This window comes from Mytilus edulis, chromosome 4 (genome assembly GCF_963676685.1).
Source record: "Mytilus edulis chromosome 4, xbMytEdul2.2, whole genome shotgun sequence".
In the NCBI taxonomy this organism is placed as follows: Eukaryota; Metazoa; Mollusca; class Bivalvia; order Mytilida; family Mytilidae; genus Mytilus; species Mytilus edulis.
Window position 1 is genome coordinate 30,747,634 of NC_092347.1, and position 72,089 is coordinate 30,819,722.

At 32.7% G+C, this 72,089-nt stretch overlaps 3 protein-coding genes across 3 annotated transcripts; 2 read left to right on the forward strand and 1 right to left on the reverse strand.

Annotated features, from left to right (window-relative positions):
* The first annotated feature begins 3,380 nt into the window (after window positions 1-3,380).
* Window positions 3,381-4,970, forward strand: LOC139519435 (uncharacterized). Its single transcript, XM_071311531.1, has 3 exons — window positions 3,381-3,765; window positions 4,279-4,347; window positions 4,627-4,970. Exons 1-3 carry the CDS (start codon window positions 3,471-3,473, stop codon window positions 4,851-4,853), a joined length of 591 nt encoding a protein of 196 aa, XP_071167632.1. The 5' UTR covers window positions 3,381-3,470; the 3' UTR covers window positions 4,854-4,970.
* A 9,785-nt stretch (window positions 4,971-14,755) lies between these two features.
* LOC139519417 (myeloid-derived growth factor-like) lies at window positions 14,756-24,894 on the reverse strand. Its single transcript, XM_071311498.1, has 5 exons — window positions 24,675-24,894; window positions 20,170-20,220; window positions 18,698-18,841; window positions 17,591-17,651; window positions 14,756-16,310 (listed from the first exon to the last, which is right to left on the reverse strand). The coding sequence occupies exons 1-5, from the start codon at window positions 24,816-24,818 to the stop codon at window positions 16,231-16,233; spliced, it is 480 nt and encodes a 159-aa protein (XP_071167599.1). The 5' UTR covers window positions 24,819-24,894; the 3' UTR covers window positions 14,756-16,230.
* Window positions 24,895-24,918: 24 nt separating this feature from the next.
* LOC139519416 (peroxisomal multifunctional enzyme type 2-like) lies at window positions 24,919-53,265 on the forward strand. The gene is made up of 23 exons (XM_071311497.1): window positions 24,919-25,066; window positions 29,578-29,631; window positions 29,842-29,949; window positions 30,327-30,386; window positions 31,203-31,271; window positions 31,843-31,927; window positions 32,091-32,155; window positions 32,699-32,821; window positions 34,145-34,261; window positions 35,704-35,769; window positions 36,593-36,655; window positions 39,250-39,341; window positions 39,711-39,789; window positions 40,931-41,088; window positions 41,796-41,919; window positions 42,880-43,052; window positions 45,603-45,672; window positions 46,481-46,587; window positions 48,326-48,412; window positions 48,988-49,068; window positions 50,239-50,380; window positions 50,904-51,034; window positions 52,032-53,265. The coding sequence occupies exons 1-23, from the start codon at window positions 25,009-25,011 to the stop codon at window positions 52,122-52,124; spliced, it is 2,205 nt and encodes a 734-aa protein (XP_071167598.1). The 5' UTR covers window positions 24,919-25,008; the 3' UTR covers window positions 52,125-53,265.
* Window positions 53,266-72,089: the final 18,824 nt, after the last annotated feature.

Genomic DNA, 72,089 nt, shown 5'->3' on the forward strand with positions numbered 1-72,089 from the left:
ACAAAGTAGTGTACAAAACAATTATTTGGATACTGGAATGAATATATTGTTTAAAATAATACACAAAAAAACAACAACTAACAAACTAATATATGGTTCGCTACTGACCACCTACGGATCCATAGAGGGTTAGTAAAATCCATAGGGGGTGAGGCCGAATTCCCTATGGATTTTATTCACCCTCTATGGATCCGTAGGGAGTCAGTAGTTAATGGTATAACGAATTTATCGCACGCTGTACTTTTTCTGCTGCGTTTTGTTGAAAAATAAACAATGAAACAACATCAATAGATAACGTCACCATTAACCCCCTATGAAATTTACTTACCCCCCTACGGTCTCATAGGGGGTCACCACGTGACGTCTTTAAACCAATCAAATCGTGATAATTTACCAGCGGTGCGATAATTATTTAATAAAAGCATGTTTTAAAAGTTTCAAACATAATTTAGAAAGTTACTGTAAAAAAAGTTGACTTTTCCAACCAGTGTTCATTATGTTTATTATTGAATTATTTTTTTTTGTCGATTCGTCCATATTAAAATGTTTTTCTTCTCTGTAGAACATAAGATAGGAAGATTTCATATCGAATGTACAAAATTTGGGGTCCGACGTCCGTGAACTTTTCACTCTTTGAACTTCTATTTGGGAACCACGTAAAAGGATCAATATATGAATCTGTTATTTTTCTCCATTGTTGAAGCATAATTTATGATAAAAAGATCATAACATGTCGTTTTTCATATCACGTGTTTTATCAGCCCTCAGTCAATATCAGCCCTCGAGCCATGCGGCTCTTTGGCTGGTATTGAACCTAGGGCCGATAATACATGCGATATGAAAAAATGCCTAGTGTAATAATCTGATAATATATTTAACGATATCACATTTTCATATTATTAATTTATGTTCTAAACAAAAATATTTGTATCAGTTTCATGAACCATGAAAATGAGGTCACGGTCAGATGAACCATACACGACAGACATGTACAGCTAACAATTCTTCCATACAACAAATATAGTTGACCTATTGATTATAGTTTAAGAAAAATAGACCAAAACCGAAAGGAACCTTAAAAATGAGGTCAAATAAAACATGCGGGACTGACATATAAACATTAATTATATTTCCATACATCAAATATAGTTAACCTATTGCATATATTATTCGAAAAGAAGACCAAACCACAAAAAAATAGCTTTGACCACTGAACCATGAAAATGATGTCAAGGTCAAATGACACCTGTCAGTTGGACATGTACACCTTACAGTCCTTCTATACACCGAATATACTAGACCGATTGCTTAAAGTATCTGAGATATGGACTTGATCTTAAAACTTAACCCTGTTCACGGATCCGTGAAAAGAGGTTGAAGTCAAGTGAAAACTGTCTGACGGGCATGAGGACCTTGCATACCAAATATAGTTATCCTATTACGTATAATAAAAGAGAATTTAACATTATGAAACATATTAACTTTGTTTTCATGTAGTCAACGAACCATGAAAATGAGGTCAAGGACATTTGACAAGAAACTGACGAAAACTATGTAACGTGAGGCATCTATATACAAAGTATGAATCATCCAGGTCTTCCACCTTCTAAAATATAAAGTTTTTAAGAAGACAGCTAACACCGCCACCTTAGTCGTCGCCGTAGCCGTCGCCGGATCATTATCCCTATGTCTAGCTTTCTGCAACAAAAGTAGCAGGCGTGACAAAAATCATTGATAATATCTATGCACACGTACTGAAAAATTGTGTAAACGCATGCGGAAGAATTTATAAAAACGTTTTGAGGCTGAGCAAGGGTCGATAAATTTGCATTGAAAATTGATTTCGCTGGAAAATATGAATGTCTACTCAAATCCCTGTCATTTATTCATCATCCACGCACGAATTTGTTTCATTTTTTTTTTATCTCTATCTATACATTAACCTCAGTTTCAGGTAAAGAGATGTGATGTTTTTTCTGAGACAAGTGTTTTTTACCATCCACAAGAACTTGCGGTCATCCGATGTTCAGTACTTCAGTACTTTGATTGTTTATCGCAATGATCAGAAGTTTTAAAGAATACGGAAGTAAGTGTTCGTGAATCGTTTTATATAGATCTGAGTGAATCTAAGAATTTTAAGGACCAAGTCTAACGCGTATTCATCAATTAACTGATTTAATATAACATAATTTTGTTTTAATTTGGCCATTTGATTACTGTAGTATGTTTCACTGATTTATCACACCAAAAAGATGCCTTTTAAATTTCATCTTAATTTCCAGGGTTAACTGGCATTGTTTTCATAAATTAATGAATTGACTGCGCTCTTCTTTATTTCGCTAAAATGACCAAAAAAGTTTAAACGCCCCATCTATTCACTGACAGTTACTTTTCTTTCGCTTAAAATCTTATCCCTTATTTATGGGAACACTGCTCAGTGTGCTTCAGAAAACTTCACACATTATCTACTATAAATTAACTACTGATGTAGGAAATCTGTGACAACTTGAATATATTAGCATTATAGTCCAGAGGATATTAATGATGATATATATATATATATTCTTAATTACACGAATTACAAACTATTCCCAATAATTCAATAGGCAGAAGTTTGATGAAAATGAAAATCTGTAATCAAGCTACACGTAATCCTCACGAAGGAGTCCTGATATAGGAAGATGTGGTATGAGTACCAATGAGACAATTCTCCATCCAAATAACAATTTATAAAAGTAAACCATTATATTTCTAGGTAAGGCCTTCAATACGGAGCCTTGGCTAACACCGAACAAAAAGCTATAAAGGGCCCTGTATAGCAGCAGTTACCCTCATACATTAGTAATTTAGTTTTCAAATAAATGGCAAATGACTGGTGATCATTGTAAACATCTTTGGACTGCTAAATTTGAATAAAAAAATGTATGAATGAAACTTGAAAGGGGTATGATATATTGCTGGTTTCTCAGATAAGAAAATTGTCATATTGTTTTTAGATACACAAGATACAAACTATCTTTACAGTCGATTTCATTGAGTGTGTAGCTAAAGTTAATATCTTTGGTTAGCGAGCTTGTTAGCTGAACCGTGAAGTCATTGTTTGGTTAGGTAAATTATCCTACTTTAAGAATCGACTAGTCCGACGAATAACCAATCTATCTGTCTGTTGGACTAGGCTACTTCGAAAGGAGGGTAGTATACCTGACATAATAATGACTTCACGGTTCAGCTAACAAGCAAGCTAACCAAAGATATTACCTTTGGCTACACACTAAAAAAATCAGCTGTAATAATTAATCTAATAGCATGCAGGTTGAAAATAAATATCTGTTACCAAGCTGTATGCACTGTCTACTGCATTGCAAAAAATTATCACATGACGTTAAATCACAAACAATGACCTAAAACGTCACAATTGCGACTTGGAAACCTCAGTTCGACACCAGCTTAAAACAAATCCAAAAGGAAAAATGGGAGCATCATTTGCCAAACTTAACTGTTGTGGAGGAATACGCAAAAACAAGATTGGAGTGGTTTCAAATTCTCTCGAGATAATCAATAGAATTGAAACGCGCCCATCACCAGAAATATTGCAGGAGTTACAGAGAGTTGGGATACTTTCAGAACGTTCCGGTGGTGTGAGATTTATTGTTGAGACATTAACAGAAAATGAGATGATAAAACCCAGGAGACTTCCGTCTATCTCTATGTCTAATGACTCAACAAGAAGACTCACTGACAAATCCAGGGCTAATACGTCAAAAGGTAGACATATTTTAGAATTAAAAAAAATGTTAGAATTTGGGACGGTGAGAACATTGCAAGTTAGTGAATTTGGGATTAACTGGAAGTTGAATTTGGGATTTAACTGCAAAATTGAATTTGGGAATTAACTTGAATGTTGAACTTGAGAATGAACTGGAAGGTTGAATTTGGGATCAACTTGACAGTTGAATTTGGGAATTAACTGGAAAGTTGAATTTGGGATTTACTGGAAAAGTGATTTTGAATGTTATGGCACATTATGCATCACTTCTTCTTTTTCCATATACAGTTCATACCACTATCTGGTGCATTATCGAACTGATGCATATATGATCATGACGGCACTGATAAGAACTATTATAGTTCGTAGATTAGAATACAAAATCTTCTGTATTTTCTATGTTTTAATGTATCTGATTTCTTATTCAGGGCTTCAAAGGGGACAAGGAATATATATATTTTGAACTTATGTAAAAAACGAATTTTGAACAACATCATTTTTTTCTCTTGTAGATATATATGATAATGAAGATAAGGGACTTATGGTCGAGATTCGACGCATGGATGCCTTGGCTGATAAAGGTAATTCTAAAAGATTCGCATAATCAACTTTAATGTACACATCATAGTTAATACAGTGACTTGAAAGGTTGATATCATGTTTATAAAAAAATTAATGTAATATTACTATGTTTTACTGCGGCGGAGTTATGGAAGCCAAACATATTCAAAATCAGATCGGATTATGTCATATATATATATTTCCCCGGCTATTCTATAAAAAAAAACCAGAAACATACTAAATATATGCATAAGCAATCATAGGAAGTTAAATAAGTATTCTTCTTTTGTCGTATTTAGGAAAAATGGCAAAAGAATCAGAAAGAAGAAGGCAGAAAGCAAAAGCAAGAAGAGACAAGCGACTAAAAGAAAAAATCATAAAAACCGAGAAAAAATTAAGGAGAGGAAATAGAGCAGAGGAAGGTAATAAAGGAGCTATCCCTAAGCCGAAAAGAGAAAAGGGAAGAAGACCTGCCAGAGAACCAAGACCAATCACCGTTTCCGGTTTACCAGATGTATCCATATAAACTTTACGATATCAAATAATTTAAAGTTTAACGAATAAATATTTTTTAATGTGAAAACTTATTTATAAATATTGTATTTATTTTATTTCAACTAATAAACTTATATTTTTACTTGCATATTTTAACATTTAATTTTATTTTTTGAAATGGCTTCTGTTTGTTTTATGGTTCAAGTTGTGTCAACTTGTGTGTAGCGATATTTAGTTGTCGGTGTTTATTTTCTTATAGCCCCAATTTTAAGAGCAATCCCTTTTCACATGTAAACACTGATTACATCAAAATTGTTTTTGAGCACTGCCAATGGGCACACCTTCCTATATCTACTAAAAAAATCGTTCAGTTCGCAACAAATTAACATAGGCACGATAGTCAGGATACATAACAAAAACTGTATATTCTTTGTGAGAACAGACGAATGAACAAACAAAAACAATACATGTCATCAAGTTTTATTTTGAAGCATATGAGAGGTCGAAGGAGAGACTATCTTTATACCTAAACACTACTAGTCACTAAGAGCACCCAATGCATTTTAATACTTAACATGTTTTAATAACATTGAGCCTTCCTGGTAATGAATATTTGCCCTTCAGTCTCATGGTTGGTAAAATACCATGTTATTGTTATCGTCTGTAATGGTTCATAACATTTTCTCGTTTGAATTGTTTTTTACAGTTATCATTTCTGGTCCTTTTATAGCTGACTATGCTGTCGAGTGTTTTCTTTCCCGGGTTTGATATATCATGAACAACACGACGAGTGCCACATGTGGAACAGGATCTGCTTACACCTGAGATCACCCCAGTTTTTGGTGGAGTTCGTGTTGTTTAGTCTTTAGTCTATTTTGTGTCTTGTGTACAATGCTTTTCTGTTTTTCTGTTTGTCTTTTTCTTTTTTAGCCATGGCGTTGTCAGTTTATTATCGATCTATGAGTTTGAATGTCCCTCTTGTATCTTTCGCCCCTCTTTCTTAATTGCCCAAATCAGTCGGGTTTATTATTTTTCTTGTTGCAAAAAAATGTCCCATAATTGAAATATACTCGTTTTTCCTAAGTAATGGAAACGAATATATTCTTTTCGTCGAGATGAACGATCACTTTTGAGCTGGAAAAGAATGAGCGAAATCAAGTTATTAGATTAAGATTTCTGTTATACTAAAACAAAATCTTTAACTCAAAGTTGCAGTTCTTTACCTAATGCAAATTATTATATTTGTTCTAAAATATATCCCATCGAAATACATAAAAAAAAAACCACCTTGACTATGTATATACTTGAATATTACATATTGTTTGATTTTTCTTGTTTCTCAACACAAAATATATAATATCACACTAGATATTATCACAATCCATCACATTTGTATGATATGGCAAATTCATTCAGCAACACTGCAATAGTCAGTATTTAATGACTAGATAACCTTTCTACACTAGGTTTTATACTATATCAAGCACTTTAGAAGTCTATTACTTTAACTTGCTGATACTTGAGAGTGAATTGCTGCTTAAAAAATATGCTCTGTACACAGTCATTCAATAAAAAAAAATCGGTAAGGGTTCTATTGAACTCTTCTCTTCGTCTTGTTTGCAATTGCTGCTGTCAGTATAAAAGTGTTATGTTGCATGGTTGACAAAATTTAAAAATAAGTCTATTTTTAACCAAATAAAGGCAACAGGAGCTGTTTAGGGAAACCAAAACAAATCTTCAAATGCTATTTCTTGATTTTGTAAACAGTTTATCAATTAAAAGTAAAATCACAAAAACACTGAAACTCCAAGAAAAATTCAAAACGGAAAGTGACAAAACCAAAAGCTCAAACTCATTAAAGAATGGATAACAATGTTATATTCATGACTTGGTACATGCTTTTTTTATGTAGAAAATGGTGGGTTTAACCTGGTTTTATATCTAGCTAAACCTCTCACTTATATGACAGTCTTAAAGAATTCCATTATATTGACAACGATGTGTGATCAAAACAAAAAGACACAATAGGTAAAAATGTCAGGTGGTACAGCGGAAATTTAACAGCTTCTTTTTAAAGATACTATTTCTCGATAAGCTTCTGTTCAAAACCAACAAAAAATCAACCCTTTTCTTCATATGCTGTTTTTAAGAAGATAATTATGCCCCACCTACGATAGTAGAGGGGCATTATGCTTTCTGGTCTGTGCGTCCGTTCGTCCGTCCGTCTGTCTGTCTGTCCGTTCGTCCGTCTGTCCCGCTCCAGGTTAAAGTTTTTGGTCAAGGTAGTTTTTGATGAAGTTGAAGTCCAATCGACTTCAAACTTAGTACACATGTTCCCTATGATATGATCTTTCTAATTTTAATGCCAAATTAGAGTTTTTACCCCAATTTCACGGTCCACTGAACATGGAAAATGATAGTGCGAGTGGGGCATTCGTGTACTGAGGACACATTCTTGGTTTTTTTTAAATTCTTAGTTCATTTATTCCTAAAATATGGAAAAACGAAAAAGGCTATTTCAAATGTAATACATGTAACTGCAAATAAGTCAACATTGCCAAATTTGACTTTTAATCATTGTAGGATTTATAGCCCTAGACTGACGATTTTGTTTGTTTTTTGTGGATACTAGAGGAAGTAGAGAGAAACTGCAAGGGAAACAAGAGACTTCATAAGAGACTGAATCGCTCACCAGGTAAACATATGCTCTTTTGAAATTATGTTTTGTTCCTTTATTGCAATAAGTTTAAAGGCAATAAATCCTATTACCAGTGGGCACATAGGCCATATAGTTACTTGCTTGCAGATCTTATTTTGCTATTCTCCTAACTTTTAAAGTTTTTCTTTACCCCAAATTTTTTTGTGTAAAAAATGCAAAAAAATAAGATAATAATCATATTTCTGAAGAAATAAATTCTATTAGTTAAGCTGCCTTTGCTTGTCTTCCGTGTGTTTTTTTTTTCATTACGGTACATATAGTTATTGCCTTATTTGTCTGTATATTATACCTCTAATCTGGGACTGTTTCTCACCATCTATTATAGTTTGTAACGTTTTACAACTACAAGTACACACCCGTGATATCGCGGGTCCGCGACTGAATTAAAGTATATAACTATGCCTAAGCCCTTATTTTAGTAATTGGTATTGTCATCTGATAAGTCATGTCGATTATAAGATACACAGTTTTCTCTGCTTTCAAATCTTTCTGTTTGAACCCGTCGACCTGGAACTTATCAGTTATTGGAAATATTAATTATTTGGAAAACAAAAGGTCCTGGCTATCCAGGAATGGAGTATTTTTTTAATCAACAGCATTGTCCTATATTAGTTATCTTAGAAAGTCTTACTGATTGCTGAATAAAACTACAATAGGGAACAATTTGACAATGATTGAATTTAGTAGTGTCAGTCCTTTGATTATGACCCGTGTATATAGCAAAATCCTAAATACACCGTTTGGTGGTGCGCCTGTCAAATGCGGAACGTACAGATAAGGTAATAGCTGAATATACTATTTGTATCGGTATCGGATTCGACCCGGAACTTGTTAATTATTGGCAATATTAATTCATGCTGAAAACAAAAGGGTCTGGAGTGGTGTAATTTTTAATCTACACCATTGTCCTATATTAGTTATATATAGAGTTGAATTCTTTGATTTGTCGTTTTTACCCGATGACGGCTGACAAATTGGACCTCGTAATTTTAGTATTATAGATGTTTCAATATTAGCAACAGTGGCCATGTTTTAGATGGATCAAATCCATGGATACAATGCTTGGAGTAAGACTAAATATGATAAGGAATATTTAAGGAAATGTTGATAACATTTGGCCCAGTAGTTACAAAAGATTTAAGTTTAAAAAGTTTTCAACAACATATGCAAAATGATGGCAAAAGCTCATAGTCCTATGGCCTTATAATGCACTTAAATGATGATTTTTACCCATTTAAATGTTTATTAAGTATCTTGAAAACTATAATATATAGACGGAAACTTTGAACAGCAAAAATGGTCTTCAAATAACCAGATATCAATGTTATTGTTAAACATTTTTTTCACTGCAAGTTGTCTCCCTGTACATCACAAGTTTAACCTTTTTAAGCACACCTGGCTCAAGGGGCAAAGTAATCTTTTCTCATCACTTGGCATCTGTCATCATCCCTTAACTTTTACAAAAATTATGTCTGAAACTGCATGGCCAAATCAAACTGAACTATAGGCAACAACCATCATTGGGGTTTCTAATTAAAAAGTGTGTCGAATGACCTGACCTGCCAACCAACATGGCTGACATGGCTAAAAACAGAACATGAGTAAAATGCAAGTTTTGCCCATTACATTAGAAACACTATTCAGAATGTTGAGCTCCTCCTAATACCACCAAAACGTTCAAACAAAAGGGTAATTAGCCTAAAATGAAGAATTTTACTATTTTTTTCATTTATGGATTACATCATGATAGTTTATTTGATAGAGATAAACATAAATAGCAAAACTGGTCAGCATGACTAGACCTAAAATAGGTTAAGGTGGTCCATATTATAATGGCACCTTCTTATTTCCTAATACCTTAAAAACTACAAAACTTATGTACTGTAGAAACCCAAAACTGTCAAAAAGATATACAAATATAAGTAAGAGTGGCTGAAATTATCAGACTACTCCTTATTGGAGTTATTTACTTTCAATGAGAATATTACCAAACTGTTTTGACAACTATTTTTTTACATTTCTTCCTATTATCTTGAAAACTTTAAAACATGGATAGACAGACAGTTTATATTGCAAAAATGATCAGCAAGACAAGATCTACACATTCTGCACTTGACCTAAATTTTGTTGAAATCCATATAGATAGATGTGATTGTTCTTTTAAAATGATAATCAATTTACCCATCTTTATGTTTAAGGCTAAACTACAAAAGATGGAGAGAAACTGTAAAAAGAAAACTTATCATAAATACAAGATTAAAAAAAAATAATTTGGTCATGAATTCTATTCTTTTTCAGAATGTTAGGGATTTCTATTGTTGAAAGTGTACATATACCAAGTTGAGGGACACAAGCTTTTTGGAGCCTTTAGTTTCATTTTTGCTTATTTAACTATTTTGGAAACTAAAATAGATGGAGCAGAAAGTTTGTATAAAGGTGCTATTCAACCCAAACACAAATATCTTATTTTATCAGTTTCAAGTGAATATGACAGATGAACAAGTATAAGCTCCTTGGGGCCACTAGTTTTCCTTAAAATGTAGATTTTGAGAAAATTTGGATCTCCGAACAAAAAAGCTCTGAAAATCGCCTTAAATATTCAATTTTTCAATAAAAAAAAATTAGAGAACAATTCTCAATGAGCACTTATAACAAAATATTTTCTTATCAAATATTCGGCTTTGAACATTCATGCTGAAGGTAGATCCAGAGAAAAGCACTGAAATTGATAGTGTTGTTTTCTTTTTTACAGCACATGGTAAATACCTCTGCTACTGGTGGACTATCAATCAATGAGGTTATCATCAACTTAGTAGTAGGTACTTAGCTACTTACCTGATTTGAGACAAACCTTTCTAAACTTGTCAGTTAATAAAGAAGTAGGTCCCGTAAGGGCCCATTTTGGCCTCAAATTGATTTGATTAATTTATGGGAAGAATTTCAACTGATTTAGTCATTAAAAACGCTTCGATTCAAGCTTAAATATGATAAATCTATCAAATATGCCAAAAAAACGTCGTCATTTTTCAGATGATTTTTGTCAAAAATGAAAGTGGCCGCATCCGTGTTCATCCACAACCTTTATATATGTTATGTATCATCATAAAATACAACTTACATTTCAATATTATGAATGAACACGAATGGGGCCACTTTCATTTAAGACTGAAACCGTCTAAAATTTAACTAAAATGCTAAAATTATGAAGATTTCGGTAATTTAGCATGACTAAATGATGCTACTACCCGATATATGTGCATTGTATTGTCACAAACAGCCCATATTTATGTAGCAGAAGCATTCTTCTTTCCAATAAATAGCTAAAAGATTACATTTTCACAATTTTGTAAAACTGCTATATTTTGGGGCCAAAAAGGGGTCTTACTGAACCTACTCCTTTAGAAATTATTAAGAAACTAAGATTTATTTCCCTCAGTCAAAGTTGACCTTAATTGAATTTGGGTATTATTTCCAAGTCCTTTTTGGTCATATATAGCTCTTCAACTGTTCAGTTCTTAAACATGGCCACTTTTTCCCTAAAGACTTTTTGGTAGCTGAAATTACAGTGTAGTTACTTAAACAGCAAAGAAGTAGGTTCAATGGCCTTAAAATGGCCCCCTTTTTTAGCCTCAATTTTTAAATAGGCTATTTGCCAATTCCCGTAATTTACCCTATAACTAGAGATCCCTTTTTTTAGTTGTCTTCCTTAAGAGGGACATTAATTTTTATTTACAATGGAGAGCTAGCAGAAAGAGAAAATTTACCTGTGCGCTATGTGAGTAATCTTTAAGGTTTTCAAAGCTTTTAATTACATTAATTTGTTGTTTAGCTAAATACTTTTGACATCAGAAATTATTTTTCATAAAAAATTAGTTAAACCGCTGATACATCACTTTCAATTCATCATGCTTTGCATTAGCAAAAGCCAATTTTGTCCAGTATGGAACCAGTCTACAATTGACAAAGGGAAGTAATTTGTTTAAAAAGTGTGTAATAACAGAATCAAATCAGTAAATGGCAAATGGACTATTGGGATTTATTGACCAATATCACAATGAATAATAGCTAATACAGTAACTAAATAGGAAATAAGTCTTTTTGTTGCAAATTTACAATCCTGCGTTTTTGTCATGATGTCACCAATAGTACTATGCAGTTTGGTTTTTCATGAAAAACAATAATAATGGGTAAATTTTCATTGATTATTTAGACAGGAAACATAGAGCGCATATGTTGATAAAAAAGATCTTGACAATAATGTCAATGGAGCTATCATGTTTGAGTACAACAACCTAACAATCTATCGCATTAATCTTTAAACTTAACATATGAAAACAAAGTTTCTAAATAATATTTATTTACTAAAACATTTATCCCATACATGAAAATAAAGACAGATATAAGAATTCATACACAATAATCTACCACAACCACAAATGTTATATAATGATGTCAAGCAGCATGATACATACATACAACAGGAGATCTTAACATCGTTCAAGACCGAGAGTTAAAATCATTCCTCAGTAAAGGACCTAAATATCGTCCCCCGTCAATTATTAATTGGAATGAGTGTCGTAATATCATCCACGACTCACTCCATACTTACTGTATGAAATGGATAAAACGGGAAAAAGCTGACAAAAAATCTTTGGACTCTTTTTTTAATTCAGTAATGAAGATAGTTGATGTACGTATTCAACATTTTAAAGAACATTTTACTATAAACAATAACCACAATAAACCTATTTCTCGTATCAAACATAAACTAAAAGAACTAGCCAAGGAATTTGTTTTTGTCCCGGCAGATAAAGCTGCTAATAATATTATTATTGTTTGACGTAAATTTTACATTGAGGTTCTGAAAAAGGAAATCACCAATTCGCCAACATTCCAACTGACTCCATTTTCAGAAAACGAAATCTGTAACAAACATAAACTTTTAGCCACCGCTTTACAAGCAGAGCCAAATACAATGAAAGTCCCAACTATGTATTGGCTTCCGAAGCTACACAAAACCCCTTACAAATATAGATTTATTTCGTCTTCAAGCCATTGTTCAACTACTAAATTGTCTATTCTTCTTACCAGCACACTTGGTACAATTAAAAACCTGATAATAAATTGTTCAAATAAGGCCTTCGAAAATAGTGGAATAAATTACTTTTGGAGTGTCAAGAACTCGTTGGAAGTACTTGATAAATTGCATGCTTATATTGGTGATTTTGAATCTGTTCAAAGTTTTGATTTTTCTACCCTGTATACCACATTGCCTCACATTCTCATTAAGAAAAAATTCACACACCTAATTAAATGGGCATTCAAAAAATCAGAATGTGAATATATATGTTCAAACTCTTTTAGGTCATTTTTTAGTAGCAATAAACAAAAAAACTATGTTAATTGGACATGCTTTGATACTATATATGCCCTTGAATTTTTACTAGATAACATTTTTGTTCGCTTTGGAGATTCCGTATATCGTCAGATTATCGGAATTCCAATGGGGACTAACTGTGCACCACTTATTGCGGACCTGTTTTTGTATTGTTATGAGTTACAATTTATGACAAAAATAAGCAAAGACCCATCGAAACAACATCTGATAAACAAATTTAATAATACTTTTAGATATTTGGATGATATTTTGGCTCTCAATAATGACGACTTCAGTATGTATATTAATGAAATTTATCCTGTTGAACTTACTTTAAATAAAGCTAATACTAACAATGACCACTGCCCTTTTCTCGATCTTGATATCTATATCACTAATGGAAAGCTGAATACTAAAATTTATGATAAAAGGGATGATTTTTCATTTCCTATCGTTAATTATCCGTTTTTAGATGGTGACGTTCCCTTGTCACCATCTTACGGTGTTTATATATCTCAACTTGTACGATTCGCTCGTGTATGTAACAATGTTTTCGATTTTAACGAGAGAAATTTATGTATTACTGAAAAATTATTACACCAAGGTTTTCGATATCACAAACTAGTCAAAACATTTACTAAATTTTATCATCGGTATAAAGACATCATTCGTAAATATAGCTCAACATGCAGACTTCTAATACGTTCAGGTATTTCACATCCAATTTTTTATGGTAATATTCTTTATAAAGCACAAAGGTGTCAGTATTCACCTCAGAAACTTACAAAACCTTTGAATAGACTTATTAAGAAGGGATATAATTACGATACTGTTGTCAAGTCATTAAAGATTGCATATTTTGGCGTTAATATTGAATCACTGATAAGGTCTTTGCATCGGAACTAAACACATTTATTCTAAAAACAGTTGTTGGCATGACACGGGTTATGTTCTTCTCATATATGTTATGATGGTATGATACTAAACCCCTAACGGGAAGGATTGTGCCTGATGTTCATATGATGAAATCATAATCTTTCAGTCAGTTTAATTGAAGTCTGGAGCTGGCATGTCAGTTAACTGCTAGTAGTCTGTTGTTATTTATGTATTATTGTCATTTTGTTTATTTTCTTTGGTTACATCTTCTGACATCAGACTCGGATTTCTCTTGAACTGAATTTTAATGTGCGTATTGTTATGCGTTTACTTTACTACATTGGTTAGAGGTATAGGGGGAGGGTTGAGATCTCACAAACATGTTTAACCCCGCCGCATTTTTGCGCCTGTCCCAAGTCAGGAGCCTCTGGCCTTTGTTAGTCTTGTATTATTTTAATTTTAGTTTCTTGTGTACAATTTGGAAATTAGTATGGCGTTCATTATCACTGGACTAGTATATATTTGTTTAGGGGCCAGCTGAAGGACGCCTCCGGGTGCGGGAATTTCTCGCTACATTGAAGACCTGTTGGTGACCCTCTGCTGTTGTTTTTTATTTGGTCGGGTTGTTGTCTCTTTGGCACATTCCCCATTTCCATTCTCAATTTTATACACACAGAACTGATATTTTATATCAAAAATATTTATTCCTAATGAAATCTCTTCTTTCATGCATTATCTTATCTTTATTCGAAATCAAGATATTTTTTTTTAATACAAAGACTGCTTCTAATGTCATTCAATATAATAGTGTGAAATAGAGGCCTAATCATTCATTTATTATTTATCTTAATTATTGTATTCATTGTGGAAAGTTGCACAATGTCTAACTGTTACATATGCACATTCTGTTGTGGACTAAAACATCATTTAGATTACTCATAAATACAAAATACCTTTTATAAAAAACCTTAATGTATATAAGATGAAAATATAAAACAAATTCATAAGCATATGTTATTCTTTCTATTGTTGTTGTTGAAAAAGCATGATATAAGACTGTTTTGCCAACATACAGAAATTGTAGCCTATCTAAAAATAATTTCCAGTTACCTGAAAATGAAATTGAAATCCTTGAAGAGAATGTACAAGGGAAATGGTGAATTTGTCAAAGAGACAACAACCCTACCAAAGAGCATATAACAGCTTTAACGGTTTCATTTGAAAAACATGTTAATGAGACAAAATGCAGCAAAATGATAAAGGAATGTATGTGTCTAACATATTTGTATTATGCTTCCTGATCACCTTGTTGTATAAGCATTTGACTTTTATTATCAACTTAAAGTAAAAATAATGAAAAGGTCAAACAAAAAACATCAACAAACCTTACATTACTGAATAATTTAATAGAAAACAAAGTTTTCAGGTATTGAAGTTTTTAAAAATACTGATCTTCATTCAAACAAATACATAAAGGTCTGTATTCAGCTACTCCAGTCATATACATTTATATTTTTATCTAAAATACCATTGTAAGCTGTCAATAACAAATAATAATATTCAAAATACAACACATTCATCCTATCAAAAATAAGGAGAATGTCACTTTTATACAAAAAAATCAATTCACTCTCATCTAAATTTATTTGACATTACTGCAACAATCATAACACTAATGATATATGAATGACAAATTTATAATAAAGATGCTAGTTTTATTAGAAGTTGCAAGATAAATGCTTTGGCTAGAGAGACCAGAGCACCAACATAATATTACTATGCCAAAAATTAATTCAAGAAATATTTTCTCTCCAAAAAACTCTATGGGAAAAGATTTTTATATTAATTTATGAAAAAAATATAACTTTTCTCTTTAACCATCACTTATATGTTGTGTAAGCATACACTTATATGTTGTGTAAGCATACACTTATATGTTGTGTAAGCATACACTTATATGTTGTGTAAGCTTACACTTATATGTTGTGTAAGCATACACTTATATGTTGTGTAAGCATACACTTATATGTTGTGTAAGCATACACTTATATGTTGTGTAAGCATACACTTATATGTTGTGTAAGCATCAGGAAATGGAATAAATGCTCATTGGCACATCTTCTTATATCTCTTAATACTACTTTGAGATATTCCATATTAACTTAGACTTAAAATAAATGCTGTGTTTGACCAGTATTGAAAAAAAGGCAGGATATCATTAGTTTTTTGACAGTATTTTCATTGTTTTTAGTTATCAACTTGCAAATCTCACGTTCTCAGGAAGTGATTTCTTTAACTTTTTACAAAAAAAAATTCTTTACAAATTTCATACATTTTCCCATAATTTTCAATTACCAATGTCTCATTAAACGAGACAAAACATATATTCTCTCTAGATGCATAGATAGAAGTCCTATACTGCTGAGGTCTTTGATCTTACAACTCTTCTTTTTGCTTTTTTAGGACGATTTCTACTTTGTCAAGCATGTGCTCGAATTTGCCATCAACACTGCTAACTGAAAACGATAAAAGCTTTTAAATACAATTGAAGTAATGCTTATCATTTACATCTATCAGAGATAGGGCATTAAGCCAACAACAAAATAATTTAAGAGTAATAAGCTTTATCATATCTATTGACAAAATCTCACCAAATATAAATTTGGTTCTGGGGGTGCACATACTTTTACAATCTAAAATATACTTAAAATTTGTCTACTAATAAGGAAAATCAATAAATTTTACGAAATATGCAATTTTGTCATGGTTTGTTGCCATGATTACTAGTTCAATGTAAAATTTGTTTTTATTTTTAAATACCTTGTATCTTAGTCTAGTTTGGACAAATTTAAGAATATCATATGTATGATAACTTTTAGATTTCATTTGCAGTAATTTTTGGGACAAATAAGGGCATTATTGCCCCTACTCCTTTTTAGTATTACATACAATAATGGTAGATAGAAACATTTTATAATTCTTTCAACTTTTCATTAAAACATTATAAACAAGAACAATCTTCCAGTCTTGGAATAAATATGATGGTTTATTTATTAGTTTTCATTGCTTTTGAACTAGACTTCAGTTACTGTGAGTACCCTTAGATCAGTAATTTATGTTTATTGTAATTTTTTTTGTTAGTTTGTTATGTTATTGTGCTCAAAATTGACAAGTCACTTTGAAACAGACTTTTGTAGTTGATTTTTATGTTGTGCTGTTACACCGATGTCTAAGATGTTTAACCCTGCCAGATTTAGAGAATCCCAGAGAATAAAATTCAGGGTTGTTGTTCCTGTCTGTCATATTTGTTTTTTTGTTTTCATTGTTTAAGTATAACCTAGGCTGTTTTTTAAAATTGTTTCACATTTTATCATGCTGGAGCCTTTTATAGCTTACTATACTGTACAAGTGTTGCTCATTGTTGAAGACCATTGTGTGACCCATAAATAGAAATTATTGGGATGGTTTTTATTATTTCGAAGAATGCGACAGGGTTATAATCGCAATGATTTAAACTCGCATTTTGAAATTATATATATGAATAACACTGAATTTTTTTCCCAATCGCAAAAATTAAAATCGCATTTTAGTTTAAAATAACAAAATCGCAATAATAAATGCCTGCAATAATTTCTAAATTTACAGAAGTTAGCAATATAAAGTACCCTCTTAAATATAATTTCATGATCTACTAAACAACCTAAATGTCATGAAAATAAATTTGATGCAAAATTAAAAGCTAGATTTAACTTGGAAGTTCACAATTAAGATTCAATAAATTTGCATGAGGCATTACCTGTGTTCCCAGGTATATCCACTTTGTATTCTCCTACTTCTAAGGGTTTTCCTTGAGATCCCTGAAATAGCAAGAACATTTTTAAATGCTATTATGAAATTTTTATACATCAATATAAATATGAAATGTAACAGTGTTTCTTTCATCCTATCCTTAGTTAGGTAAATAAAACATGAGGTCTAGAAACACTTGTTTCCCTTTTCTACAATTCTAGTTAACTCTAGATCTAAGCAATGAAATGACTGTTTTATAGTGTTGTTGGGTTGCTATCTCATTACTTTATACCCAAACTAAGTACTACTTTATCTATGTTTATTCTGTAAAATCAGAGAAATTTTAAATGATAAATATTCTAAGGGAGATAACTGTAACACACATTAGGATAAGCATGTAGGTGTAATACCACTATTGGTTTTCTCCTAGTATAATTTATTAGTCTTTGTTAAATTTGCACTTTTCCAAAAATTGTGCAGAATTTATCTTTGTTTCAAATAGAAATACTTGGCATGAGTAAATTTTTATCCTGTCCAGTACTATAGACAATTTTTTTCACATAACATTTCATTGTATATATAGACAATAATAGTGCATTGACTTGACATATCAATGATATAAGGATGAGGCTTAGAAACGGGGAAATGCGAGGCTGTGCCGAGCTATTTCCCTGTTTCGGGCCGAATGGGGTGAGTTCATTTATCTAAATATCTATAATGTTCATTTTATGGTAAGGAGTCATAAAGCAGTTTGGAAATTTATGTCAATTATTTACAGCTAATTAAGTTTACTTTACTCTGGGTACCTTGTTTAAATGTAAACTTACTTTATGTGAGAAGGCAGATAATATAAGAACGTTCTTTTATCACATTTCATGCAAAACATTTTTGTCCCTTGTGAGTTTAAATTTTTTTTTTTGTTAATACCTAAAATAAGTACTAATTAAACTATTATTATTAGTTAATCAGTAAATATAATCCAATTAAAATCTAAATGATGGAAGGAGGATTAAACCACCTGCAAACAAAAAGACAAAATGTTGGTTCAAAGAAGTGTTGGTAATAAAATAAGAATATCTTTTACAAATAATACACAAAGATATTTTAATCATACCAGTACTGTTCCTTCAACTGCTTTTCCTCCCTTGCCAGTCATAACGAAATTTTCAAAATATAAATATGACATTCCACTTTCCCTTTCTACAGAGCAAGCAAACTGTGTCTTTGTTTCATCTACAGATAACTTCATCAGCCATTGCTACAACAGATAAATAGAACATTGTATTCTGATTTACTATACATACACTGTAATATAAAGTTGGGTTAGTTTGTATTAAAGCAAGAGTTCAAAATCAAAAGGAACCTTACTTTTATCAATGTCATCAACAACAAAAGTTTCTGATACATCAATCTTAGTTTACTTGAGTTTGTAAAAAACATGTAAAAAAAGACTTTCAATCTGCATGACCTATGGCACCTTAAAACAAAAAGGCAAAGTGTTGATCCACTTCATTGTAACTTTGGTGGATAGTTCTCTCATTAGCAATCAATTGCTGGGCTGGTGCACATTTTTGTTTGGGGGCCAGCTGAGGCCCACCTCTTGGTGCTGGATTTTCTCGAAGACCCATTGGTTGCAAGTTGGGCAGTTGCAAACAGGTATATAGAAAGAACAAAATGATGGGTTTTCTCGTTTGAATATTTTACATTTGTGATTTCCAGACGTATTATAGCTGACTACGTGGTATGCGCTTTGCTAATTGTTGAAAGCTGTACGGTGACCTATAGTTGTTAATTTCTGTTTCATTTTGTCTCTTGTGAAGAGTTGTCTACATTGGCAATCATACCACATCTTCATTTCTATATATATTATTGGCATTAAAATTGTCTAGGAAACATTTAAGAACAGCAATAAATCTGTTGTAAGACAAAGACACTGTTTTTCACATTTTGAAATTATCTGCAAATATAACAGTCTCCTACTGGTCATAATATCTGAACATGATAATGCAGCTCTGTCTTCTTTTTCAGCAATGTTCAAAGTTCCTTGATAATTTGCAAACACCAAGCACAAGAAATGGGTGCAGAACTTTTCTTTTTAAGTTCAAGAGGGTCATATTTCTTAATTCATGAGGAACTCAAAATTGATCTGTAATTCCCATACATGTAGGAAAACTTAAACAAAACTCATTCATTATTGTTCCTCTACTTTCTGATCTGTAATTTATAATAAAAAGAACAAGACTATATTTTAAAATCAAGTCACTATCTCAATTGATGACATAAATAAACTCATAAAAATAAAAAATTTTCTGTCTTTGTACTGTATTTCTTTTTCCAAGTGTCAAGTGGTCATCGAGGCAAAAACCACAAAATCAAAAGCTTTTGTCACAAAGAAAATTGAATTCAATTTTTTTAAGGACTGATTTACTAGAACAACTGTTACCATCAGAAAACCCTAAAGATATCAATGACAGACTATAATCATGATATTAGATTATTGATGTACCATTAACAAAAATTGAAAATGTTATTATTGTTTGACCACCATAAAATTCTATAATTATCTCTGTAACCATGGTAACTTACTTCATCTGTTCCTCCCTCAGCTTGGTAGGTAAAGGAACAGGTAAATCCTTCCTAGAAAAAAAATAATCATAAGTACTAAAAATTCTATCTTTTTGATCACAGTAGTTTTATTTCAACAAATTATATACTGGTATACATCTTACAATGTATCTTCCAATTTTTAAACATTTGGCAGACACATTTATGTTTTTGCAGTTGAATCTTAATATAAAGACAGTTAGACTCTGAATCTACAGCAATCTAAACGAAGATTCAACAGGGAGGTACATGCAGTGATATTGATCTTTAGTTTACAAGTCTGAACAGTAACTTAGAATATTAGTCTTAAAATTATGATATGACTGATACATGTATATATTTAAACACAAAGCACCAATAATTTGCTAAACATTTCATTGCTCACTTCAATGAAATTCTTTTATAGGTGTCACATCACCAATTACTCCCTCCAATTCAGAACGTATGTGAAAGTAGGCCTACTCAGACAAAAAATAGTGCATTTGATGTCATTGTTTACTTAAACTAACCAACAAATTGGCAGAAATGAACCTTTTGGTGAAAGAGAAATATATTGTTGGCCAGGAGGATTTTGAAAATAAATAACTCAGCCTTGATAATCACAAAAATAAATGGTTTGTTCTGTGGTAGTTTTGAAAATAAATTACCTGACTTGCAATGTATTGAAAATAAATAACTCAGCAGGTCTAATCAAAAGTATGAGATGGCACCAGATTTTTCATAAATTCCTCTTTTTTCCCCAAAAAAATCGGGAAACACTTCCCAATTTTTTTAATAATAAAATAATAAATATTATTTAGATATACTTGAAATGTCTGAAAATTGGTTTCATTTAACTTGAAGTATATTGTCTCAGGAAACCTTACCTCACTTTTATTTTAACAGGGCCGTAACTACATTGAGACAATTGCCTCATAAAGGAAATTTTGAAACCAAACTCTTGTCTCCATATATATCAAATTGTGTTCACGGTGAGTGCCTTGCAAGAAGCAAGTTCTGTTTTCTCTCAGACGTAGCCCTGATTTTATGGGATCAATGTTTCTTATTTATTTGTCTTTTGTTCATTGATTGCCCTCCTGTATTCTGTTAGTGTTGTATTCCTTTTGTAATCTAGTATAAATTTTGTTATGAACTTGTTCATGAGTTTAAAAAAACAAACACAGCCACAGACTTAACTATGTGAATTCCATTTTTGCTTTATCATGCACATTGATGTTGTCCCTAGAACAAGTAGAAACTTAAGTCTTACGTACACTGAATTTATACATTTTGCTTTAAGACCAAAATATTGTCAAAAAATTATGAAAACAAAACTTGCATTTTCAGATTATGAAAGGGTCTTCAGAACACCCAGAAAGCAGATTTTGAATCATTTGTTCTATAGCTTCTTGGGCACTCAGTGGCTCCAAAACCCTTCAAAAAATGTGTTAGCCAATATTTTTAAAAGAGGCTAGTTACAAACTTTAATACTATGTACATGTAGGTATGCAATACATGTACATGCAGTTGGGAATATAAAAGATTTATTTCTGCAGAGGATTAAAATTAATTCTGATTCAATGACTTGACTAAACATGTATTATTTATAATAAACAAATCATTTAAAAATTGTAAGTTTTGGAATATCATAAATATACTGTAAATTCAGAAATTAATGCGAGGTTTTTATTATTGCGAAAAATGCGACTGAGTTGTAACCGCAATAATTTAAACTCGCATTTTGATATATTTTATATGAATTTAACAGAATTTTTCTTAAAATTGTAAAAATTAAAATCGCATTTCTGTCTAAAATGACAAAATCGCAATAATAAATGCACGCAATAATTTCTGAATTTACAGTAGTCATGATAGTTGTGAAAATGAATAATCAGTCCATATGCTTTAATGAAAATGAAAAATCTTGCTTCAATAGTGCAAAAAATGAATAATCTGTCCTCTTAGTTAATAAAAATAAATAACAGATCAAAAACAAATCCTCCTGGCCCCCCAGAATATCAAATGGTTTTCCCCTAAGTACAAGGACCGTCTATACTAACTACACAAAATGTGTGTATCAAACAAATTGGATGTGACATTCTGCAGTTGTGAATTTTTTAATTTATGGGTTGGGTGACAGCACTGGCAAGCGGTGAAACCTGATCCTGAGTTTAAACAAACTTTTTTTAAAAGTTTATGAGAAATTACTGTGAGAAATTGTGTACCATAAGCAAAAAAAAAATCAAAAAAAATCCCTTAAATGCATTCGGATGTCAATGATAAGAGGAAACTATACACCTTATCACTAATCCCGGCTGACCCGGCCGCTGGAACTTTTCACGTCAACAACAATCAGTTTTCCATTGTGGCATCAGATATTTTGTTTTATGACGTCAAAATTTTATGGGAACCTGTGTGATATCCAGTAAATTAATGGCGGACAGATAGCGATAAGGTGTATTATTACAAGCCAGACAAGTTGGGTCAATTTTGACCTTAGGATCAGGTCACTGTAGGCATTTTTGATAATTTTAAACCAGTATAAGGAACAGTGCTATTATACTGGCTTCTGAACCTTTATTGTTGCTGAAATTTTATCCTGCATCTTGTTGCTTAGTGTCTCCAGTATAAATTGGTGGAGAAAGAAACAGATAAAGATTGCAATGAGTTAGCTTAGTATGCTGATGAAAACAATGATAAGGTCAAAAACTAGAATGTGAGATCCACATTTAGTCAGTGTGAAAGGTTAAATTATGTGTCAAGTTTATATCACTAACCTACCAACAACAAGAATACGAGCAAAAATCAATATAACACCTCTAACGATCGACCAAAAGGGGCTGGAGAAACTACTAAAAAACACAAACCCTAATAAAGCCTCTGGACCAGACAACATCCCAAACCGCATACTCAAGGAATGTGCTGAACAACTAGCACCCATCCTACAAATCATCATGCAATGCTCGCTAGACACAGGTGAACTACCAAAAGACTGGAGAGACGCAAACATATCCAGTATCTTCAAAAAAGGAGACAAACACCTGGCAGAAAACTACAGACCTGTATCCTTAACATCTGTCATCAGCAAAATTCTAGAACACATCGTATGCAGGCATATTCTTAAACATCTGGAAAAAAACAAAATCCTAACCAACTTAAACCACGGCTTCAGGTCAGGATACTCATGTGAAACCCAACTCATAACTACCATCAACGACTTCTTACAAGAACACGACAAGGGACATCAAATCGACGTAGGCATATTAGATTTCTCAAAAGCTTTCGACACCGTACCACACAACAAATTATTACATAAATTAGATCAGTATGGAATTAAAGGAAATACACACAAATGGCTTAAGAACTTCCTAACTGCAAGATCAATGAGAACCATCGTGGAAGGCGAATCATCTGGCGAAACAACAGTCGACTCTGGGGTCCCCCAGGGCACAGTCTTAGGACCAATCCTATTCCTGTGCCACATCAATGACCTACCAGACAGTGTAACATCATCAGTAAGACTATTTGCTGACGACTGCCTACTATACAGAACAATTAAAAATAGCCAAGACCAACAAAAGCTACAAACAGATTTGGAACAACTAGAAATCTGGGCCGACAAATGGGGAATGCGATTCAACGCCAAAAAGTGCTATGTTCTATCCATAAACAAAAAAGCAGACAAATTCTACACACTTAATAAACACATCCTACAAGAAGTACAAGTGAACCCCTACTTAGGACTCCAAATCTCAAACGATCTGAAATGGAGCTTCCACATAAATAACATCAGCAAGAAAGCCAACGCCACCTTGGGCTTTCTTCGGAGGAACTTGAGGAACGTACCAGAAGCATGTAGGAAAGTAGCATATATATCCCTTGTAAGATCAACCATGGAATATGGCGCAACAATCTGGAACCCATATATGAAAGGGGATATTGACAAACTAGAACGTATCCAAAACAGAGGCTTACGATTCATAAAGAAAAACTACAGGAGTCGGGAAACAGGGTCCATAACTAATATGAGACGCCAGCTTGAAATGGAGACGCTAGAGGAAAGAAGACACAGCCTCCGTCTTATCCTGATTTACAAGGTGGTTGAGGGTCTGGTGCCGGCTCTACCAGCCGACAATTTTGTCATACCAGCAAGACCGAAACGAACAATTAAAGCCAAAACGTACTTAAACTGTGAAACTGACAATATCATCGAACGTCAAGTTATTAATAACACCAGAGGACTGAAAGTACCAAATAGCAACAAACCACAGTACAAACATTCATTTTTTGTGGAAACAACTATTCACTGGAACCAACTACCAGATAAAGTTGTGCATGCAGGTTCTGTAGAGGCATTTAAGACCGCTCTACAAGAACACCGCCCATAACAACGGCGCTCTTCTCCACCGTGTATAAAAGCCTTAATAGGATTCTACACGTACCACTACAGACACTACAGATACAGATATTTGCATAGACTTTGGGAATTGACTGGATTAGTGTAATACCAAATCTTTTTCTTCTGTTATCCTTTTTCCTAAGGGCCTGACATCAATTGTTTCTGCTCTCACTTCATCTGGGTCGATGTTACTAGAGGCACTGTAGCCAAATAAGTAAACAATACAAAAGAGGTATTGGAGATTCAGTTGCATTACGTTTCAGCTTTACTTTTCAACACACACAATTTCGCCAGATGGACGTGGACCAATGAACGTTGAAATTGTAAGGTCAAAATCCAGAACGTCATTTCGGAAGATCCTTTGGACTTTTAAATTCTAATAAATGATAAACTCCGAAAGATCAAAGTCCAAATAGACAGAAGATACCACACAATCTTGAAAAATGGCAGCCCCTATGAGATATGATGGGAAAGTGGCTTTAATTACCGGTGCAGGAAATGGTAATATGATTTTTATGGTTGTTAAATTTATATTTTGTACAATAATGAAATGCAAATATTGTTTCTTCAGAGATTTGACAAGATCTCAGCTGATATTAACCCTTGAAGTTTTAAGTTTGGTCCACCAATCATCCAAATGAATATAATTGTTGTACACGTAACTAAACCCAATAAGGTCAAAGGCAATTTAATTCTGTTCAATTCCCTGTTTGGAGTAATTTATTTTGAAATCTGCACTGTGTAACACACACAGAATCACTGGGTCTGTTTCTAATGTTTTTCACTGGGATGTGCAACTGGTCTGCCATGCATTCCATCTTAAATTTCGCACTGAAGGAACAGGTTGGAGCCATTGTCATCTTTGTAATATGAGGCAGGCAATACCTGGGAAGAAGTTTGTATTAAAAAAAATTTTAATTCACGCATGTCATGCATGTTGATAAAAGAAACGGAAATACCGTAACGTTTCCGATATTGGTTCTGTTGTTAGGGATTTAGTTGTGACGATATTTAAGTTATGACGTCATATTCAATGTTAACAAAAAAAACACTGTTATCAGGTAACGTTTTTTTTATATCAAACAATTATTAAAAATGATTGGGTGTTGAATTCCTTCCTACATGTCCTATATTTGTTGATATGTTGATAAATATACATTTTATTCAAAGTCTCATGCAAACAAGACCGGCCAGAAAACATTTGTGCGCAGATGCAGACCGGAAAAGAAAGTAGATCTGAACAAAAAGTTAACGATTTTGAGTTCATTAGTAGAATGAAAAATTTGGGAATTTTTTTTTTTTTCATTGATTTTTCTACCATTGTCTACCGTAATTGGGGACTTCGTCCCCATATTAATTGGATGAATGTACAAATCTAACGATTCTCTACAAAATTGACCGATCGTATAAATTTGACAGTTCCTATTGGGTTTGACAACTTGAACTCAAATGATATATACTGTGGGGCCGCAAATTAAAATAAGTATTTGTTACTGTTAGTTAACTCCATACAACCAAGACATTCATATCTTTAGTGGTATTCATTTTATGTACATCTTAAAACATGATATCATGGGTCACATGTTCAAGCATGGACTTACAAACAGAATAACTTAATTATTATATGTACAATGTATTTAGTTTCCTTGTATAGCCTGAGGTCTTAGCACAAGATTCAAAATATGATATTATATTTGTTGGAAGATGTAAAAAATTCATTACTTATTTGACAGAAAATTCTGGGCATAATTAAGAAGCGAACATTTTTTTATTGTTATTCTTTAATGTATCAAATATTTACTGATTTTTTTAGCTCACCTGACCTAAAAGGTCAAGTGAGCTTTTCTCATCACTTGGCGTCCGTCGTCCGTCGTCCGTCGTCTGTCGTCCGTCGTCCGTAAACTTTTACAAAAATCTTCTCCTCTGAAACTACTGGGCCAAATTCTACCAAACTTGGCCACAATCATCCTTGGGGTATCTAGTTTAAAAAATGTGTGGCGTGACCCGTCAAACCAACCAAGATGGCCGCCATGGCTAAAAATAGAACATAGGGGTAAAATGCAGTTTTTGGCTTATAACTCAAAAACCAAAGCATTTAGAGCAAATCTGACATGGGGGTAAAATTGTTTATCAGGTCAAGATCTATCTGCCCTGAAATTTTCAGATGAATCTGACACCGGTTGTTGGGTTGCTGCCCCTGAATTGGTAATTTTAGGGTAATTTTGCTGTTTTTTGGTTATTATCTTGAATATTATTATAGATAGAGATAAACTGTAAACAGCAATAATGTTCAGCAAAGTAAGATCTACAAATAAGTCAACATATTTAAAATGGTCAGATGACCCCTTTAGGAGTTATTGGCCTTTATAGTCAATTTTTAACCATTTTTCGTAAATCTTAGTAATCTTTTACAAAAATCTTCTCCTCTGAAACTACCATGCCAAACTAAACCAAACTTGGCCACAATCATCATTGGGATATCTAGTTTAAAAAATGTGTGGCGTGACCCGGCCAACCAACCAAGATGGCCGCCATGGCTAAAAATAGAACATAGGGGTAAATTGCAGTTTTTGGCTTATAACTCAAAAACCAAAGCATTTAGAGCAAAGGACAAGGTATGATAAGAGGCGTTTTTGGCCCCCTTCCCAAATAAGTTTATATATACATCATTGATAGCCTTAGTATAGAAACTATTCAAAACTATGATTTTTTTATGTTCCGGTGAAAGGAAGGTTGCCTAGCAACGGTTTAGATAAATAGCCAAATTATCACATATGCATTGCTTTCTCATTACACACTATCATAATTCAAAATAGTATTGTTTGTTTTACACTAACTTGAGTTTGCAAATGAAAAGTCACTTCAATTTCAGTTTAAAAAATGCTTAGCAACAACCTAGCAACACAAATTTTGCCTAGCAACGGTTCAAAAATTTGTAATTTCGGCCATATGAGGCATAAATATAGCAATATGTAAAGATTTAGCTACTGTAAATGATTTTTCTTTCATATGTATGATGTCTGAGTCATCATTATTTTTTTCAAGAAAATGAAATTGACCATAGTGTTAGACTATTTTGATCATTATGGGTCTAATTTCACGTACAACATATTTCTTTAAGAGAGTGACATGTCTTGATGACTGGATACGACATAAAACAATCCGTACGTAATATTCTGATCAATTATGGATCCCGGAATAATTTCTTACCCGTGCCGTTCACTTTGACGTATTATAATGACTTGTCAAAATATGTAAACAATCGGATTATTTTTCAAATTTTAAGACATGAGCGCCAACGTAGACCACCATGATATTTTATTAGGTGAAAGATACATAAGAGTACAGTTGATGGTTTAAAATTTCAAGATGGTCTACGTTGGCGCTGATGTCAAATTTTGTCTCCGAACATGACGAAATTGTAGATTTTTTACACTTTTTGTCGTTTAGGGCTTTTCAAGGTCTCAGTTTGAACATATTTGAGTACATAACATTTAAAAATAAGGTTCTACATGGACGATCAGATACTGCAGTTCATTACACAGGCGTGATGGGTTTCAACTTCAAAATTTAAAATTTCTGAAAAAAGGGGGGCCAGAAACAGCCCTTATCATACCTTGTCCTTTAACGTTGGGTAAGATTGTTTATCAGGTCAAGATCTATCTGCCCTGAAATTTTCAGATGAATCGGACAACCCATTGTCGGGTTGCTGCCCCTGAATTGATAATTTTAGGAAAATTTTGCTGTTTTTGGTTATTATCTTGAATATTATTATAGATAGAGATAAACTGTAAACAGCAATAATGGTCAGCAAGGTAAGACCTACAAATAAGTCAACATGACCAAAATTGTCGGTTGACCCCTTAAGGAGTTATTGCCCTTTATAGTAAATTTTTAACAACTTTTCCTCATTTTTTGCAACTTTTCTAAAAATCTTCTTCTCCAAAACTACTTTGCCAAATTTAACCAAACTTGGACACAATTATCATTGTGGTTTATAGTTTAAAAAATGTGTCCGATGACCCAGCCTACTAAACAAAATGGCCAACATGGCTAAAATTAGAACATAGTGGTAAAATGCAGTTTTTGCTTTATATCTTTGAAACTAAGACATTTAGGGCAAATCTTTCAACATTTAAATGTCCATCAGAATAAGATATATCCCCTCACAAATTTTGAGTTGAATCGGACAACCGGTTGTTGGGTTGCTGCCCTACAATTTGTGATTTTAAGGATATTTTGCAGTTTTTGGTTATTATCTTGAATACTATTATAGATAGAGATAAACTGTAAACAGCAATAATGTTCAGCAAAGTAAGATCTACAAATAAGTCAGCATGATCAAAATTGTTAGAGGACCCCTTAAGGAGTTATTGCCCTTTATAGTCAATATTGAACAACTTTTTCGTCATTTTTGTAACTTGTATAAAAATCTTTTCTAAAACGACTTGTCCAAATTTAACCAAACTTCGCTACAATCATAATACATTGTACTAGGGTATCTATTTAAAAAAAAAGTGTCTAATGACCCCGCCTACCAACGAAGATGGCCGACATCAGTAAACACATTAACAGGTGAGCGACACAGGCTCTTGAGAGCCTCTAGTTTTGAAAGAACTCTTGACCATTCATGTTAATATTCATTCAGCAGAAACAAACAACTATTGGATCCATAACCACGGTTATGTAATCAAATTTGCTTCAATTATTGAAAACTGATGATGGCCGCACAGACAAATGCCCCATGAGTGTGTAATGGCATTCTTGACAAACTGAGCAAGTATCTTTTACTTCCTTAAGAACTCAATAGTGACAACAATGTGCTAATTTCTTGTTGAGCTCCTGTCAGTGTAATACATATTAAACACATCACATGATGCACTAGTCTTGTTTATTAAATCGTGTAGACCGAAAGCTGACCGCAATAGTTAGACCGTACATGTTGTTAGTTTAGCAAAAAGTATGTATATGTAATTTTGATTGATATTGACAAACTGTTAATTCACTTTTAGGTATTGGTCGAGATTATGCATTGGCATTTGCTGCCAGAGGTGCCTCAGTTGTTGGTAAGTATTACTAAGAGTACTGAAAAATGGCAGCTTTATTTTCAGACATTCATTCACCTATAAGTTACAAATGCAATTTTAAATTTGAAGCTGTAGAAGCTCACTCTATAGAAAAGTTTGTATGATGAAAAATTATATACAATTTTGATAATATTTATTATGTATTAAGAAACAATTATGAACTGATATTATTTATGTTATTGTTTTCAGTTAATGACCTTGGAGGTGACATGAAAGGTGGAGGTCGTGGCACAATGGCAGCAGATAAAGTTGTTGAAGAAATTCGAGCCAAGGGTGGTAAAGCAGTACCTAACTATGGTAGGTAAACCGATGTTAACTTGGGTTAAGAAGTACCCAGCGATGGTAGATAAATAAACTCATTATAGATACCAGGACTAAATTTTATATATATGTTAGATGCGCGTTTCGTCTACAAAAGACTGATCAGGTAAAGGGTGGTAAAATTGATGCCCAGTAGGGATATTGGACTATCTTTAAACTCGATACATTTTGTCTACTGTTGTATACCATAACCATCAAATCTAAATGTGTGCATGCTAGTATATTATGTCTATTATCTACAAAGATTTTACATATGTCATTCGTGTCTAAGGTTGTATTTAAAATTCAGTTTTTTATTTACAATAAATGTATGCATAATTTCTGTTTGTATGAAATTAATTTCTGATTTTTAGATTCTGTTGAAGAAGGAGAGAAATTGGTACAGACAGCATTGGAAAATTTTGGAAGGATAGGTGAGTATACAAATTCATTAAACAACTACAGATTTCTAAGACCAACATGTTTAAAAGGCTTGAATGTAAAATGTAAAAGTGTTTGACAAAGAAAAAAATCATAACATTGTACACTTAATGTCAGTTCTAGGACAGTTTAAAACAATTGACTGAATTGCTGTCATTGTTTCATTAGCTTCTAAAATTAGTGTATTTTGGGGGATATGATGAGAATGATATAATGAATGGTCATTTAGTATATAAGCCATCTGATTAGGAAAACAATATAAGTTAACCATCTTTTTTGCTGGACATTCCCGACAAATTTCCCTTTTAACAATGGCACATTTTTTCTGTCACGAAAGTTACTGATTTTATGTTTTATTTTATATAAAATTGAGAATTGAAATTGGGAATTTGTCAAAGAGACTACCATCCGACCAAAGAACAGCGGAAGGCCACCTATGGGTCTTCAACACAGTAAGGAAATCCAATATCCAGAGGCAGGCTTCTTCTGGCATAAAAAATTCTTCTTCACAAAAATGTTTCAGTGAAATAATGGATGTCATACTATACTTCCAAACATATTAATGAACTATAATTAAAAAATTCATATAAGTCTAACAAACATGACAAAGGCCAGAGGCTCCTAACTTGGGACAGGCCAAAAAATGTGATGGGGTTAAATATGTTTCAAGAGATATCAACCCTCCCTTATACCTCTAGCCAATGTAGAAAAAAACAAACACACTACAATACTGTCAATACACATAGTAAAACTAAGTTTGAATATCTTGTTTGCAAATTTCAAATAAATATCTATATATTTTTTTTCAGATATTGTGGTAAACAATGCTGGAATATTAAGAGATAGGTCCTTTGCCAGGATAAGTGACCAAGACTGGGGTAAGACTTTTATCACTAAAATAAAGAAACAGTTCATCAGAAAATAATTTAACAAAGTAATCATGTACCAGTAAATCGATCAATTTATTTGGCATTTTATTTGTGGAAATTGACACTTTGTTATTAAGAATATTATGAGTAAAAGATATTCCACTTGTTTTGATTAAAAGTCAAAATCGCAACTATAAATACACACAATAATTTCTGAATTTACAGTATACAGTCTCTGTTTCTGCAACTTGCACATTGTTGTCAATATAATGGAATTTGATGCAATTGTCATGCAAATGAGAGGTTTAGCTAGCTATAAAACCAGGTTAAATCCACCATTATCTACTTAAGAGAATGCCTGTATCAACAAGAATATGACAGATGTTGTCCATTTATTCGTTTCATGTGTTTGATCTTTTGAATTTGCCATCTGGTGAGAGACTTTCCATTTTAATTTTTTTCTTATTTCAGTATTTTTTGTGATTTTACTTTTTGATATCTACTTGCAAGAACTATAGAGCAAGTGAAACTGGGAAGTAAAAGCACATTTGATAAATGTACTTGTAATTGTATACTTCAGACTTGATTCACAGAGTTCATTTGAGAGGATCATTCCAGGTCACAAGAGCAGCATGGCCACACATGAAAAAGAACAAATATGGCAGGTCAGTAATCGGTTTTATAAACACACATTTATTATAGCAATGAAATAAGGATAAAGTTTTCTTAAAGTAAAATGATCTGAAAATATGAGCATTACAATTTGGAGTGATGTTATTATTTCTATAACTTTAAAATAAAATTTATGAGATTGTTATTTCATTTCAGAATTATAATGGTGACATCAGCAGCTGGTATCTATGGTAACTTTGGACAGGCTAATTATAGTGCAGGTATGACACATGATATTCACAATAAAAACAGATTTAATGATTACAGGTTTTCGGTACAATTTAAGCAAGACAAAAACATAGTTTTCCAAATCTGTTATCTTTTTGTTTTTTTATAGGAAAATAATATTTCATATATGTGACAATAAAGTAATCTTATCGCTATTTTATGAAATTTTCCTTTGATCTTACTGACTGATTATTTTTTTTCTTAGAAATGTACAGTTATTTGAAAAATTATCGCTAGAAACTAAGGGTGCACATTCCCATTGTCAATGAAATAAACAATGTCGTCATAGGTAAAATAGCGATAAAAACATTATCATTGCTTTTCTCACTTTGCAATATTGGCTCAAGGGAGAAATTCAATCTCCTTTTAGATGATCAATAATAATCTAATATTCTATGTCCTTAGGTCTGTGGTGAAGAGTTGTCTCATTGGCAATTATACCACATTTTCTCATTTTTAAATGTTTATGTTGAGGAATTTGAATATGTCGTACAATGAACATAAATTATTACAAAATTCCTAATTTACCATTCCAGCAAAATTGGGTGTCCATGGTATGGCAAATACATTGGCTATTGAAGGGAAGAAGGATAATATTAAAGTTAACACAGTGGCACCAATGGCAGGTTCAAGGATGACAGAGACTGTCATGCCACCTGGTGAGTACAGAATATAAAACTTATATAGCAGATTATAAACTGGCCATTCACTTATTTCTACCTACTATAAGTAGTAACACCGTGTTCTACTATCACACTTTATTATACTGTGGGATCATTATTATTCATTGGATACTAATTTTTTGTGGATTTTGTGGTTACAGGTTAACCAAGAAATTATGTGTTCAAGGAATAGCAAATTTTCTAAAGTCTTGTGTGCAGTCTTTGGCAAAACCATGAACTTAAATATCCACGAACACATAAATTTTCTTCATCCACGAAAATTTGTACCCACAAGAATAATTGTATCCACAGTATGATAGAACTTGTCAAGTCAAATTATCAGAGACAGGAATAAAACATATTTATGTATTATAGCTTAAAAGTCAAAATGAGGGTGCATGTGTTTTTTCTTTCCTTTATTTTTAATTTAAAGGTGTGTTTTTAGGGAAATTAAATATTAAGTGTAAAATAGTAATTTTCAAATTCACAATTAAAAGAATCAATCCTTAATTTTTTTTGTTAAGGAGGCTCGCGGGTATAAGATTTTCAGAAAAAAATTAAAAATTAAATTTTCATTACAAATTTTATTTATTACCTTAAGTAGTTGTTACTTTATCATGTGCTACAAAAATCATTCCAAAAAATCAATTCGTGTTGGCACCAGCGGACTTTTAAAATGTAGATATCACTTAAAAAGCTCCAAATTATCTCCCTTTGGTGCAAAAATGCCATTTTTTGGCATTAAAATTGAGATATCTTTTTTAATTCATCGGTGACCTATATTTTTTATTGTTGTTTTCGAATAAGCTGTACATAAACTAAATAATTATAAAATTTTAGTGATTTCTGTAATTTAGTTCTTTTTTTATTTCGATATTACCGCTATTTCTCCTATTAGTTCAACAGAAAAAAAGGACATTAACAAAAATGTATGCTTCTTTCGAATGCAGATTGTGAGCGTAAATGAACGGTGACCCCATTTTTTTATTTCATTTTTCTATTAAGTATAAGATAAAGTTCATTTATAGAAAAATAAAGAGAAATCCTATATTAAATAAAAAAAATCATTTAGACCCGCGAGCCGCCTTAATGCCTGTATTATTATTGCAATTTTTTAAAAATGGACAAAATCAGGTTACAGGTAAATTATTGTGATTTCAGCAAAATCTGCATACAGATATACACATTAAATATGCAAGTTTTTATTATTTCGATACTCACTAAGTCACATTATTTGCATTTATTAAAACCTCACAATAATTTCTGAATTTACAGTACTTTTATTGTTTAAGATTGTGTATTGTTCTTTCTTTTGTATAGATGTAGTGCAAACATTGAAACCTGAATATGTAGCCCCATTAGTTCTGTACCTAACTCATGACTCCTGTGAAGAATCTGGGTCATTGTTTGAAGTGGGAGGTGGCTGGATAGGAAAATGTAAGTAGGAAACAATCATTTAGTTGGTTAATGAGTATTTTTATGCACTAGCTATATATGATTGTAAAAGTGCAATATATTTTTATGCCCCACCTACGAAAGTAGAAGGGCTTTATATTTTCTGGTTTGTGGGTCCTTTTGTTCTTCTGTCGTCTGTCCGTCTGTGCTGCTTCAGGTTATACTTTTTGGTCAAGGTAGTTTTTGATGAAGTTGATGTCCAATCAACTTCTAACTTAGTACACATGTTCCCCATGATATGATCTTTCTAACTTTAATGCCAAAATTTAGTTTTTAGCCAAATTCTTGTTCCACTGAACATAAAATATGATAGTGCGGATGTTAACGAAAAACCAAGCGGTCAGGCTTTGATGTTAAACTATAAATGTGTAATCCTTAGTGTTTTGCTATAAGAATGTGTTTTATAACATGGATAAGTATATATGAATTGAAGTTATAACTGGCGACCCTTCTTTGGTAGCGTACGTGGTACTTCGGTGTCGTGGTACTTTGCGGTATTCCGGTAGATCTAATGTTGGTTCTGTATAGGTTTTGTGGTACTTAGTGGTATTCTGGTAGATCTTAGTTTGGTTCTGTTTAGGTTTTTGTAAGAATAACAGACTCGTTAAATAAAAATTAACTTGTATTAACTTTAAGATGCGTTAAATATCTACAATTCATACAAATAGTATATAACTTAACAGTATTTTAGTCTTACAAATAAATACCTTACTTTATTAAAATATCGTAAAGAAAATGGACAGCGGAAATATAAATACCTCGAACGTTTACGAACTGTAATAGTTTGGTAATCGGCAAATGGTAAATCAAATTCAATGTCAAAAGATAACGTTTCTCTCGAGAAGTTATTCTCTAAATGCAACTTGTTAAGGAATTAACAAGCTCACATTATACGGAAGTAGTCTGGTTACTACTTAGTCTGGTAAATGGTTTCGGTACATGTATATATTTAAATGGCTTGGAATTAGCGTGTGTTACTTGCCCAGGGTAAAGTCGTAATAAAGTCTTATCTGTTTTCTCCACCGTATTTATACTTAGGTAAACCAATTTACCGAAATGCTTTACCATTTACCATTTCGGCTTACCATTTACCATTTCGGCTTACCATTTACCGAAATTACCAAAGCCGACGTCATAACAAAAATAGGTTATGACCTCATTGTGTTGTACGTCATATGAAGTAAACAATTCACAGGTGTTCTGATTGTGAAAACATGGACAAGAATAATAAAAAGTTAACAAACATAGTTATGCAAGAAATATATAATAAAAACAGTCAATTAACGGTAAGGTTTTAACAACACCATCACACGATTTAAGGGAAAACAAGTTCCATTCCAAGGGACCCCCATTTCGTTTCAATATGTTCTTATGTATGTTGAATTAAATGAAAATTAAAATGTTAAATTGTTACTTTATTTCAGTACGATGGGAAAGGACTATTGGCGCCACCTGTAGGACAAAGGACAAACCAATGACACCTGAAGATGGTATGAATGATATATATCTGGGAGCTTTTCTGGTGTTTAGACTGTTTTGTTTCAGATTATATTGAAATGTTGAATAAATTTCTTTTATAAGATTGAATCCTTAGCTGAAATCTTGAGTAGAAATGCTTAGTGTGGAAATATAAAATTTTTAATAATTGTTCAATTATACAGATGTTAATACATTTTTTGTACTATGAATCATGTTCATACAATAACTTGTAACTTTTGTGTTATAAGGGAGATAATGCAATAAAACTATATCCATACTGGTTTCTCTGCACATTTTAATAGGAATAATATGCAAAGATAATTACTAGTTATACAGTCTGCACCAAAATCTTTTCTGACTACTAGTGTGAAGACCAATATTTTAAGTCTGAACAACATTTTAACGTCTGAAATTCTGAATAAATTTTACTAGTAGTCAGCGACATCGGACTAGCGGTTAACAGTGCAGACTGCTGAGTAGGAAAATTTAGTTCAGGATGAATTATTACTTCAGAAATAAAATTTCCAATGATGTTTGAATTTATATTCTTAATTCCATTTTTAAAGTAACCATGCTATTTGTGTAGACTGTAAGAACATATGATATATATACAGTCAATGACTGCAGAATATCTTGCTCTGATTGTGAACAGCATGTTTCAAAGATTTTTCTTTATGGTGTTGCGGTTCCAAATTGTAAAAAGCATTCTAGCATAAAATGAATAATTATACTTGGCCTTGTTTAGTTGGACACAAAGTACATTTATATGGATTCAAACTGATGGACGACATTGTGTTAAAGGATTGATTTATAAAAAATATTCTTTTTTTTTAGTAAGAGAAAACTGGGATAAAATTACAGACTTTACAGATGCAACACATCCGACTACATCAACGGGTAAGATTGATTGGCTTGAAATCAAGAAAATACACTGACCTCAGTTCAATATGTCTTTTTTTATTATATACAATACACATATAAGAAGACAAAAAATAATTTGAAATTGACATGAAAGATGTTACCATTCTTAACCCTTTCACCGATTGCTGCCCAGACAGAAGCTACTCTGAGACGATGGCTTCCCTGGCTACTATTACTCAAGTGGGAGATCTTCATAATAAATGTCAATAAAAACTTGTTTGTAGTTATTTGTGTATTTATTTCATTCACTAACATCATGTTCACAGTTTTGTTCATGTTTTGATAATTTATTCTTCATAAAATATTCAAATTTTCAAATTTTCAGCATTATCTAGGTGAAATTCTCAAAATTCTGCTCTAAGACCCAAAATTGTAATTTTTTAACCCAAAACGGCATAATTTTGAAAAATTTTATGAGGCTGTACAAATTCCTTGCACTGAACGATGTCCATTCCAAGTGTTTTGTACATAAAACGACATTTTATGTAAAAAAAGTATACTAGTTTGGCTTCAATTCTTCCATATTCTTTCAAAAAAAATGTTCCCTCATTTCAAATTCTCGTAAATTCCGTAAATTTCGTCTGATTTTGACACGGTTTTCAACAAACGGAAGCGCCAAGTTTACACTTTCATCCGGGTATTCATCAAAGAAAGATAACTCATGTTTGCACTGTTTTGAGCGGGAAATATAAAAGAGGTATTCCGATCCCGGTAAAACGGGACTCATCGTCAGCTGTCTGAAGCGTGAATCCCGGTAAACCGGGACTCATCGGCGAAAGGGTAAAGATAAAATTTAAGTATTAACAGGTATTTCTAGATTTCAGCTAAGGTGTTCGGTGTGAAAAGCATTTCAACTGTTTAAAATTATTTATTATAAAAACATTGTTTTTTTGTTTGTTAAAATATGAAAAATTTCTTTTGTGAAGTTTAAACTGTTGGGCCTTAAATTCAAATTAGACCTATCTTAATTAAGACATTTTAACCATATTTGATGTGAGTAAAGGAAATGTGGGGCTTTTGGGTATAAGTCTACGAGATTAAAATTTAAAAGCAATCACAGCAAACCCAAAAGGCATCTAAATTCTAAGGGTTAACATACAGTCACATCAGCCAGTGGTGGATCCAGTCATTTTTATAAGGATATAAGGGGGTACCAATTTCCAATCATATGTCCACATTCAACTGCATTGATTTTCAAAAAATTGGGGTTCCAACCTCCGAAACCGCATGGATCCACTACTGCTAACCATAGACAGGTGTCTATGCAATATATTGAATATGTTTAGCACTAAATCATCTAAAATTTAAAATAAAAATGTAAATAGATTTAACAGAGGCTTCAAAGTTCTGTCATCAATTCTAATACCTAAATAAAAAAATCAACAAAACTTAGATATTATGATTATTGTCAACAACTTCCTGACTTTGAACAGCTTCAAGTAAAATATGGCAGGATAAAACTAAGAGCGCTCTTATAAATTCTCTCCCTTTTTAATCTCGAGAAGTAAAATAACAAAACGTATATATATAAAGAAGATATTGTGAAAATGTCGGAAAAAAAAGGCACTCAAGGGTTAAATTGAGAATAAAAACTGCAAAAATACACTTTTGTATTAAAGAATGCTAGCAGATGAGATAACGTGTGGGTACCCTATTTTGACAGTTTTTTAACCTATGTTTATTCATGCTTCAGACAAAAGTTTTCATTATATGTTTATTTTGTAGATGTATCATTATTTACTATATGGTTTCACCAATTTAATTTTGAATCCATGTGGAATCATAGAAAAATTGGTCTGAACTGACCTCCAAACCACCAATGATTCTGTAATGAGGAGTACTTAAATTGCACCCATACTTCTTTTTGTATCGTCAAAAGTCTAATAACAGAGATTTTGCTTATTTTCTTCAAATATTTTGAATAATTTGATATTAGTCCATGCTTACTCTTCATTTTTTAAGAAATGGACATACTTGTAACATATTGTATTTGCTAATTTGCTAATTTTAAAAAGATGACGTTTTAATGACATCACATGGCGACATTTCCGTACATTTTGCTTTTTCAGTAAACACTATTTGTTGATAAATACTGTGAACTTTTTGTGGACATATCTAAATAGTTTTACCCATTTTGAAAGAAGTGCATAGTATCAAATCATAAAAATACAAATTGTTTAGTCTCTAGGAAATCTTGTAAGATTTATGCTGTAATTTTTGCTAAATAGGTGAAAATTGGGTACTCAGTGCATTTTTGAGTAACGTGACGTTACTCACATCAGCTTAACAAAAATAACCCTTATGTTTTGAAATCATGCTATCAATAGCTTTAAACAGTAAATTTCATACAGCAATATAATGTCCTGAACAGGAAGACACACAGTCTTGTGTAAAGCCAAGTGAATACCATAAGAAATTATGTAGTATTAGATAGTTTTTTATTAGATATCTTTTGGTTTACGTGTAAAAATATTACACTTTTTTTTACAATATTCCACTTTTATGAAATATTTCATGATGTTATTACATGTATGAGTAGAATTTCAAACTATTTTTTTTATTTTGTACAGAATCTACAGCACATATGCTTAGTGTTATACAAAATATTGAAAAGGGAGGCAGTAAAAAACAAAGATCAACTTCTTCTAGAGGAATAGATCCTGTAGGTCATATTCAGATAATATCTGACCTTTCATTTACAACCTACTTTTTATAACCCATTTAAGGAAGCTACATGTTATCAAACCCATGCCCTGTAAATTGTTTATTTTAGACTTTTTTTAATTTGGATAAATGTCTTACATTGTTTTAAATCTAATATGAGAATTTCAGTCAAATTGGTGAACATGAATTTGACAGCTAGTGTTATTTCAATTTGAAATAGTTTTATTACAGATTTTATTTAAACACATGTAATTTTAGAACTTGATTGAAAAGTATTTATTTGTTTAAAAACTTGTTTGGATTTGTCATGATTTCATTTTCAATGTGTATTACCCCTATAGTAAAGTCTATACAATATTTTTTCTAGGATCAAGCTATAAACCAGAAAATGAAACCTACAACATTTACCTTCACAAAAAAAGAAGTTATACTGTATGCTTTAGGCAGTAAGTAAACTGTTACCAAAAATAGATATAATAAGATGTGGTATGAGTGCCAATCAGACAACTCTCCATCCAAATCCCTATTTGTAAAAGTAAACCATTATAAGTCAAAGTATGGTCTTCAACGCAGAGCCTTGGTCAACATGAATCAGCAAGCTATAAAGGGCCCCAAAAATGATACACATATTTCATAATTCTTAAAATGTCCAATTTAACCTATATAGAAATAAGAAGATGTGGCATGGGTGCCAATGAGACAAGTCTCCCTCCAAGTCATAATGTGTAAAAAGTTAACAATTATAGGTCAAAGTATGACTTTTTTATAAAGGGCCCTAAAATTTCTAGTGTAAAACCATTTAAAAAGGAAAAAATCTATATAAAAACTTATACAAAAGAGAAAAACATATGAACTACAACAACAGACTACAACCACTGAACTACAGACTCCAGAATACAGTCTGAATATATGTCCAAATACAGGCAATTCAGAAATTTTCCATATAATTTATATCTTAAAAATGTATACCTTTTCATTTATTGCGCAGGTAAAATTTTAACCTTTTCCCATATTGTTTGGGTTTGTTGTGTGTGTTGGAAAAATGGAATATTTAAGGCTAAGATTCTGTGTGTAATTTTACTTACGGCAAGACTTGGCTGTGAAAAATATGACAGGGCTTTCCATATACAAGTAATTGAAACTTTATCGACCTTATCATATATTTCTGACAGTTTTCCCCACCTATTCCCATATTTTCAAGCTGGAAAAATTGACCTATTCCAGCGGCATGCCCTATCACCTTGTATATAGGAAGTGGCCCCCAGAGACACAAGTATGCTGTAAACTTTTATAACAATTCTTTGGAAATATTTAATGTTTATCAAAGTGTGAGGATTTCAGGAAAAAACAGCATTTTTTACTTTATGTGTATCTAATGTTTAAAAATTTCATCTGCAACTTTTTCATAAAAATTAGTACAAATAATTTTCGTACCTACATCTTTTCCCTATATGCCACAGTTTGACATCATAAAAAATAGCATTTTAAGTCAACAACTTTATTACCTGAGTATAAACATTATATATAGCTGTTTTATAATTTAGTTTTATCTCTGTATTTGTTATTGACATTAACGTTTATTTACAGTTGGTGTTTCCACACAGCAAGAGGACTATTTGAAGTTCCTGTTTGAGCTATCAGATGACTTCTGTGTCATTCCATCATTTGCTGTTGTACCTGCTTTTTCAGCCATGGGTGATGGTTTAATTGGAGGAGTTCCTGGGTTAAATGTTGATCCCACTAAGGTTTGTAGTTAGTGTGTAGGAGTTGATCTCCTGATGGCCACCATAAACATGTTGTTTTTCAAACTGATTAAGGCCACACTTAAAAATATTTTGGTTTGCCCACACCCTACAAAAGATACAGACAGTGGGTAGGTAGGTAGCCATTTTCTTTTTTTATCAGGGAAGGGAAGATGTTTTTTGTCTTCATGCCTATTTTTCAGATCAGGACAATAAAAGATTTTGAGTAGACAGCTATTCTAGGTAGGAAGGGTAGGGCAAACAATCATATTCTTTTTTTTATGGCCTACCACTTCACATCCATACGTTAGATGGACTAAAAGCTCTTGACAGTAACCATTTACCTTGACGCTCTCAAAATGATCTACTTATTTGCAATTAACATGACTAATCGCTGTTTTGAAAAATCACTGATTAAACACTTTGAATGTGTGACATCGGAATGCTATTGAATGAAATATGCTTGTAATACCTAATTGTAATCTACATTTAAAATCCTTAATCAATTATTAGTTATTGGGAGGAAAAAAATGTGCCATTTTTGTGTGCTTTTTTTTTTTTTTTTTTTTAAATTTCTTTCAAAAAGATGGTATTGTCTTTTATCAATAAAACTTATCAGAATTGGTGATATTATATATCTTTGTAAATCTTTACCATAAGGCTGAATTTCGTTTACAAGAAATAATATATTGGTCCGTGTGGTATTGTAGATTTTACATGGGGAGCAATACACAGAACTGTACAAACCTTTCCCTACCAGTGGTACTTTGACGTCTAGAGGAACCATTGTAGACGTTCTAGATAAAGGGTCTGGTGCTGTCATATTAATGGATGGTATGTAATGTTATAATGTATATTTTTTGCAAAGCATTAAGTTAGAAATCATTCTTTTAGTTTGTCATGAGTGCTTTGATTTCTAGAAAAGTTCCCATTTGGACTAGTGAAAATATAAAATTTATTTAGACCAGTGAAAATACAAGAATTAATCGTCTTCCTTTTACATATTGGTGGACAGAAAAATACAGTCCTTGTAATCAGATTAAGTAGCTTTAAGTTACTATAAGCAGTAAAAAAATATTTATAGTTTATTGAAAATGATCTACGAATCTAGTTATTTAGCTATAAAATTCCTTGACTTTTTAAAATGTTAAACAATTGTAAGAAGAAAACTAACAGCCTGATTTATGATGTAACATATATGACAGACAGCAACCAACCAAAACCACTGAATTACAGGCATATGACTTAAGAAATGCACATAAACAATGTGGTGGGGTTAAAATTGTTTGTTAGCATTCAATCCTCCCCCTTATCTTGAACAGTAGTGTAACAGGACAACATAAGAAAAACTTTATAAATCTTTTGAAAACATGACTTGTCAGATTAAAACAAAACAGGAAAAAATCAACTATTAAACATAAATTACCAATCTGAGAGCTTGTGTAGTTCATGGAAGATTGTTTGAATCTGATTGCAACTTATTCATTGTATCAATCAATACACATCAAATAGATTTATTGATAAGATGTTGTGAACTCTTTTATGTTTACACTATTTTGCATGCAGATTGCATACTTCATATTCTTGTTTGCTGCCTTTCAAGCAAAATTATATGATGTAAATTGCATCCCTGCTTTATATAGTTGTAAGGATAAAAGTTGAAAAGTTGGGGAAGTTAAGAAAAATCGAACACATCTTAATCATCTATGATCACGCTTGAACATTTAGAATTGTCAATAAAATGATTTTATTTGTTTAGAATAACTCTTTCTAAATGTTTGTTTATTTTTTCAGTTGAAATATTTAATGAGAAGAAAGAAAAAATAGCTTACAATCAATTTTCAACATTCATTGTGGGTGCTGGAAAGTTTGGGGGAAAGAGAAGTTCAGACAAAGCTAGAAATACTGCTAATCCACCTTCTAGAGCCCCAGATGCTAGCATGAGTGAAAAAACCAGCATTGATCAGGTAGGTTCAAAGCTAGAAATACTGCTAATCCAACTTCTAGACCCCCAGCTGCTAGCATGAGTGAGAAAACCAGTATTGATTAGGTAGGTTCAAAGGTAGAAATATTGCTAATCTACATTCTAGAGCCCCAGATGCTAGCATGAGTGAGAAAACTAGTATTGATCAGGTAGGTTTAAAGGTAGAAATACTGCTTATCCACCTACTAGAGCCCCAGACGCTAGCATGAGTGAGGAAACCAGTATTGACCAGGTAGGTTTAAAGGTAGAAATACTGCTAATCCACTTTCTAGAGCCCCAGATGCTAGCATGAGTGAGAAAACCAGCATTGACTAGGTAGGTTCAAAGCTAGAAATGCTGCTAATCCACCTTCTAGAGCCCCAGATGCTAGTATGAGTGAGAAAACCAGCATTGACCAGGTAGGTTCAAAGCTAGAAATACTGCTAATCCACCTACTAGAGCCCCAGATGCTAGCATGAGTGAGAAAACCAACATTGATCAGGTAAGTTCAAAGCTAAAAATACTGCTTATCCACATTCTACACCTCCAGATGCTAGCATGAGTGAGAAAACCAACATTGATCAGGTAGGTTCAAAGCTAGAAATACTGCTAATCCACCTACTAGAGCCCCAGATGCTAGCATGAGTGAGAAAACCAACATTGATCAGGTAAGTTCAAAGCTAAAAATACTGCTTATCCACATTCTAGACCCCAGGATGCTAGCATGAGTGAGAAAACCAGCATTGACCAGGTAGGTTCAAAGGTAGAAATACTGCTTATCAACCATCTAGACCCCCAGATGCTAGCATGAGTGAGAAAACCAGCATTGACTAGGTAGGTTCAAAGCTAGAAATACTGCTAATCCCCCTTCTAGAGCCCCAGATGCTAGTATGAGTGAGAAAACCAGCATTGACCAGGTAGGTTCAAAGCTAGAAATACTGCTAATCCAACTTCTAGAGCCCCAGATGCTAGCATGAGTGAGAAAACCAGCATTGATCAGGTAAGTTCATAGCTAAAAATACTGCTAATCCACATTCTAGAGCCCCAGATGCTAGCATGAGTGAGAAAACCAGTATTGATCAGGTAGGTTCAAAGGTAGAAATACTGCTAATCCACCTACTAGAGCTCCAGATGCTAGCATGAGTGAGAAAACCAGCATTGACTAGGTAGGTTCAAAGGTAGAAATACTGCTAATCCACATTCTAGAGCCCCAGATGCTAGCATGAGTGAGAAAACCAGCATTGATCAGGTAGGTTCAAAGCTAGAAATACTGCTAATCCACATACTAGAGCTCCAGATGCTAGCATGAGTGAAAAAACCAGCATTGATCAGGTAGGTTCAAAGCTAGAAATACTGCTAATCCAACTTCTAGACCCCCAGCTGCTAGCATGAGTGAGAAAACCAGTATTGATTAGGTAGGTTCAAAGGTAGAAATATTGCTAATCTACATTCTAGAGCCCCAGATGCTAGCATGAGTGAGAAAACCAGTATTGATCAGGTAGGTTTAAAGGTAGAAATACTGCTTATCTACCTGCTAGAGCCCCAGACGCTAGCATGAGTGAGAAAACCAGCATTGATCAAGAAGGTTCACAGCTAAAAATACTGCTAATCCACATTTTAGAGCTCCAGATGCTAGCATGAGTGAGAAAACCAGTATTGATCAGGTAGGTTCAAAGCTAGAAATACTGCTAATCCACATTCTAGAGCCCCAGATGCTAGCATGAGTGAGAAAACCACCATTAATCAGGTAGATTCAAAGTTAGAAATACTGCTACTCCACCTTCTAGAGCCCCAGATGTTAGCATGAGTGAGAACACCAGTATTGATCAGGTAGTTTCAGTCATTCAACAATTGTGCAGTTGTCATCATTATATTTACCTCATTTATTTTCAAAGATATATGAAGATTATCTGATTTTATGTGTTTTTAATGCCACATTTACCTACGCAATGCTTGTGGGCTCTTTTCGTTGTGGCCAGTTTTATTGGAGAAAACCAATTGTGCAGTTGTCATCATTATATTTACCTCATTTATTTTCAAAGATATATGAAGATTATCTGATTTTATGTGTTTTTAATGCCACATTTACCTACGCAATGCTTGTGGGCTCTTTTCGTTGTGGCCAGTTTTATTGGAGAAAACCAATGACCTTTGATAGAAAAACTGACAATCCTAGCCAATTAAGATTGGAGTCGAGTGTACCCGCATGAACAGGGTTCGAACTAACAACCTCTGTGTTGACTGACTAGTGAGAACAGCAGTAACTACTTTAGACCACTTGGCCACCGAGGCACCAATTCTGATAATAGATGAATGCCAATAACATTGAGATGGACAGACATCTCTATTACTTTATTGCTCACCTGATTCAGTGGTGCATGGAAATACAGAAAATAAATATGGTAGAATTCTTTAAAACAAGAATAATACAAATCAATTATATGTATAGTATAGAATTTAGTGTCTTTTATATCGTAATCATCAAGTTACAAAATCTTGATATTTTGACATTTTTACAAGCAGCATTATACTAATATTTTTCTCCATATTATAGGCAGCATTATACAGATTAAGTGGAGACAGAAATCCTTTACATATAGATCCTAGCTTTGCTGCTATGGGAGGTAAGGATAAGAATATAATTCATTTAAATAGAATAAGAATTTTCCCTCACATTCATAAATTCCACTAAGGCAACACAATGGTAAAGAAATTGAACCTTGTTTCTCTGACAGCGGAATATAAGCTCCTTCTCAAGTCTTCTGACAAATGGATCCAGTATAATGCATGTTTCGATATACATGCAACCAATCTTAACTTCCAAAGCATTTAAAGGATGTAAATAATTGACAATGTTAGGCGATTGCTAAGATCCTAGCAAGGAAAAATATGTCACTCAAGCATCATTTTTGTCTCGCCTTGGGACAACGTTAAAAAAGAGGAAATAAGGGTGTTGTTTCTGACAGCAGCGTCAACAATACAACAAAAACTTAAATCATTAAATATGATCAGAAAGTCATGATCAAGATACCTTTTATAGTTTAGTGATTGTTCTTATCAGATGATTTTTTATGACCCTGGCGTAGCGGAGGGGGAATTAAGTTTTACCCTGTCTGTCTTAACGTCCCAAAGTTGGTTTCTGTTCTCTAAATTTAGTTTCCCTTGACCAAATATTATGAAACTTATACACAATGCTTATTATCAGCATTTCAAGATCAACAGGAAAGAGATTATTGTCATGAGTTCTATTCTTAAGTTAGATGTTTTGGAGACTAATCTAATTGTCCAATATTTAAGATGCATTTAGACCTAGGTGAGCAACACAAGAAAATTAGAGCCTCTAGTTATTTTTTTTGCATAATAAAAGAGAAACATTTACTCTTACCTGTAACTTATATATAAAAACAAAATGTTTCTTTTTTTTATCTTCAGGTTTTGACAAGCCAATATTACATGGATTATGTAGTTATGGTTATGCTACAAGACATGTCATGAAAACATACTGTGATAACGATGTTTCCAAGATCAAAGCTATTAAAGTAGGTCAATGTAAAATAATAGGAAACAATATACATTGTACTGTAAATTCAGAAATTATTTTGAGGTTTTTATTATTGTGAAAAATACAACAGAGTTGTAAACTCAATAATTTAAACTCACATTTTGAAATATCTTATATGAATTAAACAGGATTTTTCTCAAAATTTTAAAAATCAAAATTGCTTTTAAGTCTAAAATGACAAAGTCGCAATGATAAATGCACACAATAATTTCTGAATTTAAACCATTTGCTTTTCATTTTTATCACCCTTATGCACATCATAGCTGTGGACAAAGAAAATCCAGATTTGAATCAGTATGCCTGCCATTTGTAGGCTATTTCACCTTTACAAAGCATATAAAAAAGAAGATGTGGTATGATTGCCAATGATACAACTGTCCACAAGAGACCAAAATGACACAGACATTTTAACAACTATAGGTCATCGTACGGGCTTCAACAATGAGCAAAGCCCATATCGCATAGTCAGCTATAAAAGGCCCCGATATGACAATGTAAAACAATTCAAACGAGTAAAACTAACGGCCTTATTTATATAAAAAAATGAACGAAAAACAAATATGTAACACATAAACAAACGACAACCACTGAATTACAGGCTCCTGACTTGGAACAGGCACATACATAAATAATGTGGCGGGGTTAAACATGTTAACGGGATCCCAACTATCCCCCTAACCTGGGACAATGGTATAACAGTACAACATAAGAACAAACTATAAAAATCAGTTGAAAAAGGCTGAACTCATCAGATGGACAAAAATACAAGTGGATGTGGCCGAGTGCTTGTACATCCCGACAACAAAAAGACACTAGGTACAGATCTGAGAGTACTCGCAGTTATCTGACAGCTAGTTCAAAGCCACTAACAACTAATAAAAAAATCATGCATCTAAGACTATTACAAGAAGTATACTGTTAACCAACTTATTTTGGCCAATACTTCCATTTTTAGATTAGCCTTTTCTAGCATATTACGTGTTTATTTAATGTCGTGATTCTCAAATTTACCTGATGTAGGTAAATATGAAAATATTTGCCATGATTAATATTCCTGTTATTTTTCAAGTAATTAAAAAAAAAAAATGCTATAGCATATAGTTGGGTTACAGTATATGAGGGGTTTATATATACAACATCATGATCAAAATTGTAAATGAAGAAATATAATTAATGTGAACAATTATATGTGCAATCACCTTTGCAATTCTTGACAGATTTTGATGGAAATTGTTTTAAACCTTGAATAACTCAATATCTTTTTCCAATATCCCCACTAGTAAACAGAAAGGTAAATGACCAATGCTGAAAGTTCTCAAATGTTACAACTCATCACTGATAACTTCTAACAGATGTGAAGTCATTCTGTTCTTAGTACTGGAAAAAATGTGTGATTAAGGCCATTCAACATATTATCAAATTTAAAGAATTTTCAAATAGGATGTGGGTGTCTGATAGTGCTTACATGTGACATCTCATTGCTATCAAACTGCTGTTCCAAATTCGAAGTCAATGTTCTCAATAGAATTGTGTGAAGAAGATGTTTGTGGGACAAACAGACGCAAGAACAAATTGACACTGTTTGCATTTTGCCCCCATTTTTTTGGTGTTTGATAAATTGTTAACTATTACTAACTTAATTTATTTAATTAATTAAGAATATGGTGATATTTTCAATCTATTTTCAATCATTTATTATAACTATATCATTTTAGGTGAGATTTGCTAAGCCAGTATTACCAGGACAGACATTACAAACAGACATGTGGAAGGAAGGCAGCAGGGTTTTCTTCCAGTGCAAGGTAAACAATATGTTGAATTTGTCACAGTATCTTGATTCAGATAAATATCATGGATAAAATAGACAGTGATTAAGTTCAATACTGAGCTGAATGACAACATAAATTTAATTGCTTGCTCTTTGACTGAGGTTCTTGTTAACTCAATCAGTGACCTATATTTTCAGTCAAACATTAAACAAATTATATCAAGAATACATGTCACTTAAAGAATTGCATTCAAGTACATTAAAAATGATATAAAAAATATGCAGATTCGAAATAGCCCTTTTTTGAAGAACATCGTGTAACGGTAAGTAGTACCAACATCGTATGCAACGTTAGTATATTAGCTTAGTGTGTGTAGTTATGGGTTCTAAATCAGTGTATTTGTATATCCGTATTTCGAACATCATTTAAGATTCTATTGAAAAGATCAATGTAAAGTTTCTAAGTACAAAAACCATCTAAAATCTTACAAGGTTCAAGGGGGATTGATCCATCTTACTTAAAAAATAGAGATTGATTTTCTGATTTTCCTCCTAGGACAGTTTAAAACATTAAAAAAGACTTAAGTGACTTTTTCAATATGCTTACAGGTTGTAGAAACAGGGAATGTGTCATTATCTGGTGCATATATAGACCTGAATGGAGGAACAACACAACAAGTATCAGCACAGGTATCAATAACAATTCTTCGGTTCTTAATTAGTGTGCAAAGTTCTATAGGGGTAAATTCAGTAAAAAATCTCCCATTGACTTTAAGGCTAATCTATGTCTATGAAATTAGAGGCCTGCATATATCATTCATGAAAGTACAAAAGTAGCCCTATCATTTGCAACAATAAAAACATTAGGGTCATGTGGCATTTTTGGGCATTCACATGGCCTTGTTTACAAACATGGTAGATTCACACTTAATTCCTTTACTGACCACCATTACTTTTCAACCCTGTAGTAGAAAAATTAGTACTTTCAGCATTCATTTCTTAAGTTTTTTCAACTCTAGTTTTAAACCATCTATACCAAATATTTATGACAAATGTTATCTACCAATCAGAAGAGCATAGGACTTCAGTTTTATATAGAAAGCTATCCACAAAATGGGCGGTCGCTGATGGCGTATATTTATTTACTGAATCTACCCCTATATATGTGAAGTACCTTGGAAGTGCAATGGTCTATTTGACACATGATTGCTAGATTAAAATTTACAGACGTGCAATTATCATGAGAAGTAGATTTTTTAATAGTTAGTATATATTGACATTCATTATTGGCTATGACTGTAAATAATTACAGTTGCATACAAAGTGAGAGATTGTCCCCTTTGATTTTCTCCTTGTGGACATAATTCTACATTAGCATTTTATCTATACCTTGCTGCTCTCGAGAGTTCTCGTTTACTGTAATAATATAATCAAGAGACTGTCTGCATACCTGTGCAAATGTCACTCCCCATCGTACCTAAAACAGAACCTTTTGAAGATTTAAATAAAAAATATTGCAGAAGGTTAACTTTACATTATCCACCAATCTTCCCCATTTTCTGTAGTATTAAAAGTTTAAAAGCCCCTTATCAACTTAAAAACCTTAAAAACTGCTTTAACATACACATTGAATTCTACATCATAATTAAAAGCATTGCAAATATAGTTTGTGTATACAGTTCTCACCATGGAAATATGTATTTAGAAATTGTAAATTTTAACATTTAATGTCCTGAAAGTCAAGTATAAAACATTTCTAAATACATACCTCAATGGTGAGATAAATTTTATACATATTCAATTATTGGATATGAAGTTATACTATTCTTTGTGATCAATTTAATCGTTGTTCCTTTACAGCCTTCAGGTCCAGCATTAAAGAGTGATGCACTGTTTGCTCAGATTCAAGCTGGAGCTAAGTCAAATCCAGGCATGGCAAAGAAAATTAATTCTGTTTTCTTGTTTGACATTTTGAAAGATGGAAAATCAGCAGCAAAATGGAGTAAGATATTCTGTTTATAACCCAGATAGAAAATTTTACTTTTAAAGTTATTGTAAGGTGCATCATGTTTTAAAATCCTAGTTTATGAGGTATAAGTTCTTTTAAAAGAAAAATAGCAATGTATATATTGATCTTTGCTCTCTTTTTTCCATCTATTGGTTTGTACTTTGTAACAGAAACCAGTGACTTCATTCTATGTTTCTTTTTCAGCAGAGATTCTTTAGCATCTAAAAGCATTGTGCAACACTTTAGTATTTAACTTTTATTCAAATTATTTGTGTGTGGCTTCCCATAAAAAATCATAGTATTTCCCTGTAACACATTTCTCTGGCGTAAGTCTATTGTTTAAGTTGCTGGTTGAATATTGTTTACGAATCCACTACTTCTTATCAATTCTCTAATACATATTTTAAAGGGATAAACATCATGTATTTGCATCTCCTAAAAAAATATATTTATTTCAGTAACATTTTCTAAAAATCTTTCTTACATAATGTCATCTGTTTGTTTTATCTTATTACAGCTGTAGACATGAAGTCAGGAAGTGGAGAAATCTATAGAGATGTACCTAAGAACAAAAAGGCTGATTGTACCATGATAATAGAAGATGACAATATGGTTGATATGGCCAGTGGTAAACTTAATGGACAACAGGTAAATAAAAGTGATGATATGATCAACATGACCAGTAGTAATTTAATGGTCAACAGGTAAATAACCTATATGGTTGATATGGAAATCATGGCCAGTGGAAAACTTTATGGACAACAGATAAGTAACAGTAACTAAACACTGAGCCAAACAAACCACAACAAAAACTGAGGGTGATCTCAGGTGCTGCAGATTTGTAAGTAATTCCTGATCCAAGAATGTTTATGTCCAGATACCAGTGCAAAAGACAAATCACTTCCAGTTTACTCCGGTTTTTGGTCAGATTTCCAGGTGTGATACACCTTTTAAGGATGTACTTAGGTGAGGTTTTGGAATTCATGTCAAATTTTCCGACTCCTTGGAGTTTTTCCATACAAAACAAGGTAAAATATTTTGCCCCATAACACCCATTTATTTTTTCATATAAGACCAAATAGCTCATGAAAGGTCATTTACCAAAATTTTAGAAGATTGATAGTTTTCTTTCTTCTGTTTTGGGACACAAATAATACCAATGCAAACATAAGGTAAAAGTCAGAGTCAGCCTTTTCCCGCCATATTTTAAATCTCAAATATCTCGAAAAGAAGGTCCATGACCTATCAATAATTTTAGCTTATTTTTATCCTTAAAGAATGCTCTACCAGCTTATAGTATCAATTTTAAATTCTGGATTTAGATACTATTGAAATCTAGGATAGAGAGGAGAATTCAAGAGTGATGTTGCTAAGGACAAGGAAAGAATTCATCATTCCTGTATGAGTGTGCTGAATATGCATTTTATATTTACATCTGGACATTACGCCAACAATAAAACCAACCTTGCAAGGGTTGTATAGCCAGACAAGGTCGTTAAAAACTTCCATTGTGGAACAACAAATCAATAATGTATTTGCATATATAGCGGCTTTATTTTTACTGTGTAAAAATTAAAATATACTTTTAGTCTTGTTTAATTAAATGATGATGCAAATAAAGAAGTATTTTTTACTTTATTTACAGGCATTTATGACTGGAAAGGTAAAGATCAAAGGCAATATTATGCTTGCACAGAAACTAGGAGAATTATTCGCAGGAGTGCAATCCAAATTGTAGTGCATAAAAAGACTAGATATTACAATCAAATTTTATTACATTAAAATGTTTTCTATTAAGCAGTATATGATTTGATCATTAATTTATTCCATATTTTTTGCATAATCAATCAAGTGCTACAAATTAAACTGAAATATCTAAGAAGTATATGTCTTAGTGGAAGATATTGGATGAATAACTTCCATGAGATTTTAGTTGTAAAAATAAAATAAATTGCAAAACAACTTAAAATCATAATAATTAATGTTTTCTACAAAAGTTATTGACATTATAATTGTTACAATGTGAAAGTAGTAATTTTAGCAAATTACCTCCCTTTTGCATAAACAGATGGAGTACAGAAAGGTATATTAAGCAGACTCCATTATGGATGAAACAATTACATTAAACTGTAACAGGAATGAATTGCTTCATTTTTTATTTGATCATAATCCTACTTATACTTTGACTTATGCTGAGTTCACACGTAATTCGAATTCGATTCACATTCAAAACATTTTACGTCCTAACGTTAATTCTAATTTCGAATTGCAATACGCGTCAAATTCGCTTTACTGTCCAAACGATGTTAACTTTTAATTCATATTAACAAAAGCGTATTTCTAATGCGAATTGGATAATTCGAATTGGATAATTCAAATCAATTCAAATTAATAGAGAAGAGTGTGTGAACCTTATTAGCGAATTTGGTTTGCATTCGATTCGAATTCAATTCCAATTTAATGTACGTGTGAACGAGGCACTAGTAAAGTTAATCACATTGTAAATTAATAAAATTGTGACATGTTCGAATTACTTCCCTTGTTCATTGTTTTAATGTCATTTTAAATGTTATTTGTTCTGTACAATTGACTATTTTTAAAAGAAAATGAATGATTTTGTTATGGTATATAATGTAATGTAAATTTTTTTTAGTTTGTCCACCATTTGTTTTTTTTTCAATTTTCAATCACAATAAAAAAAATAAAAATGAAAAGAATGAAATATTCCAAACATGTTTATTGATCATTATTTTATGATTTTCTGTAAATTTGTTCATTATAATTATTTATTACTTATGTAAAACAAAAACAGAAGCTGTGATACACCTTTACTATGTATTTAACAAAATGAACTTAAAAAAATAAAAATATATATTTTAGACTTGATTTATCAATTTGATTGCAAAATGCTTAACAAGATGCACCATGCATTATTCAATCCCTCGACATGATGTAGTATCCCACTTTGTGAAAAAACTATTTTTAGTCCTGAAATAATAATAATAATGAAAATTTATAAAGAGCCCTATATAAAAAATAGAAATTCCTCTTTAAGGCACTGTACATTCAACATGGCAATTAAAACAAATCAATGACAAAAACATAAAACATACATTGTGTCAGATTCAAATACTGAAATAAAAAATACAACAAAAATGCCTACAATAAAATAGATCAATACAAAAATACATGTTAAAAAGAAAGGCTGTTCAATAAAGTAACAGCTTCAAATTTTAAACTTTTCTTACCAAACTGGGTTAACTTTATATAGGGAATATATAGCATATGCTATATCTGAAAGATTATATTTAAAAGATCATGTAAAAAGACATTGCTAATTTATCAAGTTAGGTTCATAGTTCTAGTTGCAGTGAAGGCCTCTTAGCTTTTTGAAGCAACTGTTTTTAGATTTTTTTTTAAAACTGTATAGAAATGCCATACCAAATGGAAGGACTTGAAAAAGTTTAAAATTTAACAAAATAAACACTATGTAATATTTAATATTTGTCTTGGGCCAATTTGCACCCATAGGACATGAATGATCTATAAGATATTCCCATGTAGAAAAAAATTCAGTGCCACAAAACACAAAAAAGGAAAGTAGATTTACTAGTCAAATGATACATGTTGTGAACCTGATTCGTGTCCTTATTGTCATAAAATGGAAACAAAATGTGCATGCATATTAAATATCCGTTTTCATTGGATTGATTTAGAACTGGAGGATGTCCACTAAATGTTATCGGTTGTCCCACTCACTGCCTAAATCACTTTGCTCAGCTCTTTATAAAATGACATATCACGGATTTGTGACATCAAATATGTTGACCTGGCCCTAATGCAGTTTGACCAGAATTTTACAAGTCATCTTCCGGTTTGCTGAAGACACAAAGAAAACACTTGTTTCTATCAATCAAAATGTGCAAATACAATCGGAAAAAATGGTTATCTGGTTGTTTGCATCTATATGTTATAATTTATCAGCTGCTCAACACAATAAAGGTGTTTTTAATGCATTCCCTGCACTCACTCGACAAAACACCTTCATAATATGACCTAGAGATGATATTTTACAATATTGATATGCAGACAATCTGATAATTCATACAAAAAAAATTGATTTAACACCTGATTTTGATCAATTTGTTCGTCACAACATATCTTAACATAGGTTTATTTTCATCTTCGCAGATAGATTTCTGTATGAATTTATATACGCTGTATGAATTAAAAAAAAGTAACAAATATTTAGGTTAAATAGTTATCAAAGGTACCAGGATTATAATTTAGTACGCCAGACGCGCGTTTCGTCTACGTAAGACTCATCAGTGACGCTCATATCAAAATATTTATAAAACCAAACAAGTACAAAGTTGAAGAGCATTGAGGATCCAAAATTCCAAAAATTTGTGCCAAATACGACTAAGGTAATCTATACCTGGTATAAGAAAATCCTTAGTTTTTCGAAAAAATCAAAGTTTTGTAAACAGGAAATTTATACAAATGACCACATTATTGATATTCATGTCAACACCGAAGTGTTGACTACTGGGCTGGTGACATTTATGGTTTAATCCCTTTCAGGAAAACTTTGTAGCATAGCAGAAATACACATAAATTTATCGATTCACGCTGAAAATATCCCTGTAAAAATTGTATAAATTTGTTGATAAACTTCTGTTATAAAAGGCAGCGTGTCTCATTCATGTCTATAGTCACATAGTGCAATCGTCTTTGATTAAAATATGTACCTTTGTTGTAATGAATTAAATAGAACATTTGAAGATCCAGTGTGTATTCCGGGGGTTGAAACCCTTTCCTTTAATTTGATCTATGTAACTGATTCATGGTATTCCGGGGGTTGAAACCCTGACTGAATCCGCGCCTGATAAGATAGTGTCTATAACGTATCGATCATCATAGAAAGTAGTATATTTTTATAGTTTTGTGTTCACTGTTATTATCAGCGCATTCGATGGGCTGATTCCAGATTATTTATTTTTCTCTAGTCTATATTGCTGAAATACAAATAATACTACAAATTATAAAACAAAAAAAGAAATACGATACACATTGGTGCTTCTTACAGTGTTCTTTTGAATCAAATACACTAAAAAAAAACTTATATACTTATCAAAGGTACTAAGCCTATAATTTGACACGCCAGACACTCGTTTCGTCTTCATAAGACTCATCAGTGACACTCAGATCAAAATTGTTAGAAAGCGAAACACGTTTGAAGCTGAAGAGTATTGAGGACCCAAAATTTAGGAAAAGTTGTGCCAAATACGGCTAAGGTACTCTATAATGCCTGGGATATCTGTTCCATTTTCTGGTCTGATTATTATTATATTAGCCAATACATTTTTGGCCTTCAAATTTTGTGAGGTGTGTATCAATACAACAATAGTTGATGATCAGGAAAAGGTCTCTAATGTTTTTAGTGTGATACACACGTTTCCGTTGTTGTGTTTTGTAAACAGGAATATGCCGGTCGATTTTGATGCGTTTGAGCTTTTGATTTTTTCCATTCGATTAGAGACTTTCCGTCTTTGATTTTCATTGGAATTCTTCATTTTTGTTGCTTTACTTTTTCCTTTTCTTTTGGTTGTTTTTCATTTTTCTTTTGTTATGCCATTCTCAGATTGCTTGTAACTAAAGCGTTTAATTGTAAATCCACCATTTTCTACATAAGAAAATGACTGTACCAAGTCAGGAATATGACAGTTGTTATTCATTCGTTTGATATGTTTGAGCTTTTGATTTTGTCATTTGATTAAGGACTTTCAGTTTTGAATTTTCCTCGGCGTTCATTATTGTTGTGATTTTATTTTTTTGATATCTAAAATTTCATAGAATTAGAAATTATTAAGAAGCAGCGAAGTTTTCAAAATCCCCCAGCCAAAGATGATGTTACATGGATTTGGCATTTTTTTAAGGTCCACTTTGGTTTGATAGCTCTTCAACTGTTTCGGTTGTTTATACACTCTTGGCTTTCAAATATTTTGCTTTGCACATTCTTTTTCAACAGATTTGGACGCAGGACATTTATAAAGTTACTGTCATTTTTTTTCTTCAAAAATAGGTCTATACCGCTGCTAGTTGACTATCGATCACAGAAGGTATCATCAGTATAATAGTCAGTATTGTTTCAACTGCCCTGGCAAAGATGACCGTAGATGGATTTTGCTATTACCAAGTCAATTGTTATTTCGATGCACATGATAAGTCATGCTTCATAACGCATTGTTTTCAAACTTTTCTATTCTAGTTTTTTCATGATGCTGATACCTGATCTATTTCTTTGTCTGTTGGTGACATACCGTACAGCTTAAAATTGTATGTTTTCGTTATTTTAAATCAAGATATTAGACATTACATTGTTTTAACTTAATTATCATATTTGCTACGTTTTGAATACAAATTATAGTCAGCAACAAATTTTCATTAAAAAATTGTAACATTTGTTTTACGTTTATATATTTGAGTAAACATCCCTTAAATCATCTACTACACCTTTCTTAAATTTTGATATATAACGAAAAGTATCCTTACAACAATTTACAGAAATCGGATTCAGTAATTCTCCAAGTTCGTAGTACTTAGTCTAGTACTATTTATCTTCTACTCCACGTGGACGATCGTTTGACTTTTGATTTGCCTGTTATTTTTTCATGATCAATACTAGTTAGAATCTCTCATGCAGATTTATCGGTTCTTGAGAGAGAGCAAGCACCGATAACTCTGCATGGGAGATTGTACAAGTTAATAAATTGTTGAAAGACAAGAGGATGTCGGATAGCTCTATAAACATTTCCTGCAAAACACAGGATAGATGTCGTTAGGTCGCTTGGTCTGATAGGATCCATATTCTTAAGAATCTTTGCCACCTCTAAGTTGGTTTTCGTTTTTTGCCATGGTGTTGTAAGTTAATTTTAGAATTAAGAGTTAGAAAGTCCCTATGGTATCGTTCGCCTCTCTTTTACAGTTTTGTTCTCCCTGTTGTAAAATACTGGTCTACTAAAAGCCAAACTTTATTTTTATTAAAAAAAAACTTTAACCACATTGCCGAACTGGAAGATTGTTCCTACAAAGTATTTATAACATTCTGGTTAAAAATTATCTCGTCTTTAACATGAATTTAGATAATGTTAAATCACTTAAAGCATTTGGAAAAAATACCGGACTTTGATTTGCAAGTAATTTCAAACTGTGTAAAAACAGGGGGGAAAATATAATTTTTTTAAATTGTAGTGAAGAGATAATTTGGGAAAATAGATACATTAAAACAAAAGCTTGTTCTTTAGGTTGGATTGATACATATTGACGACATACTGGATCGTGTGTGAACGTTATCAGAGGGTTTTTTTTTTATCTCAGAAAAATTAAACATTAAGTCTAATTGGATTGCAGAGTTTAAGATGTTAAAATCCTCTATTCCGAAGGAATGGCCGCATGTTCTGATTAAAACCAAGAAGAGTAAAATCAGTATTTGTAAGAATAAATTGAGATCTTAAAATAAAAACAAAAGATATATATATATAATAAAAAAGGTTATACAATAGTTAAGTAGATCAAAAATATACATAGCCAATTGGTTTCAATATTTGGATAAGATATTTAAAGATATATTACAAGCTTGCTATGTCCTTCGTAAACGATTGCATATTTAAGTTATCAAGAGAGAACGAGAAGGAAATGTTAAGATGTAAACTGCTACAGTTGCTATTTAAATGGAAAATTTCGAATAATAGTAAATGTAATATTGTAACATAGAAGAGAAATATTACTTACATTTTTTGTTATTACATGTTCATTTGTAAAAGAGTTTTGGGATAATAAGAACATCTTCGAACAAAACTCAAGTTAAAAAATAAGATATCAATAACACACATAGTATTTGGATACAAAATATCAGATCAGGGTTATTATGGTTTAATCGATTTTAACAGTTTTTTTTTTATTTTAGTTTCTTGCATTGTCAAGTCATATTATTATTCAGAGCAAACATGTGTATGTATTGATTGTAAAGGAATTGAAAAGGGTTATGAATGAAAGAAAAATTATTTCCCAAAATGTATTTTTAATAAACTTGAAGACATTGATTTAATAGAAAAATTTATAAATATTGCCATAGTTTATACAATGTTGTGTAGTATATTCTGAGTATTACCTGGTTACTCAGAAGTACTGACGCTTGTGCATTAGAGTATAATTGTAACAGGCAATCTAAAGAATAAAGAAGATATTTGTTGTTAAAAAAAACCAACTTGAAAACTTAGTTATAACATACGCAACACGACGGATGCCACATGTGGAGCAGGATCTGCTTACCTTTCCGGAGCTCCTGAGATCACCCCTAGTTTTGGTGGGGTTCGTGTTGCTTATTCTTTAGTTTTCTATGTTGTGTCATGTGTTCTATTGTTTGTATGTTTTTCTTCTTTCATTTTTAGCCAGGCGTTGTCAGTTTATTTTCGATTTATGAGTTTGACTGTCCTTCTGGTATCTTTCGTCCCACTTTTAGGTTAAAAGCTTCTGCTTTTTGGTTTTTTTCTTTTAGATTCGGATTCCTTTGTTTCCTTGTTATAATCATTGGTCTTAATCTTGCGTTACATACATAAGTCGTTTAATGTTGTTGAGAGTTGTGACTGCTTTCCAGCAGTTGATCAAGTTGGCGCATTCGTCTTTGAAATCTAAATAAAATATTTCTTAAAGTGCTGATTCAAGGCTCTGTTTCTTGACGTTCCAGTTTTATTGTTTACCTTTTATTGAATTGATGTAGATTGATATGTACTCAGTCTTCATCGTATGTTCTAGCGGTATGGTTTCTCTGTTTGATTGGTATTATTTGTTAGATGGTACCTGATATTGGTTTCTGGTTTCTTTACTTGGTGCTGAACTTAAAAAGGAAACTAAAAGGTTCATAGCAATTTGTATCATGATAAAATTCGTATTCTGCCCTGCTGGCTATGTCTCAGGGGTATTTTCTATCCAAAGCTTGAATTTGTCGCATTAATGGCTAGGTCTGTGTGACTTATTTTGTATTTTACATTAACCGCATGGACTGCCCAATTTGCATATAATTATTTGCCCTTAATATTCTTGCTGTTGATAGATGCTCGCTTCAAATACAACCATGTGTTGCACACTTATCACGCATCAGAGCTTTATGAGCTCCTCTTACTATTTTGGTTCAAATAGTCAGTATATTTATTATATGACCGAGCTTTGGATCGACGTCTTCAGATAAAGAGGTTTAGGCACGAATGGTATCCTATTAATGTTTTTGTTTCAATGCCTAATTTCATCTTGTGTATGCATTGATGTGTAAAACATGAGTATAAATGAAGATACATTGGTGTCTTTTCTATTTTGAAAACTGCTGTAATTAAATATCACGTCATTGTGTTATTCTTCTATGGTAAATTCTTGTATTGTTTTCTCTTTATTTTCACTAATGTGCTTTGTCTATATGCCTTTTTCTGTTTCTTAGTTACATATTTGTTTGTTTTTATAGTGATGAAGGTTATAACGCAATATTGACTGCTGTACTCCTATCTTTATGTACCTATCATATCTGTTTGCTTTGTTCGCACATTGTTGTCAATAAAATTGAATTTTATACGGCTGTCATACAAGTGAGAGGTTTAACTAGCTTTACATGTTCGTTTCACCATTTTCTACATAGAAAAATATATGTACTAATAGGTATTGGAAGGTGTGGTATTAGTGCCAATGAGACAACTTTCCATCCAAATCAAAATTTATAAAAGTAACCCATTATCGGTGAAGCACGGAGCCTAGACTTACACCGAACAGCAAGCTATAAAGGGTCCCAAATATTACGAGTGTAAAACCATTCAAACAAGAAAACCAGCGGTCTTTTCTGTATGAAAAACGAGAAACACTTATAGAATGAAATTCAAAACAGTGTGGCTGTGGCCATTGATTGACACATTAAATTCATCCATTGACTGGGACAATTTAGGTGAACGTTTGTATGTAACGACCACTGCTCACCATGTACTTTTTAAAGACACTTAAACTATGGGGTCACCAAAGGTTCTCAACACCTTAATAAAGTAATTCGAAAAATTATCAAAAATAACACGATGTTTTGATTTATATCAATTATATAAATCAAAACATAAAGGTTATTCCTAATTAATTTTTCGAATTATTTAATAATTAAAGGCGTTAAGAAACCTTTGGTGACCCCACAGTTTAAATGTCTATCGTAGGTACGTCGTGAACAGTGGTCGTTACAGACAAACGTTCACGTAAATTGTCCCAGTCAATGGATGAATTTAATGTGTCAATCAATTCATTCTAAACCACATAAACAGACGACAACCACTGAATATCAGACTCCTGACTTAAGACAGGTACAAACAGTTGCAGCGAGATTTAATGTTTTAATGGTACCAAACATTCTCCCTTTTCTGAAACAGTAGTATAACATCACAACATAGAAAGACACAAGTCAATCATATGACAGTTGTTATCCATTCGTTTGATGTGTTTGAGCTTTTGATATGCCATTTAATTAGGGTCTTTCCGTTTGGCACAATTAGAAGAAACAGAGATAGCAAGAACAAGAAGAAAAATGGCAAATACACAAAGACTTACAAAAGGCTACACATGCAACTAAAAAATTACCAACATGATTTCCATAAAGTGCGGGAAGGGGATTGAAATGAACTGATGTGCTCTCAAAAGTCATCAGTTTGTGTTCCTCAAGTGACACATACTGTTTACTTTTGGTTAAAACATGTTGAAAAAACTCATCAACGATACTACGCTACATCAGACGCACGATTGGTCTAAAAATTCTCATCATTAAAGATTCGTAATTATAAGATATAAAGAGAAAAAAATACTGTTATGGCTGTACTACTAGAACCATTCCTAACAGAGGGGCGTAAGATACCAGAGGGACATCCAAACTCACAGATAGAAAATAAACTGACAACGCCATGGCTAAAATAGAAAAAATACAAACATACAAATAATAGTACACAAGACACAACAAAGAAAACTTAAGACTAAGCAGCAGAAACCCCATCAAAAACTTGGATGATTTCAGGTGCTCCGGAAGGGTAAGCAGAATCTGCTTCACATAAAAATCGTTTTAGTATTCAGAATTAAGTCTATCCATCGTAAAATGGGAGCTATAATAGATGATTTAGTGTATTGATCTAGACTTTACATGACAAGTTTACTGAAGTACTATATAGTAACAGATTGACGTCAGAAGACGAACAATGATATTTATTCAATCAGAAAAACATAATGTTATTAAACACTATTTGATATTAGCATAAATCTTAAAGCTGGTTTATGTAGTACAAGATGTTATTACGAATCTAATGTTTTTTTTTCTAAAAACAAATGTAACAGATGTTGAACTACTTAATGTACATTTAAAATAAAATGACTTATTAAAGAATTGGTTCATGGCTGTTATATACATTAGTCGTCTTTGTGGCTTTTCTTAGTAAACTAGATTGGTGTTAAGTATTGAAAAATGTTCAATGAGACAACAACTATAGCAATAGTGAATTTAATGCTGATTCAAATGTTCAATACAATAAGTGTTAAAGTCATATGAAACAAGTTACTGGTGAAAAATAATAATCATCCAATTCTTGAACCAATGCATGTTTATGTTGTGTACAAGTTGTAATGTTGTTCAAATGATTTTTTTGTACAAGTTATAAGTGTTTTATGAACCGCTTAACACAAATGGATGATGCAATCACATAGTCTTTTGTTTTGCATTCTTCTGCGATATTTCCAATCTTATACTGAGCATTGATACATTAAAACATTATAAGAAGACAAAAAGACTTTCATAGATATGATTTTGGTATAGGAAGAAAAATAAAATTAGAATTTAAAGGATTCAGGTATCCTCATTTCAAGTTTTAGTACAATCAGAATAGCACTAAATGTTAAGTTGAAGTATATATATTTGAATTTAAGACATTAAACTGATATATTTTAAATGAATAACTTTTATCACTTGTTACAAGAAGGTAGGTGTAAAAAAAACTTATAACTTGTACAAAAACCCTGTACAAACTATAATTTGTAAAAACTTACATCTTGTACACAACATATATATCATAAACTAAGTCTTCTGGGCACGATTTTATTATTTTTCACGCATCCATATCGTATAATCGTATTTTTTTCCGTCTGTCTGATATGATGAGAAAATATGACAGCCAATTACATGTCGAGTTTGAAGCCGTTGTTTACCGATTGTAACCTTATAGTAAACAATCATCAAAGATGCATGGACATTTAGCACGTGTATAACATGTACAATAAAATAATAGTTTATTTAAATGACAGATCCATGCGTATTAATTAATCCTGAGGAAATTTAATCTTAATAATGTTAAATAATATTGGAACAGCAATAGTTGTCATAATCTTGATTTACTGGTATATATTTCTGTTTCTTCACTCGTGCATCTATACTTAATTTTATGACGAACCAGAGATTCTGGTTTAGGCCATGGGATTACTTTCCATATCGATCCCTATGCCTATTACTGTAGCGATGGTTTAGATTTCAATGCAGATGAGTTTGATTATTTTTTTGTCGACACAAACATATATTTTGTCTACAGTTACTAAAATCTTTAGCTTTATAGCTTTGCACGTTGACTTTTTTTTGCATCTGTTAGATGTGTTTGTTCTTTTGACACTGTCATTTGATAAGGGACTGTCAGTTTTAAATTTGCTTTGTAGTATTGTGCTGAAGCTTAAAAATCCGCTTCATTGTGGAATATGATGCTCTAAACAGATCTTAAGTTCACCATTTTTTCAAGTTTTTCCAAACAGCCCCACTGCTGGATGAATGCCTTGTGGTAGGTAATTGATGGATTTCAAGTTTTGCCAAACAGCCCCACTGCTGGGTGAATGCCTTATGGCAGGTATTTGATGGAATAAAGAAGAACATTTGGTCAGTAAACTAACCCTTGCAATAAACAAAATTTTGTGCTTTCTTTGTCAGATTTTTCGCCTTTGGCCGCTTCTTCTTTAAAAAGTAAAATCACAAAAATACTAAAACTTAGAGGAAAATCTAATCGGAAAGTCCATAATCACTGACTTGGTACAGGCATTTTCAAATGTAGAAAAGGGTGGATTAAACCTGGTTTTATAGTGCTAACCCTCTCACTTTGATTACAGTCTCATTAAAATCCGTTATATTTACAATGATGCGTGAAGTAAACAGACATAATAAATAAAATAGTCAAAATATGGGTACAGCAGTCATCATCGTGTAACAATTTTAAAAGGAACAATTTAACAGAACACAAAAACATCTATCTACAAACACATTCATTTAACTGGTTCTTGGAGATATCGTCAATTCATTCAAGGTGTTTTGTTTCACATGTTGAAGAGGGTTTGTTATCTTGTTTGACTTTTCAGTATGATGTTTGTTTCTACCGTATAGTGGGTTATTTTCGCGGGTGAAAAATTTCGCAATTTTCATTGAATAAGGTATACGAAATATTTCAGCGGTTATTATTTTAACGGATTCAAAACTTTTATCAATATCTTTGCATGTGCAAATTTTAAATTAGCGGAAATTATTTTGGCGATTTTGTTCTATCCTCGAAAATAAGCAAAAATGTACACTCCACGAAAATAACCCTATACGGTATATTCTAAAAAAAAAGTAAAATTGAGAATGGAAATGGGGAATGTGTCAAAGAGACAACAACCCGACCACAGAACAGACTACAACAGAAGGTCATCAATAGGTCTTCAGTGCAGCGAGAAGATCCCGCACCCGGAGGTGTCCTTCAGCTGTCCCCTAAACACAAAATATACTAGTTCAGTGATAATGAACGCATTTTATAGTTCGCTGGTATGTATTTCTGACAAATCTTGTATGCGGGTGTGAGATTAACGGTTATCCAGTCATCGTGAAGCTTTCATTTCTCTATTGTAAAGTCGTATCTATGATGAGTTTTTTTTACAACCACTGGGTCGATTCCACTGCTGGTGGAGTTTAAATTCCCCGAGGGTATCACCTACTCAGTAGTCAGCACTTCTGTGTTGACATGGATTGGCATTGATATGGTCGTAATTATGAATTAATGTTTACAAAACTTTGATTTTTGTGAAATACAAAGGCTTTTCTACCTCAGGAATAGATTACATTAAATAGCTGAACTGGCAAAACCTTTAGGAGTTTTTGGTCCTCAATTCTCTAAAACTGCGGAATTATTTGCCCTTTTATATAATCTTTTTTATTCGAACATCAATGATGATTCTTTTGTAGACGAAACGCGCATCTGGCTCAAATACTAAATTTCAATCCTGGTACTAGTATCTATGATAAGCTTATTTACACCCATCGGGTCGATGCCACTGCTGGTGGAGTTTTAATTCAACGAACCCATTAGTCAGCACTTCTGTGTTTACATGCATTGTCATTGATTATGGTCATAATTATAAATTTGCTGTTCATAATACTTTGAATTTTTGAAATGCTAAGGCTTTTCTACCTCAGAAATAGATTACAGTAGCTGTATTTCGCAAAAATGTTAGGAATTTTGGTTCTTAATGCTCTCCAACTTCGTATTTAATTAGGCCCCTTTTTAAACTTATTTTATTCGAGCATCACTGATGAATCTTTTGTAGACGAAAACACGCGCCTGGTACAAATACTATTTTTTTTATCCAGGTTTCTATAATGAATTTATTTACAACCACTGGGTCTATGCCACTGCTGTTGAAGTTTTAATTCCTTGAGGGTATCACCAGCTCAGTAGTCAGAACCTCTGTGCAGATATGATTTGTCATTGATATGGTCATAATTATAAATGAAGTGTTTACAAAACTTTGAATTTTTGAAATACTAATGCTTTTCTATCTCAGGAATAGTGTACCTTAGCTGTATATGGCAAAACTTTTGGGAATGTTTGGTCCCTAATGCTCTTCAACTTCGTAGTTAGTTTGACCATTTATTTACCTTATTTTTATTCGAGCGTCACTGATAAGACTTTCGTAGACGAAACGCGAGTCCGACACAAATACTAAATTTCAATACTGGTATCTATGATGAGTTTATTTACAACCACTAAGTCGATGTCACTGCTGGTGCAGTTTTAATTCCCGATTGTATCACCAGCTCAGTATTCAGCACTTCTGTGTTGACATGATTTGTCATTGATATGGTCATAATTATAAATTAACTGTTTGCAAAACTTTGAATTTTGAACTACTTCAAGAAAAAATTACTTTTGCTGTATTTTGCAAATTTTAAGGAATTTTTGGTTCTCAATGCTCTCCAACTTCGTATTGTATTTAGTGTTGTTTTTTTTTAAACCTTTTTTTATTCGAGCGTCACTTATAAGTCTTTTGTAGATAAAACGCGTGTCTGACGCAAATACTAAATTTCAATCTTGAGGAGATTATTTTGTCACTTTTCACTAGGTTCAGAAACTTTTTGTTTGTGAAATGCTGTCTATGTTATCAACTGGATACATTTGCTCTTTAATGAATTTCCTATAAACAAGGTATTAAATAAAACTGGAAATCAACATCATGTTTACAAATCCTGCAATACTTCTTATCGCTTAATTTTATGATGTTAGTTAGATTATTATTTAATTTATTTAACTATATTTATTTTTTCTCATTAGTTGATTATTTCATATTCAAAGAAGCCAGATTATTTAATTTCACTTTCAGATATATTGATGATGTTCTTTCCATAAACAATCCGAACTTTTCTGATTGGGTTCCATAAATATATCCCCCAGAACTATAAATTAATGAAACAACAGACACGGCTTCCTCCGCCTCATTTTAGACTTATATCTAGAATTTGACTTACACAGTCATCTCAGTACCAGAATCTATGACAAACGAGACGATTATAATTTAGAAATTATAAATTCCCCCCACCTGAGTAGCAATATATCAACTTCACCTGCATATTGGATATACATTTCCCAATTTATTCGATATTCAAGAGCTTGCAGCTCCTACTCAGACTTTGTAAAACGTCATCAGTGTCTGAGCAGAAAGTTGATGAACCAGGAGTATGTCAAAGAACGTCTCGTCATTTTTCTAAAAAAGTTCATCGGAAGGTACCAAGACCTTGTTGATAAATATTACGTATCAACTTCACAAATAATACTGTAACAAAATCGTCGTTCCTCAAGTTAAGTCTTTATTATTTTGTTATTCTTCACATAGGCTTTGCCAGATGGAGATATGTAACACTTTGTACAAATTTATAAGTCAACTGTGATTAACGAGACCTTGAAAGGAACAGCCCCCCCCCCCTAATTTGCGAGTTCAAATGGTTTTATTTATACGGATAACTGACTTTTGTTGTTATGTAAATATTATGGAAAGTAGGAATAATGATGCTTTAAGTTAGGGATGTATTTACCTTGACGATTCATGTGCATATATAAGAATTACAGCTTAAACATGTTCAAATTTTGACCGTTTACCATTCTTGTTTTGAATTTATATTCGGAACTCCTCTCGATTGTTCTTATCAATTGAAGAACACAAACGTTTACCAAACGTCCCGAACATTATTTTGGTAATTACCAATTCCGGTTTTGGTAATTTAGGTATTTTACCTAAATGGTAAATGGTAAACCATTTCGGTAAATGGTAAACCATTTCGGTAAATGGTTTACCTAAGTATAAATACTGAGGAGAGAAAGGAGAAGGCTCAGTACGATTTTACCCTGGGCATATAACACGTTGATTCCAAGCGATTAGTTAGAATTCCAGTTACTAGAATAATTCGATCCCGTTACCAAGCAGACGACCAGATAGCCATGACAGAGCAGAGTAGGTCCGTACTCTTGTTGGTTTGTTGATTTCCTTACGAATTACCTACGAAATTATTGTACCAAGTTAAACTTTATCCGTTGACAATTGAATTTAATATTACCATTTACCGATTACTAAGTATAGTTGAAGTAATCTTTCTGGGGACATTTTCATTCCGCTATCCATTTTTACGCGTTTCCCGTTAGGTAGTTATTTAATATTTATCTGTTAAAGTTGTAATATTGTGAAGTTATTTAATATTTATCTGTATTGTGACATTTAATGCCTTTTTAAAGTAAATACAAGTTGATTTTCAATTTAACTAGTCTATTATTCTTACAAAAACCTAAACAGAACCAAACTAAGATCTATCAGAATACCACAACGTACCACAAAACCTATACAGAACCAGCTGTAGATCTACCAGAATACCACAAGTACCACGATACCAGGAACCACACTACCATAAAAGGGTCGCCAGTTATAACTTGAGTTCATTTATATTTATACAGTGTTATACAACACATTCTTATAGCAACACACTAAGATATACAACACATTCTTATAGCAACACACTAAGGGTACACGTTTATACGTAAACAACAAAGCCTGACCGCTCGGTTTTCGTTACAGTGGTGGCAGCGGTGGGATGTACCTACATTTTTATATTCTTACAATACGTTGAATAAAATTTTAAGATAAGGCATAAATAAATATAAGTAAAATGGATAGCGCGGAAAATAAATTTGAAACGCCTAGGTTAACTGCCCAGGGTAGACCAGTGCTCCCCCGATCTCGGTCCTGTGAAATTTTCCATGATCTGACGCCGACCGGAGAGATAAGCATAAGAGTGAACCAAGATCAATGGCCCTCACAAGAGAATACAGAGAGATATGAAAAGGATGGTATACATCATACTGACAAAAGGCCATTGTCAGGAGGTCTATCACCATCAACGAAAGTGGCCATTGACCAAGCGAAAAATAAGGAAGTTACAAATAGGGCAACGGTTGTGCATTTGGAACCAAATGCGACGTGGCCGGTAAAACAGAATCTTGGTGAAGAGTCAAGCACTCTTTATAACCATGCTGCCAGGTCTAGGTATGGGTTTTGGAGTCAGAAAGCAGAGGGTTCTACTATAGCAGGGGGTACTGCTATAGCAGAGGGTTATGCTGAAGCAAAGGGTTCTGCTGAGGGAGACTCCGGGAATACAAGACGAGTCATGACGTCTTGTGAATCCAGAAGGGATTCGGGAGATTTACCTAGGACTTTGGACCGGGACGTACTCCATAATATGGGGGCAACGTACCAAGCATTACCTTTGACGTCCCGCGGACGATTCAGAGTTGGAGTTAACGGGACCGACCATGAACACCGTACTGATGAAATGAACTGTAATTTAAATTATTCTGGCTTTAACAATAAATCAAATTTTGATCGTGATTATGAAATAAACTTACAAAATACAAACTGTTACAAAAAGAAACCAGCACTTTTTGATGGGGAGGGTAATTGGGAAGACTATTTAGTCCAGTTTGAATTAATTGCAGCAATTAATAAATGGTCTGACCTAGAGAAAGCTTTGGAATTAGCAACTAGTTTGAGAGGTACTGCCCAAAGTATTCTAACAGATTTAAGACCAGAGATGAGGACCAATTTTGTACGACTGACTGCCGCTTTAGCGTCACGTTTTCAACCAGAAAACCAAGCAGAAATGTACAGGGCGCAAATGAAAAGTAGAATTCGCGGGCGCACGGAACAAATACCTGTATTGGGTCAAGACATAAAACGTCTTGTAAGATTAGCTTATCCATCAGCTCCAATGGAAGTTAGAGAATATTTAGCACGTGATTGTTTTATTGATTCCCTAAATGATGCTGACATGGAATGGGCTATTTTCCAGGCCAAAGCAAAAAACATTGATAACGCCGTTCACGTAGCTCTTGAATATGAAGCCTTCCAAAATGGCAGACGCAAACACAGCACTAAACCAGTCCGTGCTGTAGATGAATATGATAATTTTGATCTAAAAAGAGAAATTTACTTGTCTGAACAAGTTGACGACATTTCCGGTCGTCTTGCAAAAATGGGAGTTAGTGAAAGAAATCAGAAAACTCTTTCTTGTTACCATTGTGGGGTTTCCGGTCATTTTAAAAGGGAATGTCCCCTATTGAATAACCGATCCCAAAGATTTGAGGGTAACAGACCTAATAATTCATTTCCAAGGAAAGTGGCAGACCAAATGACTGGTCGGGGAAACTATCAGTAGCTGAAACTGAGGACCAAGTTTTAGCTGAGACTAATTATGATTTAGGAGAGTCCAAAAATTTTGAAAAATTAAGTCAGATAAAATCAACCAATTCTGATAGTTTATATGTAATCGTCAATGTTTTTGACATGAAATTAAATTGTTTAATTGATACCGGGTCCACTGTGAGTGTTCTTAACTCATCCATGTATAATACCATGTCCCAGAGTGCAAAGCCAAAGCTATCCAACCAATGTAGTGGTTTACGCATGGCTAATGGAAGTGTAGTTATGCCAATGGGGACTGCTGTATTTCCAGTACAGCTGAATAAAAAAATAGTTTATCACCGTCTCATTGTAGCAGACATAGATATACCAATGATAATTGGATTTGATTTTTTAAATAAAAATAATTGTATATTAGATATGGGAAAGAGAACCATAGAAATTGACGGACAATTTATAACTTGTCAAAGGGAACATTGTTTAAATTCTATTTTTAAAATTTCGTCTGTTGAAGATGTAGAAATTCCTCCCACTAGTGAAATGATTGTCCAGGGAACAATATTACAGGGTATACCACATAAAGTGACTGGGTTAATTGAACCAGCAGGCTCTTTTCTCACCAACAATGGCTGTCTTATTGCCAAGGCAGTGGTAAATCCTAGTCGGCAATACCTACCTGTCCGTATTATTAATCTTAGTGAAAAACCAGTTCGGTTATATAGGGAAGCAATTATTGGTCAATGTGAATTAATTGACAGTGATACCATAGAAATAAATGTACTGTCTAAACAAACAAACGCTATGGATACCCTGTATCATATAAGCAACCAAGAAAATGTTCTTCCTGAATATTTACAAAATTTATATGAAAGGTCCATTTCACACTTAGAAAAAGAACAACAAGACCAAGTTTATAGACTTTTATTTAAATACCAGACGGCTTTTTCTAAGTGTAAATCAGATCTAGGTAGAACTAATATTGTAAAACACAAGATAAATACTGGGGATGCACCACCTTTTAAGATGCAACCCAGGCGTCTACCTATAGCCAAACGGGAAATTGCATCCAAAGAAATAAAGCGTTTACTTGATGACGGAATCATTGAACCATCTAATGGACCTTATGCCTCACCCATTGTGCTGGTCACCAAGCCTGACCAGTCCACGATACTGTGTATTGATTATAGAAAAATTAATCAAGTCACAAAACGTGATAGCTACCCCCTTCCTGTAATTAATGACTCCCTCGACACCCTGGGAGGCTCCTCTTGGTTCAGTAGTATGGACCTAAGTTCGGGGTATTATCAGGTGGAGATGGATCCTAATGACAAAGAGAAAACTGCCTTTACCAGCCACGAAGGATTATATCAGTTTAAAGTTATGAGTTTTGGTTTATGTAATGCCGTGGCCACCTTTGAAAGGCTCATGGAAACTGTTCTAAGAGGTTTACATTGGAAAACTTGTATTTTGTATATTGATGACATAATTGTTTTTGCCAAAGATTTTGATTCCCATATCCAAAGGTTAGACACAGTCTTGGAAAGAATATCCAATGCTGGTCTCAAAATATCACCAAAAAAATGTAATCTTTTTCAGAAACGGGTTAAGTTTTTAGGACATATAGTTTCAGAAGAGGGAGTTTCCACTGACCCCCGAAAAATTGAATGTGTCAAAAATTGGCCACCATTAAAAAATGTCCATGATGTCAGAAGTTTTCTAGGAACATGTTCCTACTACCGGAGATTTATTCCTTCTTTTTCTGACATAGCCCGACCTTTGAATAAATTAACTGAAAAAAATACCAAATTTGTTTGGACAGAGGACTGTGAAACCTCTTTTCAAACGTTAAAAGAAAAGTTAACACAAACTCCTATATTAGTTTACCCCTGCATGGACAAACCTTTTATCCTGGACACTGATGCCAGTGGGTATGGTATAGGAGCAGTTCTTTCCCAAGTTTATGATGGTATTGAAAAACCGGTCGCATATTATAGTCGTTCACTTAATAGACCCGAACGTAACTATTGTGTTACAAGACGTGAACTACTTGCCGTCGTAGAAAGTGTCAAACACTTCCATCATTATTTGTATGGCACTTATTTCAAAGTTCGTACTGACCACGGGGCTCTTAATTGGCTTCGAAAATTTAAAAACCCAGAGGGTCAAATGGCTAGGTGGATAGAAGTGCTTGAAACTTATAACTATAAAATTGAACATCGTCCAGGTAAACAACATGGAAACGCTGACGGACTTTCACGTCAATGTTTTCCCTGCGATCATTGCTTTCGCCAAGAAACCAAAGAAAATGAATATCAAGAACAATACATCAGAGCCATTAAGTCTGATGAAGTACCAAGTACCAGTTTCCAAGAACCAGTAGATTACTGGTTGTCTCCCCGATCTGAAAAAGAAATCAGAGAGGCACAGTTAACAGACAAAGATTTAAACATTATAATTAAATGGTTAGAAACAGATTCTGCCCAACCCAAGTGGTCCGAAGTTTTAGTTCATAACACAAGTGTTAAAACTTTAAGGGCCAAATGGAAACAGTTAATATTACACAAGGGTATTCTTTACATAAATCAAGTTGATGAAGATTCAAATACAATATTGAAACGGT

Coding starts and splice junctions, on each gene's coding strand:
- LOC139519435 (XM_071311531.1), top strand. CDS start 3,471: ATGGGAGCATCATTTGCCAAACTTAACTGTTGTGGAGGAATACGCAAA. Junction 3,766..4,278: donor CAGGGCTAATACGTCAAAAG/GTAGACATATTT, acceptor TTTCTCTTGTAG/ATATATATGATAATGAAGAT. Junction 4,348..4,626: donor GGATGCCTTGGCTGATAAAG/GTAATTCTAAAA, acceptor TGTCGTATTTAG/GAAAAATGGCAAAAGAATCA.
- LOC139519417 (XM_071311498.1), bottom strand. CDS start 24,818: ATGCAACTGAATCTCCAATACCTCTTTTGTATTGTTTACTTATTTGGC. Junction 20,221..24,674: donor TAACAGAAGAAAAAGATTTG/GTATTACACTAA, acceptor TTTTTTTTCTAG/GAAGGATTTACCTGTTCCTT. Junction 18,842..20,169: donor CTGAGGGAGGAACAGATGAA/GTAAGTTACCAT, acceptor TATCTGTTGTAG/CAATGGCTGATGAAGTTATC.
- LOC139519416 (XM_071311497.1), top strand. CDS start 25,009: ATGGCAGCCCCTATGAGATATGATGGGAAAGTGGCTTTAATTACCGGT. Junction 25,067..29,577: donor AATTACCGGTGCAGGAAATG/GTAATATGATTT, acceptor ATTCACTTTTAG/GTATTGGTCGAGATTATGCA. Junction 46,588..48,325: donor CCAAGATCAAAGCTATTAAA/GTAGGTCAATGT, acceptor ATATCATTTTAG/GTGAGATTTGCTAAGCCAGT.